Source organism: Equus quagga, chromosome 14 (assembly GCF_021613505.1).
Source record: "Equus quagga isolate Etosha38 chromosome 14, UCLA_HA_Equagga_1.0, whole genome shotgun sequence".
Taxonomy (NCBI): Eukaryota; Metazoa; Chordata; class Mammalia; order Perissodactyla; family Equidae; genus Equus; species Equus quagga.
Window position 1 is genome coordinate 73,956,666 of NC_060280.1, and position 71,805 is coordinate 74,028,470.

General features: G+C 37.4%; 2 protein-coding genes across 5 annotated transcripts; both read left to right on the forward strand.

Annotated features, from left to right (window-relative positions):
• The first annotated feature begins 2,505 nt into the window (after window positions 1-2,505).
• On the forward strand, window positions 2,506-27,538 carry STT3A (STT3 oligosaccharyltransferase complex catalytic subunit A). Of its 2 annotated transcripts, none has more exons than XM_046685180.1 (18): window positions 2,506-2,623; window positions 4,759-4,885; window positions 5,610-5,670; window positions 7,845-7,966; window positions 8,348-8,493; window positions 9,667-9,757; window positions 11,079-11,185; window positions 11,885-12,049; window positions 13,586-13,766; window positions 14,854-15,009; window positions 16,000-16,091; window positions 17,298-17,453; window positions 17,704-17,892; window positions 18,185-18,301; window positions 18,420-18,522; window positions 25,516-25,704; window positions 26,521-26,636; window positions 27,259-27,538. In XM_046685180.1, exons 2-18 carry the CDS (start codon window positions 4,798-4,800, stop codon window positions 27,295-27,297), a joined length of 2,118 nt encoding a protein of 705 aa, XP_046541136.1. In that variant the 5' UTR covers window positions 2,506-2,623; window positions 4,759-4,797; the 3' UTR covers window positions 27,298-27,538. The 2 variants fall into 2 exon arrangements, with proteins under 2 accessions (XP_046541136.1, XP_046541135.1); XM_046685179.1 differs by lacking the exon at window positions 2,506-2,623 and adding an exon at window positions 3,975-4,096.
• Window positions 27,539-29,357: 1,819 nt separating this feature from the next.
• Window positions 29,358-59,544, forward strand: CHEK1 (checkpoint kinase 1). Of its 3 annotated transcripts, none has more exons than XM_046685181.1 (13): window positions 29,358-32,793; window positions 33,552-33,636; window positions 34,460-34,683; window positions 35,862-35,926; window positions 36,010-36,079; window positions 40,777-40,965; window positions 41,401-41,505; window positions 43,129-43,224; window positions 47,115-47,223; window positions 47,397-47,574; window positions 47,845-47,976; window positions 57,917-58,018; window positions 58,646-59,543. In XM_046685181.1, exons 2-13 carry the CDS (start codon window positions 33,572-33,574, stop codon window positions 58,739-58,741), a joined length of 1,431 nt encoding a protein of 476 aa, XP_046541137.1. In that variant the 5' UTR covers window positions 29,358-32,793; window positions 33,552-33,571; the 3' UTR covers window positions 58,742-59,543. The 3 variants fall into 3 exon arrangements, with proteins under 3 accessions (XP_046541137.1, XP_046541138.1, XP_046541139.1); XM_046685182.1 differs by having other exon boundaries at window positions 29,358-32,774; XM_046685183.1 differs by lacking the exon at window positions 41,401-41,505 and having other exon boundaries at window positions 58,646-59,544.
• The last annotated feature ends 12,261 nt before the right edge of the window (window positions 59,545-71,805 follow it).

A 71,805-nucleotide genomic window follows, 5' to 3' on the forward strand; every position in this document is an offset into this window, starting at 1 on the left:
GCAGTTATGGGAATAAAATGGGCTTATAAAAGTGATACTGAGGAGGGTAAATTCGAGAACTGCAAGATAAAATTGAGGAAATTTCCCAGAACACAGAGCAAAAAGATCAAGACATGGAAAAAGTTAACAATCATGGAGGTATCCAAGAATCAGGAGATCCAACGTTTGTCTAATTGCAACTTTAGAAAATGAGAACAGAAACATGGAGACAAGAATAAAATCAAAGAAAATTTCCTGGACTGTTGATGAAAATTGGAGATTTCAGATAGAAAGGGCCTGCAAAGCATAAAACAGGAAAAATGACAAAAGAAAATAATATAAATGGGATCTTTAAGGAAAAATAATTTATCAGGGAGAAAAACAGATTACCTACAAAGGACATGACTCACAGCGTTAGACTTCTCAAGAACAACTCCCAATAGTAGAAGATAAAGTTGTAATACCTTGAAAGTGTGCTTTTATGTGTATGGGATGGATGGGTCCTAATTTTGTTCCTATAATTTGAAACCTAGCTATGCTATTAATTAAGGACCAAATAAAGGCACTGTTTGCTTTCCATTCAGCTTTTCTGAAAAAGTTACTTGAAAAATCGATCAAAATGAAAAATCCAACAAACAGAAAGATGACATTAAAACACCCAACCAAACAACACGAAACAGAGGAATCAGGAAGTGTTTTGAGAAGAAATCCTGGTTACATAGCTCTGCAGCACACTTGGAAAGGTGGGTTCTGGGGAGAATAGCTTTAAGAAGAAAATAGACACTTACTTTGGGGTGCTCCAGATGAGGTGAAGGCATGTGTTTCTTTTGATCAATGATGGAAGAAGACATTTCAGGAAAGACACAAGCTCCACAGAAATGGCCTGATTCCTACGAAGTAAGCTAAAAAGAGCATTCTTTTACGCAATTGATGGAACAGTAAAAAGCTTTTCTGAAACAAGTCAAAACTTTTGGTCCAACAAATCAGGAGGGAGAAGGATTAGCTGATATGCTGAATTCATGTATGCTCTCTGGGTTTATAATACTATAATAATTTTTCCCATGACTTTGCTATTGTGACTTGGGTTTTACTTACAGACAAGCCTTTCCGTATCAACTGGTATTAAAGAATCATCCTAGAAATAGGCTTAGATTTTAAACTTTGTTCTGTAGTAGTATATTTTGACTTCTGAAAAAGCTGACAATTTTATCACCTGGAAACTTAAACATTCCCTTTAAGAAACATGTTCGATAATTTTTTACAAAATGAGAACCCTCAACATCTTAATGTTCTTGAAACAGTACCTTTTTTTTAACTTTAAAGGAATCTTTCTAATTTTAATTCCTTTTAAGAAAAAAAATCTTGTTTTGAAGAAGCATTTACCTGAAGTTCTGTAATTCTTTCAGGTTCCTTCAGTTTTCTTCTGTTAATAAAATTACATGGAACACATAAAAACAAAACAAAAAAGCAAATCTATTGAATTATAACGTCCTGGGGTGAGCCCGGTCACGTGAATTTTGAAAAATTCCCGTGATTTTGAAGCACTGATTTAAATGGACTTTCAATAAGTTCAGTCGGTTGCATTCATAGTACAGTAAATGGGAAGATAAGTGAGTGGTACTGGCACTGAATTTGAACGGTTGCAGGATGCTCCCCTCTATTTGGTGTAGCCTCAGCTCACTGCAGCGTGAGGGAGGGAGCGCCTGAGCGCGTGGGTGTACACGGGCGTGTCTGAGAGGTGCTGGAATTCGCTGCTGAAACTTCACTCTCTTCCCTGCCCTCAGCAACATTTTTGTTTGTTTTTGGTGAGGAGAGAGGGCAAGAAGGGAGTTGGGGCTGGCTCTCTGGCAGAAACCTGTCCCCAGCGTGGGAGAACGGCCTCTGCGGCGGCGGGGATTCTTCACGAAGTCAGGGGCTTGAGAACGGGAAATGCCTCATGAAATCGGTCAGGGCTCTCTAATCCACGGCAGTCCGCCTGAGCAGTCACAAAAACGCTGTTGAGCGAACTGTCAGACAAACCCTGTCCAAGATGTTAAGGGTCTGGACCAGAAAGCATTTGAATTTGCACTCAGAACACGTAGAAAATTCGTCCCTCCTCCCTTTTAACCTTACATTTAGGTAATGGTCAATTTCTGCCTTAAAAAAAAAATCATAAGCGGAGATGACAGATCTCAAGTCCCCGCTTTTTGGGATTTGTAGTTTTGGCTTATTCCTCCGCGTGGTTTCCGCTTCTGGTCACGTGACTGGGACAAACCGGCCACACCTTCCCCAGCGAAGCCTTCGCGGTCCGCAGACCGACACGTCACTCCTCCGCCGTCAACCAAACTGCTCCTAGCACGTTCTTTCCGCGCTCTTGCGCTCACGAGCGGGCCTATCACAGCTCGGCGGGAGCACGAAGTCCCGCCTCCAGGCTGCTAAGTGATATCTGTATCGCCCAGTTAAGAAGTGGGAGCGCGGCTTTGTCCACGCCTCAGGATCTGACAGACAGTCCCGCAATCCTATCGCTCTCTAGATCTGTCGTCTCGGTCCTGAGCCAGCCAATGGGGAGCGGTCCGGGAGGTGGACCCGGCCGTTGCCAAGGTTGGGTGCGCCACTGAGCGGATGGCAGAGGGAGCCGAGCGGATTCGTGAGGAACGCTGGCCAGGTAAGAAGGCCTTAGGATATAACTTGAGCATTAGCGGCAGGTGCAGTCCAGGGCGTTGGTGGGGCTGAACGAAGTGCAGGAGGTGGGGCTGTAAAGGCCGCGGGGGAGGGAAGTTGGGGTGGGAAGCAGGGTCTGGGGCCTTGCAGAGGAGGGGGCGTGAGGTGGGTGTGGGGTCGTCCTGAAATGGGAGGAGGTGAAGGTCTAGGGTGGGGCGTGCGCTTAGGCCAGCGAGGCGTGGGGAAGAGTGGATCCTGGGTCTAGTCCTATGGGGAGAAGGCGCGTAGGATGCTAAGGTGGGGGGTTGTCCCGCGGTGGGTGGTGTCAGAGGTGTTGAGTTGTGTGAAGGTGGGAGGCAGAGGGAGGTGGGACGCCCAGGGGTGAGCAGAAGTGGCGGGTGGAGTGGGGGAAAGGAGTGTGAGACGGCGTGAGAAAGCGTGCAGGCAAACGGCGGTGGGCAAGTTGCCGTCTTAGAGATTAGAACTGGGGTGGGACAAGGATGCCACAGCTTGCAGGCACAGTTGAGGAGGAGAACACGTGCTAAGTGTTTTAAGAAAAGTGTCTTTGCCCTTAGATGCTTTAGCAGTGAGTGAAAATGACCACCAGAAAGTACGTTATGAGAACTCCCTTAAGGCCCTGCCTCAAATTACTAGCTCCTTTAGTCAGTTTTCAGGTAGAGGGTCAAGTATTCGCATTTCCTCTGCTTAGTTTTCTAGTTGTGTGACTCATGTCAACTCAGTGGTGTTAAGTTCTTCTATTTCAGGCATTCCAGAAAACTAGTATAAACCTGAAGGATCTGGCTGATTATTGACTTCCTGGAGTTAGGTGTTTATTTTTGATTGCGAGATAAGGTTTTCCTTCGGGATTATAATTAAAAACTCACGGAAAACTGCTCCTCTGGGACAGTTAATTACAGAAAAGATGCTTGACTTCTCACTGTTGGAGCTAGGAATGTGTGATTCTTCATGCCTTCCACCTACTCCAGTGTTTTTTTCCCCCTTTTCTCTAGTAATATTGGGAAAAAGATCAGGAAGGGCGCTGGTTCCTTTTTTTTCCTCTGCAGTCTTAAACAGTGTTGCATATCCTTTATTATTACATTCATTATCACTAAGCCTTTGACCAGCTTATGGTTTAAGAAGGCAGTGCTATCTTAAACAGAAATAAGCTAACCTCCTATGGTAAATTAGTGCTAATTTACCAGTGATCACCATTCCGAGTGGTCTACAAATTACTTCCCTCAACATTTTATTTGGATCTAGTCTTTTTTCCCCCCTGAGCTTTTCTTGCGTCAGTAGAAAGAATTTATTTTCTTTTCCCTCCAGATTGTCATCTGGTTCCATGAACTGTCTTTGGGATTAGTGGCTTAAAACAGCAGTGTCAATTACAGAGATGCCTTGAGACAGCTGATTGGAAGTGGGTATAGATCTGAGGCATAGTTCCAGTGTGATCCGTGGGCTTGAAAGCGCAGTAATCTGTGTATGTATATCTCTGCCTCTGAGCGCATGGCTATACCTGCATTAGTGATGTCATGCTCTTTAGTTGACCCTGCAACCCCACTGGGATTTGCAACAAAAAGAAGCTTGTAGCCTGTCAGTTGAAGCTGAAATTTAGGGCTGTAAATTGTACTGATTCAGTCATGACTTCTATTTCTCTGCTTTCTGTTTTCCCTTGTGTACTCAGTATTTATCCCCTGCCTTCTTTCGTACATTCCTGCCTTGTTTTAAATACTCTCTTTCTCCTTTGATTTTTTTCTCTATTTCTGATCTTTCCTATGTTCTTTGCATCTCTTCCTCCAACCTCCTTTTTTTCTGTTCCTGTGTTTCTTTATTCCTGTTGTACTACACTATTGGCAGTTATGCTTATGTACTTGTTAATTGTGAGGGAGTGAGAAACAGAATTTTGGTGATAGAGTCTAATCACCCCTTGTTAGTCTTGACACATAGACCTGACTTGTGCCTACTCCTTTGCCGGCTGATCGTAATTCAGGCAAGGCTTGGGTATTAGTATTAGCCCTGACCCTCTGTAGTGTGCTCACTAGCCCCTGTCTCTTATATAGTTCTCTACCATGTAAAATATGAAAGTGAATTAGGTAAATGGAAGGTGTTCGATGTCATGTAGTCTTGACTTTTCCATTTTAGCTATTCGAGTGTCATCTGTTGCCACCCACCGATGTCAAGATGACTAAGCTGGGGTTTTTGCGGCTGTCCTATGAAAAGCAGGACACACTTCTGAAGCTTCTCATTCTGTCAATGGCTGCTGTGTTATGTGAGTGTGCTTGTGGACCTCTTTGGAGATGGAAAGGAGAAAAATCTTGAGAAAAATCAAGAATGGCTTTTTTAAATGCCTTATTCTTTTTACTGTCCTCCATCACTATAAGTTTATGAAGGCAAATTAAAAGAAACACGGATTATAAAAGTCAGGGCTAGTGATCATCTGGGAAAGAAGGGGAGGCATGCTTTGCTAATTCTGTTTTCTCATAGAGCTGAAAGAGTTACTGAGGACCCTTGGATACTGAATTTTGTGAAAGATGATTGTCTTCAGTTTAGTTGCCTACATTAGTATTTCTGAAAATCTCTTCAGAACTTACTGCTTTTTAGATTTTCTAGCTCTTCATGAGTCAGAAGTATAGCTTTGATTGCTTTACCTCCTAGTTTGCTCCAGAGTTAAGGTTAGTTGTGGGGAGGGAAGGTCAACATATATAAAAGATGACCATGTAGATTGAGTGCAGTATTAGTAGGTGAATGCACTACTTTGGGGCCTTGATAACAAGTAGTTAAATATGTCCTCCCTAAGTGGAAAATGTAGGTGTCATTGTCAGGGGAAAGTGAACTTCTTTTGTTTCTTCTACATGGGAGTGATGGATAAATACTTTATTCAGGGATCATTTTATATTTCCTGTGACTTCTGTGCTGGATAATGCTATAATACTACTGTCTACTATTTTTCATGGCACATCACCATTAAAATATTAATTCTCTGGTATTTGCAGCATTCTCCACTCGTCTCTTTGCTGTCTTGAGATTTGAAAGTGTCATCCATGAGTTTGATCCGTGAGTACTTTTGCTTGGTCTGGTATTTCCTTTGGGAAGCATTGAGGTTCATGGGTTTCAAATTCAAATTCCAATCAGCTCTCAGTGATGGAGATGCTATATATTCTATACGTTTAGGGAAAAAAAAACCCTTAAGTTTTCCAGAGGAGATAATTGTCTCCTTTTGAAACATTTCTGTTGGAATTAACCAAGTGAGTGTCTCAGACTCACAGAAAATATGAGAGGTATTGCCGGTGTGCCTACCTGTCGTTTAAGATCTGGCTAGGTGTGGTGTGTTTGAGGCTCAGTAGAAAATCACAAGCCATGAACTTGAGATCCGTGACATTTTTTTTTTGTTTTATTAACTATTTATATGGTAGAAATTGGGCCTATCATTTAAGTCCTAAGGCATTGAGGAAATTTTAAACCTGTGAGTTTGATTAGGGGTTTTGATTATTAGATAAAAAAGATATAAGTGAAAGACATTTACTGAGCATTCATTTTGATCCAAGCACTGTTTTACAGATTATCTGTAAATCCTTACAACAATCCTATGAGATGGAGGTACTATTATCTCCTTTTTACAGGTGAGGAGACTGAGGCTATTCAAGGTTACACATTTAGTAAGTGCAAGAGCCAAGATTTGAATCTAGGTTAGTCTGTCTCCAGACACTGAAGTTATTGTGTTATATTGCCTAAAGTTAAGGCTTAATTAAAAATTTTGAGAGCCAGAATCTAAGTTCTTGAAGTGTCATTGCTGTGTTGAAAGTAGCATATTTGGCTTACAGAGCATTGATTAAAAAGTTTAATACTTGCATGTATTTGCAAATTTGTCATTTTGTTTTGTGTAGATATTGGAAAGCACTTTGGAGGCATACAAATATTTTCTTGGGAGCCTCCCAAATCAATTTATATTTTTTCTCATGAATGAGGAAACTCATGTCCTTTTGTTTCTTGATCATCAGTCTATTAGGGCTTTTTCTCAGACCCTCTAGGTGGGCAAACATTGAGGTAAGATGGTCAGGGAAAGCAAGAGTATCTGCTCTGTAGTCACAGAGTTGGAAGGGACTGTAAAAATCATGTGATTTGATACTTTTGCAGAGCAGGAAACTGAGGCCCGGGGTGTTACCCCACGCCAGACCTATTTCCACTAACTTATACTTCCTCTATCTAACTTTGCCTCTCCAACTCTTAGGTAAAGGACACAATTCTGGCACATGTTGACTGACTGCTACCCTCGTCCCTTTTGTTTCTCTGACAGTTACCAAAATAACATTCATCAGCAACAGGCAGGGATAGAGATTTCTGCCATCTGCTACTTGTACTTACTTCAGCTGCTAAAATTTGACTGACCAAGGAGAAAATAGGGTTAGAGGGGTGGGCAGAAAAGATTGTTAGTCATGATTATCTCTAGTAATTGAACAGTTCCTTTTGTTTGTTTATGTATATTTTTTGCCCTTCTTTTTTAAAATTTCTTTTTAAAGGAGAAGCTTAAGGAGTTACATAGCTTGGACCTAAAGAACTGTGTCTTTCCATGCGTAACTCTTAAGAATTTCATATCAAATATTTTTAATGTAATCTATATTTTTATGCTACTATGTAAACGTCAGAACTATTTTAAATAACAACGTGGGTAGACCTTGTTACAAGTTTAAACACTCATTAAGTTTGTGTTATGTAGTGGATTAAGAACTTTTCATTCCGCATATGGTGTTATAGCAGCATCTTTAGAGATGGTCATCCCCTGAAATTATCTATGTGTTTTTGTGTGTGGTATGGATATGTTCTTTTATATGTTCCTCTCACTTGAAAAGAGCCAAATTTATTGGTGCCCACATCTCAGCTGTTCTGTCTTTTGGCTTCTTGAATTCTCTTACTGGTGCTAATGACTACTATATGCCAGCCTGGTGAAGTACCCTGCTTGAGTGCTTTATTGTAATTTTAGCCTCCAGATGCATTTCCTTACCAGAGAAGCAATGCTTTAGTTGAGGCAGTCGTGGAGCTAGAAATGAGGAGACTTATGATAATGTGAAATGATTTTCATGCTTGGCATAATTTTTGGTACCAAACTGACTCTTATTAGAGTAATGATAAGTTCCTCAATGGTGTAACCTGAGGAGCAAAATTCACTGCAAATTTTTGCAATTATTTGAGTATGAAGAGGAGGAGACACAGGTCTTTCTTTCTTGCTATAGGTACTTCAATTATCGGACTACCCGGTTCCTGGCTGAGGAGGGATTTTATAAATTCCATAACTGGTTTGATGACCGGGCCTGGTACCCTTTGGGGCGAATCATTGGAGGAACCATTTACCCAGGTGTGGCAAACAGGACTTTTTCTTTTTTAAAAAACAGAAATAAAGTATTTGTATATTATGGAAAACTTTCTTCTATTTCCAGTATCTTCGTTTTGTGGCACTTGAGATTTCCATCTAATTACAGATTCCTAAAAGTAGATCTTTTATAGACAGGAGAACACGAATGGGGGAGTAGGGATGGGTGGTTTTTATAAATTCTGGACTTTTGATTGAATCCTTAGGAGAGAAATTTATAGGCCTACTGGAGTTGATGTGTTAGTATTTCTGGTGGTTTGTCGAGGCTTCTGTTGTCACTTCATTGATACTTGAATTTCCTTCTCTTTCCCTTAAGTTCTTTGTATTACTAGAATAACCTAATAAAGTTTCTTCTTCCTGTTACAGGCTTAATGATTACCTCTGCTGCAATCTACCATGTACTCCATTTTTTCCACATTACCATCGACATTCGGAATGTCTGTGTGTTCCTGGCCCCTCTCTTCTCTTCCTTCACCACCATCGTCACGTACCACCTTACCAAAGAGCTCAAGGTGAAGGATTTGGGGTGACAAGAGTCTTGGGAATGAATATTGTTGAACCTCTCTAGTAGATGCTAAAGGGTGGGGGACTGAGAGCTTTAGAAGGGCAGGAAGCCAGAGGCTAAAGACAGCTTTTGCTGGGTTGAATCATTGAGTTCACTCCTGCCCCTCCCTAGAATATGTGGTTTCTTACCATTAGCAACTGTTCATCCTTATAAGAGAACATTGGAAGGTCAAATGTAAATTGCTATGTAAGGGCAGACATTTAAAATGCAAAATGTAAGGTTTAGATTTTGAAGTCCTTACACTAAGGGAGAGGAAAAATACAGTAAGTGTTCCAAAGTGGTTCTTCCTTCTGGAGATGGACACTCAGCAATTATCGGTTAATTTTTTTGAACATTTATTTAAAAATTCTTAAACCACTTGGCTTTTGTAGTAGACTCTATAATACTGAGTCTCTTTTTCTAGGTTTCTGCTTTGCCTGCCCTGGCTTCTTGGATGCTGTTGTTAGTCTGTGGCTTTGGTGTCAGGGAGATACCTGAGAAGTGATAAACTAGTAGGAAGGCTTGGGAAACTTGAGTTTAGTTTGGAATCTTTTTCATCCTTCTCTTTGCTGCCTTTGATCCAAATTTGACTTTTATCAACAGACAAGTCCTTATATTGTTTTGGAGTGTGGGTTATATTTTGTTGTTCCTCTTTGCAGAGCTCACAGATTGCCTGGTGATGTTGCAACTTAATTATCTAAGCTCCTGGCATCTTTAGTGCCGAATAGATTATCACCTATCTTTGTTGGCTTTTTAGCTCAAATAATAATTATCTTCCTTTGATTGTCCTTACATAGCTTTTAGAGGTGTTTCCGCGGTGTGCAGACATTATTAGAGATAGGGACTCATAAGCCTAGGCATACTCCAGCCAGATCGCCTATTCTGGAGCAGTGTCTGATGTCTAACAGCTTACCTGATTTGTCTGTCTTTAGCATATGTGTACTCAGTTTCAGATTTGGTACCATCATGGGGAATTGGTTGTGAAGTTTTTAGCTTTCTTGTGCTGTGAACATTTCTAGCACTGCATCTGTCTTGAAAAATGTTGGACTGTTCTCTGGCTCCATTATAAACAGCATGGACTACTGGATCTTCTCTCTCACAGATGTATTGGTGTTAACTTCCTACTCTTCTTTTCTTACAGGATGCAGGGGCTGGACTTCTTGCTGCTGCCATGATTGCTGTTGTTCCTGGGTATATCTCCCGATCTGTGGCTGGCTCCTATGATAATGAAGGTAAGACATAAAATGCTGAAGAGGATCTGTTCACCTCATTATCCAGTAGAACTTCAAGAAGTGCTGTAGAATCTGGGTTCAAATCTTTTGTTTAGCAATAGCAAAAATGGTGTCTGAGTGAGAAGGTTAGAAATGGGCAAGAAGGGACCTCAGATAAGTTAATATTCTCTCTGTCATCCCCCCTAGAGAGGTAGCTGGTAATTTTCCTTATGTAAGGCCTTTGACTCATTGCTGGATTCGTAAAAGTAGAGTTAGTTTTTAGTGTTGAATGGTGCTGGGTTTTTTTTTTTTTTCCTGCTTTTTCTCCCTAGTTCCCCTAGTACATAGTTGTATATTTTGGTTGTGGGTCCTTCTAGTTGTGGCATGTGGGATGCCGCCTCAGCATGGCCTGTCGAGTGGTGCCATGTCCACACCCAGGATCCAAACCAGCGAAACCCTTGGCTGCCGAAGCTGAGTGGGTGAATTTAACCACTCGGCCACGGGGCTGGCCCCGGTGCTGTTGTTTTAACATTGTAATTATTTGCTTTATTTTCCTAGATAAGAAGAATAGATGTTCTTAAAATTATAGTAATTTTTATTGACTTACTCTCTGTTCAGTCTATATTTATTGAATGTTATTGGGAAAACACAGTGGTAGATACTATAAAGATAGATAATAAGATTATTTTGGCTCAGAATTAGAATTACAGAGATAGATAATGAATAAAATTATTTTGGCCCATAATCTATTAAGATAAATACGGACCTATAAAAATAACTAATAGACAGATAGTATTATATGCCATGAGAGAAATGTGAACAGAGTACTTTGGGAATGTAGTGAAAGGAGAGATTAATTCAGATTTGGGGATCAGGGCAGGCTTTTTGGAAGTTGAACTGGGCCCTGACGTTGAGACTTTGTTAGGTGAATATTAAGGGAGAGGGGCAGTCAGGGCATGAGGATCAGCTTGTGGTAAGATGTAGAGACAAGAAGGTGCAGGATAGTACAGGATATCTTTAGGACCACACTGGCAGGGAATTTACTGCCTGGAAAGAATAGTAATAATAGTGGCCAACACTTACTGTGCGCTTGCTGTGTGCTAGCTACTGTTCTGAGTGCTTTACATGCAATAATTAAATTTGTCTTCACAACACTTTTATGAAGTAGATACTCTACGGACTCCTTTTTACAGAAAACTGAGACAAAGAGAGGTAAAATAATTACACTATTAATGAGTAGTAGATCTGAGATATGAATCTAGGAAGTCTGTTTCAGAACTGTATTCTTAAGTATTATGCCAGCGTGGCCTTTCATTGAATTTTTGTTGTGTTCTTTCTGCAGGGATTGCCATCTTTTGCATGCTACTCACCTACTACATGTGGATCAAAGCAGTAAAGACTGGTTCCATCTATTGGGCAGCCAAGTGTGCCCTTGCTTATTTCTATATGGTAACTATTTACTCCTTTCTTCCAGGAGTCACTCTGTGTCTAAATACCCCTTGGGATCAACTGATACAAGTTGGAAGTACCTCTTGGGGTTTGAGATCATGTACTGGAGGCTAGAAGTCTTGTTTGTCTCTTGTATCCATACAAAGCCCAAACCAAGGCAGGCCTGGATATCCATTGTATAATAGCAAGATAGAGATAATGTTTTTAATTTTGAAAGTTTTCCAGATACTCTATTTCCTATGGGTACATATTGGTTGGCCAGCTCTCTTTTCTGATACATTCTCTTAAAATTTTTCCTTTTCTAATATTTTTTTTTCTGGTTGATCACATGTATACACTTAGATGTCTTCCCTTAGCTTAATTTTCTTCCTCACGTTTCCCATGTATCCCTAAATCCTCCATCTGACCTTACAATAGATTGCATCTGGATTACCCTGAGGGTTGGGTCCCTCTGGTTTTGTGATTGTGATGGCAGAAGCCGTTGGGGACAGGGGATTGTTACAGTAATAGGTGTAAATTTGATTTTCCTATTTAGAGAAATCAGTTATTTAAACTCTCTAAGCTACTTGGCATAAATAAAGCTGATAGTTACTGTAAAGAGATGTTCTTTAAAAAGGTTGCAGGTGATATCCTAAGGTGTAACTGTGGTGGTCTGAGGAGGAGTGCTCAAAAGAACTGTTCTTTTTTATCCCGTCACAGGTCTCTTCATGGGGAGGTTATGTGTTCTTGATCAACTTGATCCCTCTCCATGTTCTAGTGCTGATGCTCACAGGACGTTTCTCTCACCGCATCTATGTGGCCTACTGTACTGTTTACTGCCTGGGCACCATTCTTTCCATGCAGATCTCCTTTGTGGGTTTCCAGGTGAGCGCTAGACTGGCTGGAGTTTTTAGCTTCTTCCACTTTTTTCTAAGCAGCTCCAACTAGATTGATTTATCTTGAATTCTGATGAGGAGAGTGAGACTTATTCACAGGTCTAACCTTGGACTGCTTGTGTTAACTGAAGTAACAGAATTGTTGGTCGTTAAAGTCTGCTTCCAGGAGTGTTAATATTTGCCCCTATGAAGTTTGAATTTAATGACTCTTAATTTGCCTTAGGTTTGTGGGAGGAAGAGGGATATTTTGGTTGAGCGGGGTCGATGTGAGTGATCAAAGTTATCCAGCCCTCTTTAATGCTAATGACCCCATTTAATAGTAATGACTCCTGAACTTAAGGGGCCTAAGTGAAAGTCTTTTAGGAAGCGAAGCACAAATTTTTTAATCACATTACCCCATAGTGTTAAAAGACAACTATTAAATCAGAGAGTAATGTAGTGTGTTTGACTTCACATGTAAAATTCTTAGGAAAGTGGAACCCTTGAGGTCAACAAGTACTTCTTTACTGATCACCTACTGTGTGCAATTCACTAATCTATGGGAAATGTAAAAAGTAAAAATCTGGTCCTGGTTCTTAAGGAAGTTACAGTCTTGCTAGGGGGAAAGAGGTGTATGCTATACTACATGTCTGTAGTCTCTGGTATAGTGGTTCTGGAAATGTAGTTCCTGGACCAGCAGTATCAGCAGCATCTGGGAACTTGTGAGAAATGCAAATTCTGGGGCCCACCATAGATCTACTGAATCAGAAGCTCTGGGGATGGGTCTCAGCAATCTGTGTCTTAACACTCCCTGTTCTACCCCGACCATGATTATGATGCCCTCTAGAGTTTGAGAACCACTGATCTAAGCAAAGAATTTATTTATTTTGGTGAGGAAGTTTGGCCCTGAGCTAACATCTCTTGCCAGTCTTTCTCTTTTTGTTTCAGGAAGATTGTCTCTGAGCTAACACGTGTGCCAATCTTCCTCTATTTTTGGTACATGAGACACTGCCACAGCATGGCTTGTGAGCAGTGTGTTGGTTTGTGCCTGGGATCTGAACGTGCGAACCCTGGGCTGCTGAAGCGGGGCATGTGAACTTAACCACTATGCCACCCGGCCGGCACTAAGCAAAGAATTTTTAAGTACTGGAAGAGATATAAGGTGTATGGAACGCGGAATGGAACGATGGATTTCAATTTGGTGGATTAGGAGGAAGTGGTATTTGCATTGGGCCTTGAATGATGAGAATTTCAGTGAATGATGAAAATGAATTTTGAAAAGCTCACTGAATTCAATGAATTTTGGGAAAATGAGAAAATATAAAATTCAGGCTAAAGAAATATCCTGAGCCAAGCCCAGAGATGTGATAACGATAGAGTATGGTATTCTTTGGGAGACTCCAAATACTTTTTGGAAAATATGGCAGGTGAATTAGACCCCTCCTAGATTGTCCCTAATTCCTTGGTGGCCTCAGAACTCATTCAGATCTAGGCTGGACCCATTCTGTTCCTAACGTGATTCTCCTACATATGCTTTCACCTACAGCCTGTCCTTTCATCAGAGCACATGGCAGCCTTTGGGGTCTTTGGTCTCTGCCAGATCCATGCCTTTGTGGATTATCTGCGCAGCAAGTTGAATCCACAGCAATTTGAAGTTCTTTTCCGAAGTGTCATCTCCCTGGTAGGCTTTGTCCTTCTCACCGTGGGAGCTCTCCTCATGCTGACAGGTAAGAAAGGCTCACAGCTTTTAGTATTAAATGTAAATGAGTATGGACATAGGATAAACTCCAAAAATGCAGATTATTTCCTGTCCACAGATTTATTTTTTTCTTCCTATTTCTTTTTTTCATTCCAAGCATGTAAACTCCTACTTCTTCACATTCAGTCCACTTGTCAGCCCAGTGTTTGAATTTAGCATAGCAAAGAATGTCTCGTTAGAGCAGCTCTTAATCTTGGAAGAATCACACTTGGTGAAAGGACTGTATCTTACCTTGATAATGTTTCTCCTCTGTTTTTTTTCTTTTCTTTACTATTGGTAGGGTGGGAGAAATTCTAACATTGCATGTTGTGCCCTGCAACATGGCCTCATCTAACACCACATGCACTAAACCATTGCTGTTTTGTTTGATTGGCATGCCACATTTTCCTCCTCCTTCATTTTTTTTTTTTGAGGCAGATTAGCCCTGAGCTAACATCTGCTGCCACTCCTCCTCTTTTTGCTGAGGAATACTGGCCCTGAGCTAACATCTGTGCCCATCTTCCTCTACTTTATATGTGGGACGCCTGCCACAGCATGGCTTGCCAGGTGGTGCCGTGTCCACCCCTGGAATCCCAACTGGCGAACCCTGGGCTGCCAAAGTGGAACGTGCGAAGTTAACCGCTGCGCCACTGGGCTGGCCTCTTCCTCCTCCTTCATTTTCCTCATTTCCGCTTCTCAGAGGCTGATTTGATTTTGCCCAAGGCTCTGTGTGTTGTCTAATTCAGAGCAGCACTGGAAGACATAGTTGACTTAGTTTATAGAATTGTCTTTGGTTTAGTCAGATTTGGCCTAAAACCTTCCCGGGAGCATTGTTGCCTCCCTTCGCTCTGAGTTCATGTACAGGCTGACTTTATTCTGTTGGCTGTGCTGACAAAAGTACTCTCAAGTCCGAAAGAAAGGAAGGGGTGAAATTCTCAAAGTATTGGTGTCCTTTAAACAAAAACCTAGTCCTCTGTCTCAGGTAATCTTATTAAAATGAGAAGTGATTAGTTAGAATCAGGTGTTATTTTGTTTCAGGAGTGATTGTGAAATATTTGTTGCCTCTTTGCTGCCAGGAAAAATATCTCCCTGGACGGGGCGTTTCTACTCACTGCTGGATCCTTCTTATGCTAAGAACAACATCCCCATCATTGCTTCTGTGTCTGAGCATCAACCTACGACCTGGTCCTCATACTATTTTGACCTGCAGCTTCTCGTCTTCATGTTTCCAGGTCTGTCTGCCTTGTGTTCTTAAGTATCCTTCTCTGTAAGAATCACCGTTTGATTCAGAATAAGTAAACTACTCTCATCTTTGTGTTTTTGTTTTTTGCCTGTTTAGTCTCTGCAGTACAGAGGATGGCTAGCACATTTTTCTAATATTTGAAGTAGAGTAGAAGTCAGAAGGTGAACAGTTGTAGATAACTGTCAAATTCAGAGCCTCACAGTTTTCTGTTAATTTATATTGTAAGTTAAAATTCAACCCTAATTTGTATTCAGGATTAAAAAAAATTTTTTTTGAAGTATTTAGTGTACTTCTCCCCAAGATCCCTGATCCCTGCCTCCTCCCCATTTATCTTCTTGGCAGTTTTTGAAGTTTGAGAATAGGCATGGTTGATTGTAAAGTCTCTTCATCTAACTTATCCTTCTGGCGGATCCACATATGTTTTGGAATTTACCAGTGGTGGGAGGTTTTCTTTTTTTTTTTAATAAGATAACTTTTACATTTTTTCCTTAGTATGAAAGTAAGTTGTCTATTGTAAAAAATATAGACAAGAAAAAAAAGGTAAAAATTTCAAGAGTTCTCACCACACATCTGTTGCTGTTGTTAACATTTTGATCTATATTCATCCCATTATTTATTGAATAAAAATGAGATGATATGGTTATATGGTTTTTTTCCCCCTGATTTTTTTGTTTCATAAAGAATCCTGAAAATTTCTATTTAGTTTTATTTTAGAGAAATAATATTTAAGATAGGTCTATTAGTTTTTTAAAGTACGGAGATGTATAAAGAAGGCAATGGTCCATGATCTCCTGCAGCAATATTTTCATTGATGTATTACAGACTATTTTATAAATATACTATAATTAACTCCCTCTTTAATGTTGGACATTTAAGTGGTTTCTGATGTTTTGCTATTTTAAAGAGTGCTGTAGTAAACATCTTTGCACATATCTATGATTGTTTTTTCAGCTGCTGCTTTTTACTTTTACTTTTGTAGTTGGTCTCTATTACTGCTTTAGCAACCTGTCTGATGCCCGGATTTTCATCATCATGTATGGTGTGACCAGCATGTACTTTTCGGCTGTAATGGTGAGGAATGTCCTCAGTCCTAGCAAACCTTTTCATTCCTAACTCTGACGTGCTTTTTTCCCCCTGTATGGCTGGATTCAGAAAGTACTGATGATTGTACAGATGCTTCCGTCTGAGCATTTGAGTGGCTTGAGTTGTAAAGCTGCTTACTATTGTTGCTCTTTCCCAGGAATGTATGAGGCACTCATATATTCTGATTGTGGGGCCAACTTTCTCCAATTCATAACCTTGTGTTAGGGAGAGGCACTTGTACACTTGTTAGAGAAAGTGACTCTGGGCAGGTTCCTTCCACTCTATTTCTGGGTGTCTTTAAAAGGGAGATGATATTTTTTTCTTAAAGGCCTGGGAGGATTGCTGAGTACTGGGTTGTGAAAAGGAAGGAGAGGTTTTATGCATTTTAGTAAGACAGTGTTTCTCATCCTTTTTTCACCCCAAACCACAGTTAAGAAATACATTTTAGAGCCAGCCCTGATGGCCTGGTAGTTCAAGTTTGGTGCTGTCTCCACTTCGGTGGCTCAGATTCACTTCCAAGTCATGGAACCACACCACCTGTCTGTCAGTTGCCATGCTGTAGTGGCGGCTCACATAGAAGAACTAGAAGGACTTACAACTGGGATATACAACCATGCACTGGGGCTTTGTGGAGGGGAAAAAAAGAGGAAGATTGGCAAGAGATGTTGGCTCATGGCGAATCTTCCCTGCAAAAAAAAAAAGAAATACATTTTATATCATATTATTACTCAGGACTCACATATATACATATATGTATATAACTTAAAAACAAAGTTTAAGAATATGTATTTTTTTTTTTTTAAAGATTTTGTTTTTGCTTTTTCTCCCCAAAGCCCCCTGGTACGTAGTTGTATATATTTTAGTTGCAGGTCCTTCTAGTTGTGGCACTTGGGACGCCACCTCAACGTGGCCTGACAAGCGGTGCCATGTCCGCGCCCAGGATCCAAACCGGCGAAACAATGGGCCACCACAGTGGAGCACATGAACTTAACCGCTTGTCCATGGGGCTGGCCCCGAGAATATGTGTTTTTACTGCTACAGACATATCAAGTGTTTTCTCTTCTTTTTTCTTGTGTTTTATTGAAAAGTCTTGTTTGTTGAAAACCCCTAAGTTGATGTGATCTGCTAATAGGTTGAAATCTGTAATTTGCAGAACACTGATTTGACTATGATCTTGCTTCCTGTCTCTTCTAGGTGCGTTTAATGTTAGTGTTGGCACCTGTTATGTGCATTCTTTCTGGCATTGGAGTTTCCCAGGTGCTGTCCACTTACATGAAGAATCTGGACATCAGTCGTCCAGACAAGAAGAGCAAGAAGCAGCAGGATTCTACCTACCCTATTAAGAATGAGGTGAGAATTAAGTAACACTAGAAACAGGCTTGGGAAACTATGTGTAAGTGTGTGTGTGTGCATATATGTATATATTGTTTTTGAGAGAGAGAGTAAAGTAGAGCGCTGTCCTAAGTGGTCAGAATTAACTTAATGTAGCCCCTGACTTATTTTGATTCATCTCATCTATATTGTTAACTGTGTATAAGAAACTGTTCTGTGTTGTGTAATTCTAATTTGGTTTACAACATAATTCTTCTTCCTTGTTTAGGTGGCAAGTGGGATGATATTGGTCATGGCTTTCTTTCTCATCACCTATACCTTTCATTCAACCTGGGTGACCAGTGAGGCCTACTCTTCTCCCTCCATTGTGCTGTCTGCCCGTGGTGGGGATGGCAGTAGGATCATTTTTGATGACTTTCGAGAAGCATACTATTGGCTTCGTCACAATACGCCAGAGGTGAAGATTTGGGAGAAGTGGGGTTGTGGGGTAGGGGGGTGAGGGAGACATTTGATGTTATAGTGAATCATGTAGCTTTTAGATGGGTGGAAGGCTTGGAGAAGTTGGAACTGTAGAACCCTGTGTTAAATGAGCCTTAAAGGTCAACCTTTGTTCAATGTAGGATTTCTTCTATAGACACCTTTACTAGTAATTATCTACACTCACTTCTACCAGATGCCTTCCTACTCCTCTTGCATTTGATTTTTGGAGGCAGTGAGAAGCTTGTTATTTCCATTTTCTGTTCTTTCAGGATGCGAAGGTCATGTCGTGGTGGGATTATGGCTACCAGATTACAGCTATGGCGAATCGGACAATTTTAGTGGATAACAACACTTGGAATAATACCCATATTTCTCGAGTAGGGCAGGTAAGGTGACAGGATCATTTTAGCATTTGGCACACAGAGTGTAGTTGGAAGTATTTCTCCATGAGGGATCGTATGACCTGAAACTTTGCTCTGAGAAAATGTGCATGTATTTTTCTAGGCAATGGCATCCACAGAAGAAAAAGCCTATGAGATCATGAGGGAGCTTGATGTTAGCTATGTGCTGGTCATTTTTGGAGGCCTTACTGGGTATTCCTCTGATGGTAATGTACTTGATTCTGTTTCTAGCTACAGGGAATATTTTCTTAGGTGGGGGGAAGTTCCCAAGTATTTGCAACTTGAGGTTTGGTTATTTTGACTGTTTTGTGTGTCTGTGGCAACAAGCTGGAAGTAAATGTAAATAATTCTCATGTAGGTATGGCATGCTGTAATTGTCTAAAGACCTAGGAGTAGTTCCACAACCAGTAAATAAACGAAGAACATAAGGCTTCTGAAAATGAACTTAAGATTAGCATTTCTTAGTGGGTTTAAGCCCTAGAATCATCTCTCAGCTTAAAATGTTTTATATATATGTTATATATATGGTATAGATTGCCATGTTCCCATTATTAGTAAAACCATATTTTTAGAAAAATAATCCAAGTACAGTTCTCTGCCTTAAAAAAGCTTTTAAAAAATGAAAGTAATACCTGTTTATCGTTTAAAATGTTAAACACGTCTGAAGGTTTATAATAAAAATTAGTAGTCCTCTGCACCTAAAGCTAAATCCCCTTATAACATGAGTTCCCAGAGGCAATCATTCCTTCAATTGTTTCTTCTAGTACTTATGTTTGTATTTCTAAATAATATGTATATTCTGCTATTCGTTGATTATCATTTTAGATACACTGTATCAACTCCTTATAATAGATAAGGCATTTAGTTCTTTGTATCACTGCCTCCCCCCTTTCCTCTTGCATCTTCTCAGTAGAGTTAATTTTTAAATTTTAAATTTTGGTTAAATCCAGATAAAGTGTTTTCAGAATCACGACTATGTAAATATTATTCACTGCTGAGTCAACCTGTGCACCATGGTTACATTCTTATCTAGAATAACTTTTGTTTTTCTGTAGTTAATAATTGCCTCATATTTCTATCTTAATTTTCTTTGAACGTATGGCTGCTTCTTAAAGATGTTCAAATTTCAAATTATCTCTGGCTTCTGATACAGACAGACTTAACATATCCACCTGGATAGCACATATAAAGTATAAGTATAAAGTATTAAGACTGTTTTCCATGTGTGTCTTGTACAAGCAGAGGAAGAATAATGATAGCAAGGATGTGTCCGCAGACTTGAACTTTCACAAACAATTGCACCAGCACTATTTGGTTGTGTGTAATTGTTTATAGGTTTTCTCTTTCTAATAATAATAATATATCTAGATTCTACAGGAAAGTATTTGTGTATGTATGTATGTATGGTTTGCTCTATATATGTTTTCATATGTATGAATGCACACATATATTTGCTGGAAAAGGATAGTTCGCTGGAATGTTAGCACTAACCACTGTTAAGTTACTACTTTCAACCTTGTATTGCCTGCTAAGGTAAATAGAAGTATATATATATATATATATATTTTTTTTTTTTAAAAGATTTCATTTTTCCTTTTTCTCCCGAAGCCGTCTGGTACATAGTTGTGTATTTTTTTCAGTTGGGTGTTCTTCTAGTTGTGGCATGTGGGATGCCGCCTCAGCATGGCCTGATGAGCAGTGCCATGTCCACACCCAGGATTCAAACTGGCGAAACCCTGGGCCGCTGAAGCAGAGCATGCGAACTCAACCACTCAGCCACGGGGCTGGCCCCATGGAAGTATATGTTGAATGCTGGCATAAAAATGAATGTCATTATTTGTAACATATAATTTTTTTGTGAAGTTAAGGAAATTAGCATGTGGAACACTTGACAAAGAACTTAGCGTGGGAGAAATAGTGCTAAGGTCAGGAAGCCTAGACTATAGAGATTTTTAAAGTTAACGTTCTGCTAAAGTTTAACATTTTTAAAAAATGCAGATATTGTAAGTGTATAGTTTGGTGAATTTTCACAAAGGGAACATATCTGTGTAACCAGCACCCAGATCAAGAAACAATGTTACTGGTGTCCTAGAATTCCTCCTCATATCTCTTAAGTATCTACCCACATCTCTCAAGGGTGACCTGTATCTTAGATTCCAATGCCATTTCTTTGTTTTTTAAATAGATTTATTGAAGCATAATTGACATACTGTATAATGCACATATTTAAAATCTGTAATTTGATGAGTTTTGACATATATACACATACCTGGGAGGTTTTGTATACTTTTGAACTTTATAAATGGAGTAGTACAGTATGTACTCTTGTTTCTGGCTCTTTTGATCAGTATTACGTTTGCAAGGTTTATTCATGTTGCAAGTGGTTATAATTTCTTAATTCTTGTTCTTGTATAGTATTCCGTTGTGTGAATATAGCACAATGTGTGCATTTTAATGTTGATGGATATTTGTGCTGTGTTTGCTTTGGGGCTATCATGAATAACGCTGTTATGAACATTCTTGTGCATGTTTTCTGGCGAACATATATACCCAAGAGTGGAAATGCTAGTTTAGAGGGGATGCATGTTGTTCAGCTTTAATAGGTACTGGCAAAGAGATTCCCAAAGAGGTGGTACCAATTTACGTTCCTACCAGCAGTGTCTGAAATTCTCAGTGGCTTTACATCCTTGCTTATGCTTGATATTACAAATCTTTTTCATTTGTGCATGTATATAGTGGTAATACAGACGTTTTAATGAAGACAGAGAAGCTGCTCCTTCATAATAAATTGGTCATGTAGGACTATAAAAATGTGAAAATCAGTGATTTTAGTTACGTCAAATGGATGCTTAATTTGTGAGAATAATAGTTTTGATTTACATAAGGTTTACATACAGACAGACATAAGTTTACATAAAGAAATAACATAAGTTTACATAAAGAAAGACTCATTCGGAAAGAAAGCCTTAACAGAGAAAAGCTTTCTTTGGACATTATGCTATGAATTGTTGAAAGAAGGATGATTTGACAGTTACTCTGATCTATGTGTGGAAGCTAGACTTTTTTATTTTTTAATTTAATTTATTTTTTTGAGGAAGATTAGCTCTGAGCTAATTGCTGCCAATCCTCCTCTTTTTGCTGAGGAAGACTGGCCCTGAGCTAACATCTGTGCCCATCTTCCTCTACTTTATATATGGAACGCCTACCACAGCATGGCTTGTCATGCGGTGCCATGTCCGCATCTGGGATCCGAACCAGCGAACCCCAGGCCACTGAAGCGGAACGTGTGCACTTAACTGCTGCACCACTGGGCTAGCCCCTAGACTTTTTTTTAAAAAAAGATAAGATTACTATTAAAAAACAGTTGAAACACTTATCTAAATTCATGAAAGCATGCATGTGAAAATCATGAAAGAAGACAGTATATACGATTTATTTTCTCATGTTGAATTTATTTCTCAAGCTCAAATTATTAGTTAGGCTTTATTAGAATTCTGAAAAATATGAAAGGTATTGTACAATGAAAAGGAGTGAACCCGAAGCCTAGAGATTATTATTATTATTGTTATTTAATCATGGTAACTTTCCAGCTGATGCCTTCTGTCAATGCTTTTTAACATTTTAAAATAGCTTCTCTCTCTCACTTTCAAAAATACACACAGACACATACACAAATATGTGCCAAAAACCAGTCATTGGTATTGCCTCAATTGCTGATCTCAACTCCCCCTACCCCAACTCATCTTCAGTCATCATTCTTGTTTTTACTGGATCTATTAAGAAAAATACCACATCTTACCGAGTTGCATATGTTAAATATGTACAGCTTTTTGTATGTTGATTATATTTCAATACAGTGGGTTTTTAAAAAACATCGTCATGACTTGGGCTCTGAAGACAATTCCAAATGAGAAATTCCAAAATATTTTGAGCATTTTTATGCTAAGTGGTACAGATTCCCAAAATAACACTTTCTAAAAGGATTAACAGGCGTTAGGGTATAAAAAGTCTATGGTGTTTTTAAAAAGTTTCATTACTTCATGGTCACATCTCATGTTTCTTAAATGTTCTTAATTTAAACTTGGGCTATTAGTGTCATGAATAAGATTTTGCCCTTTTGCAAGTTATGTTTATTACATGTTACTCATTTTCTATTAAATGCTTACACAGATCTAAAATAAAATATTTAGATCTGATTGTAGTCTAGATTCTCTTATGTCAGAGTTTGATACAATACTTCCCTTCCTTAAATTTACCTTTTTTTCTAGACAACAGTATTGTTCAGCAATGGGCTGCCCTTCATGCAATTCCTGTTACTTTTCACTCTTCCATTCTTTTTTTCTTTTTGAAATTTTTAATAGAAAACAAACGAGAGATTTAAAATGTTTTCTCAGATATTACATTATATGGAAATTTTAAGATAAGGTGCGTATCATTGACTGCTGATCCAGTAGGCCAGGGGTCTGTTTATTAGATGACAGCCATGCCCATTCATTTGTGTATTATCTTTTTTCTCCCAGTTTGATTGAGATATAATTGATATATAACATTGTATAAATTTAAAGTGTACAACATAATGATTTGATATATGTATATAATGCGAAATGATTATCATGTTAACATCTATCACCTCACATAGTTACAAATTATTTTTTATTGTGATGAGAATGTTTAAGATCTCTCAGCAACTTTCACATATACATTACAGTATTGTTAACTCTAGTCACCATGTTGTACATTACATCCCCTGAACTTATTTATCTTATAACTTTTGAGCACCTTCACTCAATTCCCCCAGCCTCTGGCAGCTGCAAATCTGATCTCTATTTCTATGAGTTTGCTTTTTTTAGACTCCACATAGAAGATCATACAGTATTCATCTTTTCTCTGACTTACTTAACTTAGCATAGTGCCCTCAAGGTCCATCCATGTTGTTGGAAATGGTGAGATTTCAATCTTTCTTATGGCTTAGTAGTATTCCATTGCACAAGTATATAGATACATATCACAATGGCAGAATTTCCTTCTTTATGGCTGAATAGTGTTCATATATATGTATATGTGTGTGTCACATTTTCTTTATCCATTTATCTGTTGATGGACATTTAGGTTGTTTAAATATCTTGGCTCTTATAAATAATGCAGTGAACATGGGGGTGCAGATATCTCTTCGGGATAGTGATTTCATTTCCTTTAGATATATATCCAGAAGAGGAATTGCTGGATCATATGGTAGTTCTATTTTTAATTTTTTGAGGAACCTCCCTACTGTTTTCCATAGTGGCTACACCAGTTTACATTGTTTCCAACAGTGCACAAAGTTTCCCTTTTCTCCACATCCTCACCAGCACTTGTTATTTCTTGTTCTTTTGATAATAGCCATTCTAATAGGTGTGAAGTGATATCTCATTGTGGTTTTGATTTGCATTTCCCTACTGATTATTGATGTTGAACACCTTTTCATGTACCTGCTGGCCATTTCAATATCTTCTTTGGAAAAAATGTCTATTCAGGTCCTTTGCCCACTTTTTAAAATTTTTTTATTTTTTTAAGATTTTATTTTTTTCCTTTTTCTCCCCAAAGCCCCCTGGTACATAGTTGTATATTCTTAGTTGTGGGTCCTTCTAGTTGTGGCATGTGGGATGTTGCCTCAGCATGGCTTGATGAGCGGTACCATGTTGCACCCAGGATTTGAACTGACGAAACACTGGGCCGCCTGCAGCGGAGTGCGCAAACTTAACCCCTTGGCCATGGGGCCGGCCCCTGCCCACTTTTTAATTGGATTATTTGTTTTTTGCTGTTGAGTTGTCTGAGTTTTTTAATATATTTTGGATATTAACCTCTTATCTGATACGTGGTTTGCAAATATTTTCCCCCATTCTGTAGGTTGCCTTTTCATTTTGTTGATTGATTGTTTTGCTGTGCACACTTCCCTTCTTAAAGCTTGTCAGGTTTTTGCTTCAGACATACGTGCTAGGAAACTATGATATCAGTCCTCTACGATTGTTGAGGTGATGCCCTGGGGTTTTGTTTTTGGTTATGTTTGTGGCCCTGTGATCTAGGCAAGTCTTTGTACCTCAGTTTTTCCATTTGTATGATAGAGGTAAGAATGCAGACACTACTTGAGATAGTATTATTTTTTATTGAATGCTTACTATGTGACAAGTGATGTATTAAATGCTTTATATGCTCTTACTCATAATATTATGGCATTCTTATTGTTATAGATACTGTGATTTTTCTGATTTGACAGATGAGGAGACTGAAGAACAGAAAGGTTAAGTAACTTACTTAAGGTCACCTGCTTGGAATTGGCAGTACTGGAGTTCAAATCTAGGCAATTTAGATCCAGAGTCTGTGTTCTTAACCACTGTGATAGCCCTGGATCTCTTTGCAGCAGTGCAATAGAAATCTTTTTTTTTCTTATGCATCAATAATACTTTTTATACTAACCATCTATTTCCCTAAAGCCTGTGGAGGAGATACAGAGAGTGACATATTTTAAGAAAGGTAACCTGAGTGATGGTGGTATCATGATTTATAGAGCCTCGTAATGTGTTTGACATAGAAATGTTGACTTCTCAAGCATGTTCGTGTCTTTTCTACCTTTCTGATAAAGCTCCTTACATCCTAGGTCACTGCTGTCCAATAGAAATATAATGGGAGCTACATATGTCATTTTAAATGTTCTCTTAGCCACAGTAAAAAGAAACAGGAAGTAAATTTTAATAATTTTATTTAACTGAATATATCCAAAACATTGTTAACATGTAATCAAGATATTTGCCCACTTTTGTTTTGTTTTTGGATTAAGTCTTAGAAGTCCAGTGTGTATTTTATGCTTACCGCACATCTTAATTTGGCCTAGCCACATTTCAAGTGTTCATAGCTACATGTTGCTAGTAGCTACGATATTGGACAGTTAACCATCGCTAATACCTGGGACTAATTTCAACTGTGACTTAAGTCTGGACCAATATCACAGGACTTGAGGAGTCTAATAATCTATAGAAAAAGGTGTATATTTTGAGGAAAAAAGTTTTGCCCACACATTGTCTTACCTATTTTTATGAATTAGAGTTAAATGGTTTATTTCCCATTATAAAACTATTTTGGAGAGTTTCCTTAGAAATAGTGGCCTTTCATTAGGTGTTTTAGCTCTAGCAACCTTTGTGATGCAGCAGTTCTTTTTTTTCTAGACATCAACAAGTTTCTGTGGATGGTCCGGATTGGAGGGAGCACAGACACAGGCAAACATATCAAAGAGCACGATTATTATACTCCAACTGGGGAATTCCGTGTGGATCGTGAGGGGTCTCCAGTGCTGCTCAACTGCCTTATGTACAAGATGTGTTACTACCGTTTTGGACAGGTCTACACAGAAGCCAGTGAGTGATGCATACGAACACTAGTGACAATAATAAGGACAGCGATGGCTAACATGCAGTGTTTTCATGTGCCAGGCACTGCTCTAAGTGCTTTACATCTGTTAAGTTATTTCATCCTCACAACAATCCAAAAGGTAGATACTAACGTTGTATCCATTTTATATAAGGAAATTGAGGTATAAGTAGATTACTTAACTGCCCAAAGTCACATTACTAGTGGCAGAGTCGGTTTAAACTTAGGCAGTCTGGCTCTAGATTCTGTGCTTTTACCCCTTACTTTTTATTGCCTCGTAATAAAAGGTATTGCAATGAAAAAAGGAATGAAGGGGGATAGAGTGAGATAAAGGTCTTCCCATTTCTTCAGGTAAATACATTGATAGTAGTTTGATTAGGTTAGGGCTTTCCTTCTGACTTCAATTTCTTGGTTTGGCACTAGGGACAATTTCTGAAGTGGATGCAGGCCTTTGACTTCTGCTAGGTTCTTCTCTGATCCATGGAAGGGTTACTAGTGTATCACAGAGGCCTCTGGGTGGCAGTCCTCAGGAATAGAGGGTCTTGGAAGTCAGCCCCCTATCTCTTAAGAGAGATAACCTCCATGGACTCTGCCAAGCATCGTCTTGGAGAGGACTTCACTTAGGGTAACACTTGATTTGCCCTCACTACTTGGCCTCCTTTTCTGCAGGTCCTACTCTCTAAACAACTACAGGCTGAGGAGTAATGTTCAAATTAGTAGATGATTTACCAAATTGATTTACTGTTTCTTCAGGAAATCAACACTGTAGTAAGAAATGTGTCGCCTTTTTCATCCCTTTCTAGAGCGTCCACCAGGCTTTGACCGTGTCCGGAATGCAGAGATTGGAAATAAAGACTTTGAGCTTGATGTCCTGGAGGAAGCATATACCACAGAACATTGGCTAGTCAGGATATACAAGGTGAGCAGATGTTACACTAGAAAGCAGCTCTCACGTTTGCAGATTGGGTCTAGTGCTTAAAAATGGGCCACATATTTCTAAAATAGGAACACTTCTAATGTCTGAAAAGTAGCTTGCAACTCACTCAGAAGTTTACTATTTTTATTTTAGATTGTTTTTAGAGAGTAGACACCTCAGTCTGCTGTCTTTTTGGCAGTGGTTGCAGTGATATTTTTCCAGTTGGGGCTGGACTTGATCTGTTTTAGTGATTATCAGGCTTGGAGGGGGTAAAAAAGAAAAAGTGTGTATGTTTGTGTTTTTGAACTACATTTTCTTCTCTCCCACTGAAGAATTTATGGTATAGAAAGTCACATAGAAATGTGTCTTATCTCTTACATAAGAAAAGATTGAGAACTCTTGATATATTTGGACAGTAGGTCATTTATACTACTCCTAACAGAGTTACTCCAAACGGCTAAGCAGAGAGTAGCTAGTCTCAGACCTGTGCTCATTTAGTCACAGAGCCAAACCAGGGAGCAGAATCCAACGTACTCCCTTCCTGTCTGGGTGAACCCAACTCAGTAGAAAAGCTCTCCTAAATTGACCTGATTGTAAATACTAAACTGGCATCTTTATATTGCAGGTAAAGGACCTGGATAATCGAGGCTTGTCAAGGACATAAATGTTACATCCAGCTCTGATATGCTTCGCACTGAATACGTCACATTTAGGATATGGAAGACGTTTTTTAAATATGCAGTTTATAAGAAAAGAGCACGATGGGATTAGAATTGTCTGAAAGTTTTGCCCTGGGCAGTATGGGCTGGGCCAAATGCAATGATTTTTATAATTCTGAGCAGGTTACCAAATCAAATGTCATGGCTTTACTTTGGTCAATTAAAGGGGGGAATTTTTTAAAAAATGTGCCTTATTTGTTTTGACCTATGACTGATTTGAGGAAGGCAAAAGTTTATGCTGGGCTGATAGGAGGACAGAAAGCAGACCTCATCATGTTCTTAGCTCCCTAAATGAGCCATGTAGCGGCATTCTGTCTTTCTCAGATCAGGGAAACTATCAAGGACTAGCTCAGATCTTACATATACAAATAATTTTGTCATTTCAAAAATTGCAGCACCTAGCACAATGCCTTGCACATAGTGGGTGCTCTATAAACTCTTTTTGAATGAATAAATGTTTGTGGGACCAGAGGAATGGATTTCTGGGCAGGAAAGGCAGCTTTGTTTTCATTGTGTCTCTGTTCTCAACATCTCTTGTCCTTAGGGGCTCTTTGACTTTATGAGGGACAGAAGATTGCTAGCCAGACCTGATCTCAGCAGTTCTTTGGGACTAGCTAGGTTTTATTTTTTTTCCTCTTTGAAGCAGGAATAAATCAAGTAAAACCAAAATAAGCAGTTTTGAAGACTCAGGGCAAACAGTGGAAGTATTGTTATCAATGGAGAGGGAGAAACTCCTTCAACATTATGTATAGAACTTGATGGTCAGTAGGTGTTTTTGAATCAGCTGAAATATAATCCTACATGTCTATTTGAAATCCAGCTTTTCAGTACTCTCACTTATCCATGATACAGTAAATGTCTCTTTGCTCATTTCCTTTAGCTTATGCACTAAAACTCTTGCGGTTATTTAAAGAGAGCTTCTTTCTCCTTTAGTCTTAGCCTATGTGTTGTTATTAAACACCACTAACAAGTTTGATGATCTGGTTTTGAAGCCCTTGCCAGACAAGCTACAAATTAGAAGAGGGATGAATTGCCATTAGCAGGTACCTAGAGAGCAGTGCTAGCCTAACTGCAGGGGAAGAGAAACTTTAAAAAAATTTTAACTCAAAACACTGTAGTCCCATCGATATTTAATGTCAAGACAGACAGCTTTCTGTTCAGTACAGTAGGACATTGTATGTATTTTACAACATAAAACAGATACCAGTGAGGTGGGTGTGTGTGTGTGTGTGTATGTATATATATGTAAACCTAAGTCATTAAAAACTATACAGGGTAACTGTTTAGTGTTACCTCTCTTTAAGAAACAGGAGCAATTACGTGGCTTTTAGATAAGTCAAAATGGTGCTCCTAAAGGGTATGCTCAGGAAAACTTGTGTACCCAGGAAATTTAGCCTTCCAAACCAAATTAAGTGCTTCAACTGTGGGTGAGATTTAGATTTGATGTAAGATTTGATTTACTGTATGTAAATACATTATTTGATTTATATACAGAATTCCTTCCTAGTGGAAGAAGTTATTCTGAGTTTTTTTGGTTTTTGTTTTTTTTAACCTATATGAATAATATCAGAGATGATTAGTGATCTTCCTCTATAGTATATACGGGATAACTCTTTAATTCATCACTATAGTTGTTTTTGCTCTTATGATTTTAATTTTGTTAGTTTCTAGGCTACATGAAGCTATCTTTTTAAAAAATTTACCTTTCTTTTTCATTGTTATAGTGCACTTAGTGTAAAAAAATGGAATAATTCTAAAAAAGCACCAACACTGTTTTCCACCCCCTAGAGGTAACCACTTGCAACTCAGCTGATTCTCATATTACTTACCTCCATATCATTAAATAATTTGCTTAATTTTGCTATGTGTTGGTTTTCAATTTAGGTATCATCAGTTGACTTTCTGATGTGGAAATTGAAGATTTAGCTCTTTTTCCCCATCCTGCTGTTCCCATGTGCACACTTATTCTTACCATCTTTATGGTTCTATTATAGTTATGATTTAGTTTTTACCTTATGGCTTTTCACAACTAGACCATGTGGTATACTGTTACTATTTTTTTTCTGCATAACATTTCTTTGGAGGGAATTTTTTCATTTGTTTTTTATACTTGTCACTAATTTCTTCCCAAACTTTCCTTCATTTGTGCCAACTAATCCTTTTACTATGTTCAAACTGATTAGATATTCATTCTTAGAGATGTCTTCTGTTCTGGTATGTTCCAATTTGGATTGGTTTACTCTAGATTTGCTATAAGCTTCTTGGGTTGGTGTATCCTTTTACTGTCATTTTGTGTGTGTTAATCTCCTGACTTCTTTCTTATCATCTCTACCTTCTTGAGAAACTGTGTGGGAGATAAATTTCTTGAGATCTTACATGTCTTTTGTCACGATTGATAAGTTGGCAAGGTAGAGTTCCAGATTGCGAATAACTTTTCCTTAGAATTATTTTAAAGGCATTGGCTCATTGTTTTCTGTCTTCTAAATGTTGAGAAATGCAGTGCTATTCTGATTCTTAATTTTTTGTTTTTGTGTCTATTCCCTCTCACTCCCACCCCAGACCTCTTAGGATCTTCTCTTTGTATGTAATGTTTTGAAATTTTCCTAATGATGTGTCTTGGAGTGGGTCATTCATTGTGCTGGGTACTTTAAACTTTATTTATTTACTTTTTTTGCTTCTAAGTATGGAAAGTCAAGTTCATCAGTTCTAGGAAGTTTTCTTTTTAAGATTTTTTATTTTTCCTTTTTCTCCCAAAGCCCCTGGTACATAGTTGTGTACTTTTAGTTGTGGGCCCTTCTAGTTGTGGCATGTAGGACGCCGCCTCAGCATGGCTTGATGAGCCGTGTCATGTCTGTGCCCAGAATTTGAACCAGCGAAACCCTGGGCTGCCGAAGCAGACCGCGTGAACTTAACCATTCGGCCACGGGGCCAGCCCCAAAGGAAGTTTTCTTGAGTAATTTGTGGATTCCCCCAACTCCCTTTCTTTTTCTGAAAAATAAGTTATTTGGATGTTGGATTTCCTGGCTTAGTCTTCCAATATTCTTATATTTACTCTTCTGTTTTCCATCTTTATTTTTCCTTCTGGGAGATTTCCTAAACTTTTTTTTCTAATGTATCTATTTAGTTTCCTTTTTTTCTGTCATATTTTTTAAATGTCCCAGATGTTTTTTGTTTGAGTATTCCTTTGTTTTGAAATCTTTCATATTAAAGCCCTTTCCAGATTCTTAGTTGTTTGCTCTTATTAAAGAGTGGGACTATAAAAAGCTAATTGGAAGGTCTGTTTGGGGTGGGATGGGGCTTACTGAACATGGGCTTCACTATCCTGTGATCTGGGTGAGTTGTTATACTGGGAAATCCCTGATATTGGTATCTTTAGATCTTTTCTTTTATAGGATTTTATGGGATATAAGATTCCCTGGAGAAGGCTTGTATATCCTCTTAAAGATACAAGCCAGGCTGCCAGATTTCTGGGAATAAAGTGGGGAAAAAAGGCTTAGAGGTTCACCTTCCCATGCATAAACTTAAACTTGATCCCTTTGTTTTCAGCAACCTTTAACTGTGCCTGATGCTGTGCAGTTCAGAGCCTATGTATTTACCCTCTCAAGTCTTGTGTCAGTTTTGAGGAGGGGCAGTTCCTTGGGTCCACAGAGGAGGGAGGGGATCCACAGGTTTATTTGCTTCTTAGTCTTTCAACCTACCCTCTTTTTAGCCCCACCTTCACCTCCACGTTCAGTTACCTGGTGTCACTAATTCTACTGGAGCCTTTGGGAGTTCTGAGATGCAAATCAAGTTGCTTTTCTGCTTTCTCATTGCTGGCTTTAGGATTCATCTTTCATCTAAGTTAATTATCTTTCATCTAAAGACTTGCCACTTTCCAAAATTTTTTTTTCATACTCTATTCTTGTGGGTATTGCCTTTTAAAAATTTATTTTAAAATAGTAAGTTTTACTATTTTAATATTTACTATTAAGATTTACTATTTTAGTAACGTTTCAGAAAAGAACAGAGGCTACTGTGTGCATTCATTCTCTCATATGCTGTCTTTCACGGGTATTCTGCCTGAAATCTGTATACTAATATTTTTTCAGGCTAAGATACCTTAATTCCATCCAGACATATAGGAACAGTACAGATCCTCGTCTTTCTTCATATTCATTGTTTACAGCATACAGTGCAGAAACTAGAGAAAATGGAGTAAATGACCTGGAAAACTTGCTTTATTACATGAAACCTAAACTGTGATGTCATGGTTAAAAACTTGATAAGCATTTTGAAATGTTCTGGTCTTGTTTTTTTGTCCCTGAATTTGCTTGTTTAAAACAGATGTATGCATTTTTGTGTAACGTATTTTGCACTTACTTTACTCTATTACTAGTATCACAGTCAAGAGCTAGTTATGCTCAATGTATGTGGCAGACATACTTCAACTGGAGAATTGGATGGAGATGATCTTGCCTGCATCTTGAGTTCAGAGTCTAGTTTACTGTGAAGGGGGCATACCTATTTTAGTTCTTCCACATTATTTTGTGCTCAGGCACGTCCCTTTCCCCTGAATTTACTTTCCCATTTAAACTGGTTGCTTTTAAAATTTGCATTGTAAAACGAGGCGAAACGGCCTTTTTGCTTATACCTGCCTGTTTCCTACACATTAAGAATGACAAAGCGGGTAAAACTACGCTATGCAGGTACTCTTCCTTTACAAAGGCTGGGCGAAGGTATTTTTTCGGAGCCAGTTCAGACGAGACAGGAATTGGTTACCCTGGCATTACCTCAAACTACAAATGAGTAGCTTTCTTCATCCGGACGCCTTCCCACCCTCATTACTCTGGCCAGGCTTTTTTGATGCTTCTGGCTCCCACCACAAAGTTCCTTTCGTTCTTCACAGGATCAGTTACAACAGGCGTCCAACGTTCTCGGCTCTAGTTTTATCTGTAACGCACGTTAAAGTTACAGAGGTAGCATTTACTGGATGTGAGCCTCACAATCCTGCCGGGCAGCCGGGCGGGGTGTTCGGAGGTGCCCCGCTGGTCGGTGCAGGCACGGATCCGTCCCGCCCGCCAGGTGCGGAGCGCGCGCGCGAGGACGGCGCAGCCGGATGTGCGAGGGCTCCTTGGAGGCGGCTTCGGCTCCAGGAGCGCGAGGACCGCCCGGCCGAGGGTGCCGCCCTGGAGACCATTTCGTGTCTGGGCCCAGAGATCATTGGTAACGATGCGGTGGGCTGTTCTCCAAAGTAACCCAGGCTCGGCCGGCTTAAGCCTCGGGGTGAACGTCTCTGCGCCAGCCGCCAGGAGCCGCCAATCTTCAGAGCAGCGAGCAGGGGAACGCACGCTGTCCTACTTTACGGCAAGGGTGCGCGAGTTTGCGACAGTGTGACGCGAGCAAGTTTTGGCGGGAAAAGCGCCGCATTTGGATTCCTGTGGTGGTAGGCAAAGGACGGCCTGGTGAGGAGGGGCGGTCGGTAGGGTGGGTAAGGGATCTGGAGAAGGAGTTCGGGGTCCACATTAGTTAGGAGGGGCACAGCGAGAGGATGTTACCGGGGACGAGCGAAGGGGATCGGCGAGGCTCCCACGGAGGGTGGTTTCGGAGGGCCAAGGAATACCTGGGGGACCCCGTTGTAGAGGGACTGGAGAGACCAGCTCTCTGCTGGCTGAGGACCCCAGAGGTTTGGGCCCCGGCCGTCGGTGTGCCACCCAGCCCTTCCTTCCGCTTCTTGGGGCAGTTTGGCCCCGCCCCGTCTCCTCCTGGCCTTTGGGACGATGTGGGGTGGGCATTGGAACTGAGCGGGCGGGGAGGAGGGGCTGCAGTGGTCGTAGTTATTCCGCCCCCACTAGCCCGCATCCTCTTACTCTCTTACCCAAACCCCACCTCTTTCATCACCCTTCTTCAGTTATCCACCATGACACATTTGTCCCCCACTCCTCAACACAGCTATGGAATTTCCTCTGAGCCTGAGCAGGGCAGAGCGTCAGCCTTTGGGTTGTGTGGGAATGGAGATTGTGATTCACACAACAAAATGCCAGAATTTAGAATACTTGCTTGCTTGTGGTTTAAAGTCTTGGGTAAAATATGGATGGGGTGTAAGGGGGAACCAAGAGCTGTTATTTATATTGAGCAATAGGGCAAGAGGCAGAGCCCAGTGGCTTGACATGATTGGAGCTTATACTCATCCCCGTCTTTTCTGGGTTCCCGCCTTTTACAGCCGTGGCGCGTAGTGGAGTCATGGCAGTGCCCTTTGTGGAAGACTGGGACTTGGTGCAAACCCTGGGAGAAGGTGCCTATGGAGAGTGAGTCCGAGTCCGCTTACCTTGCCTTCACCCTTGTTTAGTTTTCTGTCTGTTGTTTTTGTTTTAAGTACATATTCGCCGTTTTGGAGTCGTTTATTTTAATTCAGTGGTGCCTTAGAGAACAGATATTTGGATTAGAAATCCAAGACTTCTGGGAACTGAAGCTATGCAATCTTTTGTAAGGATTAATTTGTTTCTTCCTTTTTTTAACGTTCTTTGTAAAGAGCTGAAAGAGACTTCTAAAGTCAGTTTCTCCTTCCACTATTCGTTGGGGTTTAAGCGTAGTGGTGAAATGAGCAAATGAATAGACTCTGGAGTCAGACTAGTTTCAGACCCTCACTCTATCACGTACTGGTCATTGTTTTGTGTTCTGAGGCAAACTTCTTAATGTGGTTGTGTGCCTCTGTTTCCCCAGCTGTAAGGTGGCAATAATGATACCTACCCCATAGGTGCTTAGAACAGTTACCACAAGAGTACATAGTATCGGATTAATGTATGTTAGGTAATGTTATTAAAATTAAATGAACAGAGCATGTGTATATGTGATGTGGCCTAGACTTGCTGTTATTCCATTTAAGTTTATTTTATCAAGCGTTTATTAAATGACTTTTGGATGTACAGCACCATGACTTCTTTAGGGCATCAGCTGTCATACTTCACATTTCAGAAAGGAGTAGTATCTGTTGAGAACATGGCAGAAACCCCTTCCTTGGTTTCTCCTTGGTGGGGAAAGTAATAAAGGTAAAATAGTTGGATGAGTCGTGTTTAATCTTTTGAAGTTTTAAAAGAAATAGAATTCAAATGTCTTCCTTTTCCTTTTTAGAGTTCAACTTGCTGTGAATAGAAGAACTGAAGAAGCAGTTGCAGTGAAGATTGTAGACATGAAGCGTGCCATAGACTGTCCAGAAAATATTAAGAAAGAGATCTGTATCAATAAAATGTTAAATCATGAGAATGTAGTGAAATTCTATGGTCACAGGAGAGAAGGCAATATTCAGTATCTATTTCTGGAGTACTGTAGTGGCGGAGAACTTTTTGATAGAATAGGTATGGGAAAGATGTAAGATAATTCTACAAAATGAGTTTCTTAATATGTTTTTGAATCTTGGGTCCTTATCCAGTTGCTTATGCAATAATGAAAATGGAGTAGATCTTGTTTTTGCAATTTATATTAACACATGAAAGCATATATTAGAGTCAACAAACTTTTTTCCCAAGTTGTATGTGTGATTTTGGTTGAGATTGCTGTTTTGTGGAGTTTAAGAATGATAAACTAATTTCATGGTGAAGTATTATAATTGCAATGTATTGTTTGCCTATATAATTTTTTTCTTTGTAGACATTTCTAGTTACATGAAATCATTGCATACATTTACAGACCCAAAATACTAGCATGTTATTATATTTCTTCTTTGTTTAAATGAAATAATTGAGAATTTTCTAGGATTGCCTTATATATATTCAGTAATTTCCATGTTTGCTACCTAAATGTTCTATGTAGATTCAAAGGCTTGATATTAAAGAATGCTGAGAAATACATAAAATATGTTCTGTGAATCTAAATTTATTATTTAAAGCTACTGTATTAAAAGTTAAAAACTGATTATTAGAATCTCCAGTATATATCTCAGGAGAGAGTTGAGTGTAAAATCAAGTTAATGAGGAAGATAAAAATATAAAAAGATAACTGACAGTGGAACATTTCTTAATAAAACTGTATTTCCTGAAGGAACTTCACAGGCATTCACAGCTTTGTATTGTAAGAGATTATGTGAAGTTTAAATCTGTTGTTAAGTGTTTAGTGGAATTAGCTTAGATTTCCCCAGGCTTACACTTTGGCATTTACATTTCAGAGGTAGGAAAAATATTGTCAGCATTTAGAAGAAATTAGGGGAGAATTCGAAGGATACCATATGGATCATGTTTAGTGGAAGATGAGCAGGGGCTTTCAAGATATGGCTTGCATTCTTGATTTGGATGATCGTTTGTTATTTTTCTCTGTAATTTTTCTGTGATGTTAATTTATTTTCACCATGAACAGATGGGGAAATGTGAGCTATTAAGTACTGTATGAATTAGTGAACTCCAGAGTCTTTAATTGTTAGCATAAGATTCTGTGTGCTAAAGTACAATCACAAATGTCTAACCTTAGAGTTATGAGACTATGTGGTTGACGTCTGTTTATACTTACCTGGTAAACTAACTTTCATAAATAATTCTTATAGAGCCAGACATAGGCATGCCTGAACAAGATGCTCAGAGGTTCTTCCATCAACTCATGGCAGGGGTGGTAGGTGCAATTGTCTCTTTTCCTTTTACTTAAAATTAACGTGACAAATAAGTTACTGAATTTTGGTTATGTTTCCCTCTTAGGTTTATCTGCATGGTATTGGAATAACTCATAGGGATATTAAGCCAGAAAATCTCCTATTGGATGAAAGGGGTAAGGTTAACATTTTGTCACTGCTGCCTAAATTATTTTAATATAGCTATACAAGGCAGGATCAAGGCTTTTGCTTTACTGAAATTTCAGGGAAAAAAATCTGAAGAAAAGTCTAAGAAATTTGGGAGACTTGGTATGTTTGGACTTCACAAGTCCTTCATGATAGTTGTGGATAAGATAGAGAAATCTGACCTAGACGCAAGGGTAGCTCACTGGATGAATAACTGTATGAATAAGCTTAAGCAACTCTTTAATGAATTAATAAAAGGAAGTTTCTATTGGAATACCCTGGACCTTAGCTTTGTCCTTCTGTTTGTTCTTTTTAATCTAAGATTTGGATGTAAGGAGTTTGGATATATTTTAGGGATGTCATAAAAGCTGAGAGTAATGGATAGTGAGAGTGTTAGCTTATAGAATCAGGATCAAAAAAGATGACAGAAATGTTAGCTGCAAGAGGCAGTGACTTTTGTCTCCTTTGTTTAATGCTCTATTTAATGCGTTAGAATAGTGCCTGGCAAATTGTAGGCGTTCAAAAATATTGAATGAATGGTTTTAGCAGAGCAGAGAGGTGGGTCAGATTTAACAAGTTGTTTTCCAATAGGGAAAAATCTAAAGTCCAGTATTTGAATTGAAAACACTAACCAAATAAGTACAGTTGAATGGCATATCTTTGGTAGCAAAGCAGGTTAAAAAAGACTTTTTCTAGGCAGCAAACTTCATGTTAGTCACCATTGTGATTTGGTCATTAGGAAACTAAGGTGACATTATTGAGAATGAGGAAGGTAGTAGTTCAACACTACTTTGGTGAGACCATGCCGGAAATAATGGGTGTCCTGGGACAATACTGTAAAAGACACGTAGACCACTGAAGTACTTTCATAGGAGACTGACTAGAATGATGGAAGAAACACAAGCTGTGTAAAATAAGGAATAATTGAAGGAACTCAGGGGAAACTTGCTACCTTAAATACTGTTCTTCAGAACGTGGGTGAAAACTTCACGGAAGCACTTTGGATTAGTACAAGGATGACGCCATGAATGGATCTGTCCAGAAGCTGAATAGGTTGCTTTGGGATGTAGTGAGTTTATAACATGAGAGTCAGACATTGGATTATTAATTGTTAGTTATATTGAAAAGGGAATGTAAACATTGCTTGGCTAGTTGGACCTAAGTACTTTTAAGATTTTGTCCCACCCTGAGGTTTAGTGTTTCTGGTTACTGTTCATGACAAGTAACAGTATACTTTCTTATCAGCCTCCTAACCTCTTCCTGAACTCTATAATTCACCTTCATACAAGAGAATAAATTAAGAAAAGCCAGTTTATTTAATGAATAATGGAGATGTGAGTATGTAATAATATCTGGAATATGAAAACTTTGTTCCCAAACTAAAAGTATTGGTTTTTTTCTCTTTATAAAGATAAAAGATATCCATGACTTAAGAGCAAAAGTATAAAGAAGAAAGTAAAAAATCACCAGAAACTCACCAGTCAGTTATAATCACTGTTCATTTTTTGGTGAATATATTTTAGATACCCTTTTATTAACCCATCTACTAACCTAGGTACCTAAGATCCTCCCTTGGTTATTTAGCCTACTGCAAGTTGTTTCATAGGCCACATGGCAAAATTTTAGATATTCAGAAAATTTGTGTGGGGAAAAAGGAACTGTAGAATGGTCTGTTGATGAATCCTGAGAAATTAGAGCACAGCTGGCAGTATTCCTTTTGCTTCCTTTTTTTTTCTTTAAGGAAGATTAGCCCTGAGCTAACATCTGCCAATCCTCCTCTTTTTGCTGAGGAAGACTGGCCCTGAGCTAACATCTCTGCCCATCTTCCTCTACTTTATACGTGGGACGCTTACCGCAGCATGGCTTGCCAAGCGGTGCCATGTCTGCACCCAGGATCCGAACCGGCGAACCCCAGGCCACAGAAGCGGAACGTGCACACTTAACCGCTGCGCCACCGGGCTGGCCCTTACTTCCATTTTTTATTCTATTTCTATTACTTTTTGAATGCTAATAGCCTTGATGGTATTATAGTCAATTCTTCCCCTTCCTCATCTACAAAATAAGTCTTTTTTTGATTAAATGCAGGCTTCAAGCTACGTAAAACCCTCTGGGAAAGAGGGATTGAGTGTGTCTCTAAGTATGAGAGGCAGTACAGCATAGTATTAAGAGCGGGAGCGTGATAGTCCTTTGAACCTAGGTTTAATTTACGTCACCTTGTAATAGGTATATGGCCTTGGGATAAGTTGTTTAACTTCTCTCTGCCTCACTTTCTTCATCTATAAAATGGGGACAGTAAGAGAATCTACTTGGATTATGAGATATGATACATCTCTTCTTTATCCTCACGACTCAAGTAGAGATATATATAAAACATAATGTAAGTTAGATCATAGAATATATGCTTTTTTCTTATGTGTATGTGGACTTCACTTTTTGCCCTTTTACATTGTATTTGTATAGCATAAAAACCTTTACTTTTATTTAAAACTTAAAAAAAATTCAGGCACACAAAATCTGTGTAAAATATATAATACATAATATAATAAATTAAAATATAATAAACAACTGTGTACCCATCTGGCTTAAAAAAGAAAACATTATATATATAACAGTGGTGTTCATAATAGCAAAAGACTGGAAACAACTCAAATGTCTGTCAACAACAGAACAGATAAATTATGAGATGGATGATTTATAGCTACAAGTAATGATGTGGATGCATTTCAGAAATATAATGATATAAAGCAAAAAAGGAAAGATGCAGAAGTTCATACAAGTATGATTCTATTTTTGTGAAGTTAAAAATATGTAAAATAAAATATATTGTTTAGAGATACAAATGTGGAAAAAAACTCCAAGGAAAAGAAAGGGCATAATAAAACAAAAAATCAGAATAGTGGTTACTTCTAAGAAAGTAGGGAAGGGAATATATTTAGGGAAGTATTTACAGGGGATTTCAAAGGAAATAGAATGTTCTTAAACTGGGTGTTGGGTTAGTGGATGTTTGTTAAATTATTCTTCATATCCTGCCTATTATATAAATATCCTATTTTTCTATTCAATATCTTTTCAAAGAAGAAAAAAATCTTCTTTTCAAAAAAGAGAACATATATTCTATTTTCTTCAGAAAAGAAAGCAGTATAGTTGGAAGTCCTCCTGTGTATTCCTTCACAATTGTATTCCCCTTTCTTTTTCTCAGAGGTACCCACACTCCTCAATTTAGAATTTTTTATATGCAGTTCTTTAAACAACAAAATCCAAGGAATATTATGGTCATCCACCAGTAGTTTTAGTGATTACTACTTATAAGTGACTTGGAACTCTTAATCTCAGTGGTTTGTCAAGATGTGTCATATAGCTATTAAAAGGATATTTATAGTAGCTACCTCCCAAGTCAAATACAGGTAAATATCACCAGTGGCTTACATATTATATTGTGTGGATACACTTGACTTTTAAAGAATCAGTCCCCTATTTTGAGACATTTAAGTTGTTTCTAGCTTAAAAAAAATACAACAGTGATAACTGTTCTATAAATTTGTGCACAGGCCCATATAAAAATAGTCATGTTATAATGAATATTTGCATGGCACTTGCCTTTTTTTTTCACTTATAACCTATTCCATGTCAGTACATATAGATGCATCTTTTTTTTTTTTTAACAGCAACCTACATAGTTTTCATTATGTACATGTGTTGTAAGAGTTCTTTGTTGATGGACATTTAAGCAATTTTCAAATAATATTGCCATGAGTATCCTTATGTTGTGAATTTTAGGGAGTATTTCTGTGGATATGGTCCTAGAAGTGGGAATTGCTAGTTCAAAGAGTGTGACTATTTCAATTTTTGACATCTTTTGCCAGATTACCCTCTAAAAAGGTTGTACCAGTTGACATCTTGATAATAGAGGGTCTTCCCTAACTCTTAAGACTAGGTTAGGTTCCCTTGCCAAAAGATCTTGTCATGTTCTATATTTTCATAACCTTCACAACAGTTGTCTACTGTTAGACTTCTGCAGTAATCTACCTACCTATGTTGGCTAGCACAGTGTCACCCAGTTGCAGTAGTTATTCACTAAATATAAGAAAGTTCTGCCTGCAGTTTGTGTGTGTTGAAGATGGGAAGTTAGGGTGGAAATTTGCTCTTCTGGTTTGTTTTTTGTGCAGAGTTCTTCCCCCTTTTTTAAACTTAGCCACTTTGACAAGAAGTTCTGGTGGTTTGTGGATCTTTAGTTTAGGTGTATCTTTACATATTTTCTTCCTACCAACTGAGTTTGTTTGCCTCTGAGAAAGTTGTGCCTAGTATATTATTGATGTTTCCTTTCTGCCCTCTGCTCAGTCTGAAGAAGGAGTTAGCTCTGCTTTCAGCCTAAGTCTGGAGCGCCCTTTTTGAGAAGGGCAGCCCCTTTTGACTCCAGTATCTTTCTGTAACCTGGGCCAAATTGTTTTGTGTATTAATGCTATTTCTCTTAAATTAATAGAAGCAATGAGGCCTTTTTCCAGTTATGGCTAGATGATGATGTCTTTTATTTCTTCTTTTTTTAAATTTCTTTTTGATCATTTTATGGTAGAGAAGTTCTACAAATCTTAAGTAACACCAGGGGTTTTCTAATAAAACTTAATTCCTTTAGTTATATCTATTTACAAAACATTTTTATCTAGTGCCGTTCTTTTTTCCTTTGGTTTAGATAACCTCAAAATCTCTGACTTTGGCTTGGCGACAGTGTTTCGGCATAATAATCGTGAACGTTTATTGAACAAGATGTGTGGTACTTTACCTTATGTTGCTCCAGAACTCCTAAAGAGAAAAGAATTTCATGCAGAACCAGTTGATGTTTGGTCCTGTGGAATAGTACTTACTGCAATGTTGGCTGGAGGTAAGAACTATTTAATCATGATAAAACTCCTGTCCTATGGAAAGCCAGATTTGTTAGACCAAAATAAATGAAATAAACCAAGGGAATCCATATTTATATGATAGTATTTTGATAGTAACTTATTTATAAGTTGGAATTTTTAATCCCAAACGTTTTTAAAAATCAGGTATGTATAGCTAATAAATGAAATATCTCAATAGCTATCTCTTTTATGATTCATGTGAATACTTTTGGAAAGAGTAGGGCAGGAAGTGGTTCATCCATCTTTGAAGTGCCTCTAAAATTTTTGTGAGTTGCATTCTTAGTTTGAAAACCATATTGAATTAATTTGGAGGGAACTTTTAATGGATTTGTATAATTGATTATTATCCCTTAAAATCTTTACTGTATAATATTGTGAACACTCAGATATTGGGGACTTAACTTCTTTCTTAGAATTGCCGTGGGACCAGCCCAGTGACAGTTGTCAGGAATATTCTGATTGGAAAGAAAAAAAAACATACCTCAACCCTTGGAAAAAAATTGATTCTGCTCCTCTAGGTAACTTGTTTATCTTGATTGAAAGTACTGATTTCTTGGGTAATGAAGCCTAATGCTGTTTGAATTTTTCTCTTACTTTTTTTTCTTTTTAATTTTGAAACAATCGTGTAAATAATCCATGATCCTTTCAGATAAATTAGAACATAATAATAAAATTTTTTTTTAAACCAACCCTATAAGCCTAGCACTCAGAAACAGCTTCTTTTAGTATTTTGATATGTGCTTCTACACTTTGTTGTAAAAACATTTAATATATGTTTCTTATATATGTATATTAGTTATAAGTTTGTGTTTTTATAAAAAATGAGATCACACTACACATGCTGTTTTATAACCTGTTTTTTGTGTGTTAATGCTTTGTGGTCGTTTTCCATGACTGTAACTGCAGGTCTACATCATTGTTTTTAAAAGCTGTGATGGTATTCTGCTATGTGGATATGCCTCACTATACTTATCCCATTCACTTTGTTAGAGATTTAGATTTTTTCTAATTTTTCACTGTTATAAAAGAGATAATGGTGATCATCCAAGTAATGTACATACCTTTAAATTATTTAATTAAAAAAAATCCCCAGAAGTGGAACTACAGGGTGAAGGATGTATGTAGTTTTTAATTGTTATGATTCACTTGCCAAATTGCTTCTCGAAAGTCTATACCATTTCATCACCATCTCATTGGTTTATATTTTTTTAAAAATATTTGACTAGTCTAATAGGCCTTTAAAAAATACACTTGCTATTTCTTATTTTTATTTTAAATTTAGTACCATTGAGGTTGTATATCCAGTATATATTTATTAGCTTTTTGTCTTATTTTTGTGGATTGTCTATTTTGCTCACTTTTTGTAGGGAAGTTTTATTACTTTATGAGGTTTTTTTTTTAAAACATTAATGTCATCAGATCTTTACATTTGTGACAAATATTTTTCACGATTTGTTATGTATTTTTATTTTGTTTATGCTATTTTGATATGAAGAAGTTTTATATTTTTATTTATTCAAATCTATTATCTTGTCCTTTGTGGTCTCTGATTATATTTTCATGTTTGGAAAGGTCTTTTGTATTCCTAACATTAGAAAAAAATTCCCTATGTTTACATGGCTCCATTTTTTCATTTAAATCTTTGGTCCGTTAGAAAATGGTTTGGTGCTGGGAGATGTATGCATTTTTTATCAAGATAATTAAGATACCTTAGGATGATGGTTGCTTGTATTGCTATCTCCTAAAAAGTTTTTGGAAAGTAGATTTTCCTTGTAAAACTGTGTGAATGAGGATTTAATGTGACATATTGGAACAATGAGTTTGGTATTGAAAATGGATAGGAAGGTTTTGTATTTTTTGTTAATGTTGTCACATAGGGAGAAACATTTCCACCTGGCTCTTGTTCTTATTTGAAACAACTAAGAATCAGATCTGGGAAGAATATTCTAAGATACAGACAGTAGAAAAGGAAAACTGCATGAAACTAAAGCAATAAATTAGTAGCTTTATTCTTTCTCTTCCCCAGAAATAATATTTGCTTGTAAAGAGATGAGTAGAGAATGTGTTCTGTATCACAGGCTGTGGGCTTTTCTAATGTGCATGACTCTTTTGTAAATGTTGTCTTAATGTTTTGTTTTCAGCTTTACTGCATAAAATCCTAGTTGAGAATCCATCAGTAAGGATTACCATCCCAGACATCAAAAAAGATAGATGGTACAACAAACCACTCAAGAAAGGTAATATCCTTAAAATGCAAGTATTTTTTCTGTGAAAGAAAAGGTACTTGCAACGTCAGTATTACAAGTCAAGAGTACAAGATAGGTCTCTGTCCTCGTGGAGATTAGAATGACTAATATCAAGGACAAATATAAAAATAATTGTATGTTTATTAATAATTATAAAGTGGGAAATCAGGGTACTATAGTTAAGAGTTTAACCAAGTCTGAAGTGACAGAGAAAGCTTGTCTTCCTGAGGAAATCCCATTAAATCTAAGATTTGAAGATTAAAGGAGAGCTAGCCAGTTGAGTACTAACAAGATGAGTAGCAGACTCTGAACAGAGGAAGCAGCATTTGGAATGTCTTGGAGTTTAGAAAGTGGTGCATTTGAGGAACTTGAAAGAAGGCCAGTATGGTGTGGACCATGTCTGGCTTGTTCATTGTGTCATCAGTGGTTAGCACAGTGTGTGGTACATCATAGGCACTCAGTAAATGTTTGTTGAGTAAATGAGTGACTAGAGAAGGGAGAGAGGTTTGAGGTGAGGCCAGAGAGGTAGTTAGTGACCAAGCTGTGGAGGGGGACCTTATAAGCCATGTTAAGGATTTTGGGCTTTATAACTTAAGGCCACTGGAGAAACCTTTAAGCAAGGAAATGACATGATCATATATTTGGTTTTAAAAGATCTTTCTGGCTACTTGTAAAAAAATTGTTGTTGATCCTAGATGTGAGAAGGTGGTAACCTGGACCAGGTTGGTGACTGGATTGGAAAGGAGATATATTCCAAAGAGATTTAAGAACTAGAAATGATAGGACTGGTGATTGTTTATATGTGGAAGATGAAGGAGAATGAGGAATCAATGATGACTCCTTTCTGGTTTGAACAACTATATAAATGGTGATACCATTTATTGGGATGTAACTCAGGAGGAAAAACAGATTTTGGGGAAAATTTTATTTGATTCTGGACGTGTTGAATTTGAGAAGTTAAGTAAAACTGTCCAATGGGGCGTGTGTATGTGTGTGTGTGAGGCTTGAGATGTCGATTTAGGTGTTTTCTGCAAATGGATGCTAATGTAAACAATGGTCGTAGATGAAATTGAGCGTATGAAATTTTAAGGAATACCAACATTTAAGTGGTAGGTGGGGGCCAGGGAAACAGAAAAGTAGCCAGAGAGATGGGAGAAAGATCAGAGAATGTGGAGTATTGAGGCTAAGAGAAGAAAATGCATGACAGTGGCAGATACTGTTAAGTGAATTAATAACATGAAGCCTAAAAATTTATCCAGTGGATTCCGTGATATGGCACTTATTCATGATCTTGGGAGGAACAGTTTTGGTGGAGAGTTGGGAATAAATTCTAGAGTACAGTGATTGTAGTCTAAAAGAGAGGTGAAGAAGCAAAGTATACACAGCTCATTGAAGAAGTTTGGCTGTGAATGGGAGGAGAGGACAATAGCTGGAGATGAATGAGGAATTTTTAACTCTTCTCTGAATGTTTCTTTTACTTTTCACCTTGTTCTAATTGAAATCCAGCTCTCCCCTGAGGACACTGCTTCCTCTTAAGCGGTAGATGTTTTCTTTCCCACACCCTTGTACCTTTGATCTGGGAGTGGGACAGGCATCCTCCTTGTTCTTTATTGTTGCTTTCTCCTTTTTCCCCCCACATTCCTCTCCCCTCCATTTTGAGTCTCATATTTATCAGACTCAACCACCCACTATTCTTTCCTTGTATAATCAACTTCTGAACCCTAAAGTAAAATTCCTGCCACACTGTCACTCTCTCCAGCACAACTCTTGACATAATTTTTGTCATGATTCTTGGTGATTTAAATATTCATTTGGATGATCTTTCCAATATCCTGACCTCACATGTCATTGACCTTCTCTCTTCTAGTGATCTTCTCTTCATGCATACTACTCTGACCACCAGCATATTTTTTTTTGGCTTCCTTTCTCTAGTACCCTGACTCCAACAATTCTTTGACCTTACCCAGACTTACAATCCATTAATTCTACTACCTTTTCACTATCTCTTATCTGCCACCTCCTAGATCCTGAGTTCCATCCTCTTTTAAAATCCCAAAGTCGATCATTATAATGACTTCTTTGCATTCATCTTCAACTTCCTTGCCCCATTCTCTCTTTATCATACTTACAGTGAAAAAGCTAACTCAAATTTAATCCAGTTTTCTGCCTATTGTACACTATACCTGCACATCTAATCACAGCTAGAGAAAAACTCACAACAGTGTTCACTTCAAATTCAGCATCACTGATCTCAAGTGGGCCCTTAATTGCACCAGGCAATCATAATGCATTTCCCCACTTCTTTCACAACCCTGCTCTCCTAAATCACCTTTTTATACCTTTTCTTTTCTCTTCAACTTCTAATTCCTCCTTCCCCATCCTCAATCTCAGTTGGTGACAGTACTTCCTGTTTCACTGGGAAATAGAAACTATCACAAGGGAACTTCCACAAGTTCCCACAACCATCTCTACCCACCCACCCAACTGCCTCTATGCTCATATACTCTGCTTTTTCCCCTGTTGCTATGGATAAATTGCTCCAGATATAAGCCAAGTCTTTGCCTTATGCACTAGACTCAGTTCTCTTTTGCCTACTCAGGGCCATTGTCTAGCAATTCTTCTCTCTTTCTCCTGCATCATTAATTTATCACTCTCTGCTGAATATTTCTCATCAGAATGCGAACGTACTGTTTCTTCTATCTTACTAGCCTATACATAATAGGCTCAATAAAATATTCAAATGAGGGGCTGGCCCCGTGGCCGAGTGGTTAAGTTCGCGCACTCCGCAGCAGGCGGCCCAGTGTTTCGTTAGTTCGAATCCTGGGCGCGGACATGGCACTGCTCATCAGACCACGCTGAGGCAGCGTCCCACATGCCACAACTAGAAGAACCCACAACGAAGAATACACAACTATGTACCAGGGGGCTTTGGGGAGAAAAAGGAAAAAATAAAAAAAAATCTAAAAAAAAAAAAAAAAAAAAATATTCAAATGAATAAATTGCTAAATAAAATGGTTGGCTAAACCTAAGCATGTTTAAATGGTTTCAGGATAGATCCAGCTGAGAGGAAGAAGCTGAAAGTCTGAGAGAGGGAGTAAGAGAGCATCTAGATCTCTGAGGAGAAGGGAGGGTGTGGGTTCAAATACAAGTAGAGGAATGAATGTTTGTTGGGAGATGGTAGGGAGGAGAGAATAGGTAGGAATGCAAGTAAATTAGCAAATTTGGTAGTGGCAAGTGAGGGAGTTATGAAATTTTCTTTGCTTGTGAGCAAACCCCAATTTATGGAATGGGGTTTTCTTTGTGAAATGGGAGATAGTATCATATGATGAGTGATGAGGTGCTGGAAGATGGTCTTGGGAATTTGACAAAAGTGTAGAAGTTTTAAAACAATGATTGTGGAGAGAGGGAGAGAAAACTGACTAGAGAAACATAGGAATTGACTGTCAGTGTTGAGGATCCAGCTGAGGGTAGTAACTGTGAATTTATAGTCACATCATTTTCTGTATAATGATTATTCTTGGTAAAGCTTTTCCAAGAGGGCAAAGAGTGGTAGATAGTGCAGATTCATAATGTTCATTGCCATTATCATAAATTATTTTCTATTATAAGAAGTTTTGATCCTTTAGCTAGGTCTCTCTGTCTTCACAGAATATTGTTCTGATACCGTAAATGGTATCACCATAGTGAGTCCTCCTAGTAGGTTCATAATGACCACATTTCTCATAAAATCATGTAGGAAGAGCCGCTATTTGTCATATAAATGTTTTGTTTTAAATAAATGGATTTAGATGTGGTTTTACTTCTTCAAGTTGCTACTTGAGTTAAAAAATTTTTGCATAGAAGACTTGAAAGCATTTGTGTATTAATGTTTTCTTTTTTAGGGGCAAAGAGGCCCCGAGTTAGTTCAGGTGGTGTATCAGAGTCTCCTAGTGGATTCTCTAAGCACATTCAATCCAATTTGGACTTTTCTCCAGGACATGCTGCTTCAAGGTAAGATTAATTAATAAAGATCAAGTAGTTGTTGAATGAAAAATAATACATGTATATATTTTTTCTTAATAATGAATGTAATTTTTATCAGTGTGAGAATGGTAATGCGATATAAGAAGGGCCTGACAGATTTCATTTAAAGATATGTTTTTCTCCATATCTTAATGCCTCAGTGAAGAAAATGTGAAGTACTCCAGTTCCCAGCCAGAACCGCGGACAGGTCTTTCCTTATGGGACACCAGCCCTTCATACATTGATAAACTGGTACAGGGGATCAGTTTTTCCCAGCCCACATGTCCTGATCATATGCTTCTGAATAGTCAGTTACTTGGTACTCCAGGATCCTCACAGGTAAGGAAATTCGGTTTTTCAAATAAATTATGGAAGCCCTTTATTTTTTATTGTCTTTAGGTCTTTTTTTCTTAATGTATAAATCTTAGAAATATAGTATTAACACTTTAATTTGTACAGATTTTTTTTGACAAGAGAGAATTGAAGGAGACCTTCATGTGTTAAGAATCTTAAGTCACGGAAAAGAATTTTCAGACTAAATAGCTATGATATGACTGCTTTTGGTGATGTCAGATATCATATATCAGCTTTTCTTTATTTGACACATAGAACCCCTGGCAGCGCTTGGTCAAAAGAATGACACGATTTTTTACCAAATTGGATGCAGACAAATCTTACCAATGCCTGAAAGAGACTTGTGAGAAATTGGGCTATCAATGGAAGAAGAGTTGTATGAATCAGGTATGTTTCACTGATTTTCATTATATTTTTTCCTGAGGAAAAATTTAAATATTTGAGTAAAAAACTGTCATTATCAGTATATTTTAAAAATATAAAGTAATTAGTTCAATTTGAAAAAGAAACAATTGAAGTTGAAGGAATTTAAGTGTTTTCTTTACCTTAAGAAATAATATTTCTTAAAAGACATCTCTAAGGTTATTAAAAATATTAAGAGACTCATGTTATTTTCATAAAAACTATGTATACTTAAAATGTAACAATAGCAATTGACTTCTTTCTGTGAAAGAGGAATATATTAACAATCTCACACTTCCATCTCCACTGCTCCTACCTACCAATTTTTGTTGTTTATATTATCATAGCATATTTATAACATTGACATTCTAATCTGACTTTAGGCTTTTCAAAAATCTTAACATCATGAAAAACAAACAGAGGAGAATACTCTCTATTAAAAGAGACTAAAGAGACCTGATAAATAATGCAATGCATGATCTTTCAGTAGATCATGGATTTAAAGAAAAAAAGCTATAAAGCATGTTATTGGAACAATTGGGGAAATTTGAATATGGGTTTTATATTAGATAATATTTTTGTATCAGTGTCAAATTTCTTGCATGTAATCATAATATTGTGGTTTTGTAGGGGAATGTCTTCATTCGTAGGAGAGACATGTTGAAGTGAAGTGATGCCGTTTGTAACTTACTTTTTTTTTTCCTTAAAGATTGACACCTGAGCTAACAACTGTTGCCAATCTTCTTTTTTTTTCCCCCCTGCTTTTTCTCCCCTAATCCCCCCCAGTACATAGTTGTATATTTTTAGTTGTGGCTCCTCCTAGTTGTAGCATGTGGGACACTGCCTCATCGTGGCCTGATGAGCGGTGTCATGTCTGCGCCCAGGATCCGAACCGGTGAAACCCTGGGCCTCTGAAGGCGGAGCGCACCAACTTAACCACTTGGCCGTGAGGCTGGCCCTGTAGCTTACTTTAAATAGTAAAAAACAATCACATAAGTAAATGTATACTTATCTAGTTTGATAAAGGGAGGGTATATGGTTATTTATTCTACGATTCTTTCAATTTTTCTGTAGATGTGTAAGCTTTCAAAATTAAAAGTTATGGGAAAATGTTACTCTGCAGAAATCTGAGGCCAGCCTGATTTTCCTGTCACTTGTATAGATAATTTATTTTTTTTTAAGGTAGATTTATTGAGATAAAATTCAGATAACATAAAAATCATCACTTTAACCATTTTAAAGTGTATAATTCAGTGGTTTTCAGTATATTCACAAGGTTGTGCAACTATCACCATTTAATTCCAGAACATTCCATTGCCCGCAAAATAGACTCAATACTAATTAGCAGTCACTCCTCGTTCCTCCCTCCCTTCATTCCCTGGCAACCACTAATTTAGTTTTTGTCTCTATGGACTGCTTATTTTGGACATTTCTTATGAATGGAATTGTATAATATGTGGCTCTTTGTGCCTGTCTTCTTTTACTTAGCATAATGTTTTCAAGGTTAATCTATGTTATAGCATTTATCAGTACTTTTATCCCTTTTTATAGGTGAATAGTATTCCATTGTATGGATAGACTACATTTTTTTTATCCACTTGTCTGTTGATGGACATTTGGGATGTTTCCACGTTTTGGCTATTATGAATAATGCTGCTGTGAACATTCTTTTACAAGTTTTTATTTGAACATGTGTTTTTGTTTGTCATGGCTATCATAACAAAATACCACAGACAGGGTGTCTTAAACAACAGAAATTTATTTTCTCACAGTTCTAGAGACTGAAGTCCAAGATCAAGGTACTGGCAGGATTGATTTCCTCTGAGGTCTCTCCTTGGCTTTCATATAGCCACCCTCTTGCTGCCTTCTCTTACGGTCTTTCCTCTGTGTACACGCATCCCTGGTATCTGTCTCTCTCTGTATCCTAATTTCCTTTTCTTACAAAAGACACCAGTCAGATTAGATTAGGACCCACCTATTTTAACCTAACCTAGGTCTTATTTTAACCTAATTACCTCTTTAAAGGCCCTATCTCCAAATACAGTCACATTCTGACGTACTGGGGTTTAGGGCTTCAACATACGAATTTTGAGGGGACACGATTCAGCCTATAACAATATGTTTTCAATTTCTTAGGTATATATCTACAGATGGAATTGCTAGGGCATATGCTAACTCTATGTTTAACTTTTCTTTTTTAATTTTAGTTTTAATTTTTATGGCATATGTTTAACTTTTTGAGGTGCTGCCTAGTGGTTTTCCAAAGCAGCTGCACCATTTTACATTCTCACCAGCAATGTATGAGAGTCCCAGTTTCCCCACATCCTTGTCAACCCTTCTTATTGTCTGTTTTTTTGATTATAGCTATCTTTGTGTAGGAAGTGTTATTTCATTGTGCTTTTGATTTGCATTTCCCTAATTACTAATTATGTTGACCATTTTCTCACATGCTTATTGGCCATTTATATATCTTCCATAGAGAAATAGCCATTCAAATCCTTTGACCATATTTTAACTGGGTTGTTTCTCTTTTTACCATTGAGTTGTAAGAGTTCTTAATCTACACTAGACCCTTGTTAGATATCTTATTTGTAAATATTTTCTCCCATTCTGTGAGAGAAAATTCTCCCATTGTTTTCACTTTTTTTGTTAATGTCCTTTGCCCCACAAAAATTTTTAATTTTGATGAATTTCAATTTATCTGTTTTTTCTTTTGTTGCTTATGCTTTTGATGTCAAATTTAAGAAACTGTTGCCTGATCCAAGATCGTGAAGATCTACACCTTTGTTTCCTTCTGATTGTTTTATAGGATTAGCTCTTACATGTCTTTCATCTATTTTGAGTTAATTTTGTGTGTGATGTGCGGTAGGGGTCCAAATTCTGTCTTTTACATGTGTATATTCAGTTTTTCCAGCACTATTTGTTGAAAAGACTATTCTTTCTCCATTGGGTGGTCTGCAAAATAAATTGGCTATAGCTATATTGGTTTATTTCTGGACTCTCAGTTCTATTCTATTGATCTATATGTCTTTGTTTATTCCAGTACCATACTGTTTTGATTACTATAGTTTTGTGGGAAATTTTGAAATTGGAAAGTGTGAATCTTCTAAGTTTGTTTGTCTTTTTCAAGATTGTTTTGGCTGTTTATGGTCACTTGCATTTCTATCTGAATTTTAGGATTAGCTTGTCTGTTTCTGCAGAAAAGGCATTTGGAATTTTGATAGGGATTACCATGAATCTGTAGGTTAATTTGGGGAGTATTTCCATTTTAGTAATATTAAGTCTTCCAATCCGTTAACCTGGGATGTATTCCATTTATTTAGGTCTTCTTTAATTTCTTTAAAGAATATTTTGTAGTTTTAAGTGTTCAAATCTTGCACTTCTTTGGCTAAATTTACTCCTAAGATTTTATTCTTTTTGATGTTATTGTAAATGGAATTTTAAAAATTTCATTCTTGAATTGTTCATTGCTAGTTTGTAGATATACACCTTTTTTTGCATATTTTTATAAGTTGATTTGTATCTTGCAAATTTGCTGAAATTGTTTATTAGTTCTAGTAGTTTGTATGCAGATTCTTTAGGGTATTCTATATATAAGACCATGTTATTTGCAAATAGAGATAGTTTTACTTCTTCCGTTCCAATTTGGATATTTTCATTTCTTTTTTCTGGTTTATTGCACTGGCTGGAACTTCCAGCATTCTGTTGGACAGAAGTGGTGAGAGCAGACATCCTTTTCTTGTTCCTGATCTTAGGGGAAAACTTTTCGGTCTTTTACCATTAAGCATAATGTTAGCTGTGGGGTTTTTTTGAGGAAGGTTGGCCCTGAGCTAATATCTTTGCCCATCTTCCTCTACTATATATGTGGTATGCCACCTCAGCATGGCTTGATAAGCAGTGAGTAGGTCAGTGCCCAGAAGCCAAAACAGTGAACCCTAGGTCGTGGAAACAGAGCGCGCAAACTTAGCTGCTGTGCTACCAGGCTGGCCCCCCTGTGGATTTTTTATACATGCCATTTATCAGGTAGAAGAACTTTGTATTTTCAGTTTGAGTGTTTTTATTAAGAAAAAATGTTGTATTTTTTCAAATGCTTTTTCTGCATCTATTGAGATGATCTTGTGGGATTTTTTACTTTTCCCTTTTTCTCCTTTGATAATAGGGTATATTAATTGATTTTCATATTTTGTATCAACTTGCATTCCTGGGATAAATTCCACTTGGTTGTGGTGCATAATCCTTTTAGTGTGTTGATAGATTCAGTTTGCCAGTATTTGTTGAGGATTTTTTTTCCTGGGAAAGATTTGCCCTGAGCTAACATCTATTGCTTATCTTCCTCTCTCTTTTTTCTCCCCAAAGCCCCAGTACCTAGTTGTATATTCTAGTTGTAAGTCCTTCTAGTTCTTCCATGTGAGCCGCTGCCACAGCATGGCTACTAACAGACAAGTGGTGTGGTTCCACGCCTGGGAACCGAACCCAGGCCTCCGCAGTGGAGTGCAACTAACTTTAACCATTAGGCAATCAGGCTTGGCTCTGTTGAAGATTTTTTTTACTCTGTTTAAAAGGGATTGGTTCTGTAGTTTTTTGGGGATGTCTTTGTTTGATTTTGGTATCAAGGTAATACTGGCCTCATAGAACAAGTTGGAAAGTGTTCCCTCCTCTTCTATTTTTTTGGAAGAATTTAAGATGAATTGGTACTAATTCTTTAAACTTTTGGTAGAATTCTCAGTGAAGCCATCTGGTCCTGGGCTTTTTCTTTGTTGGGGATTTTTCGGTAACTGACTCAATATCTTCACTTGTTATAGATCTATTTACTTATTTATTTATTTGTTTGTTTATTTTATGTAGAACATTTTATCTTTTTATTTTCTATTTTTTTATTTTTATTATTTTTTTGAGGAAGATTACCCCTGAGCTAACATCTCCTGCCAATCCTCTCCTTTTTTGCTGAGGAAGACTGGCCCTGAGCTAACATCCATGCCCATCTTCCTTTACTTTGTATGTGGGACGCCTACCACAGCATGGCTTGCCAAATGGTGCCATGTCTGCACCCGGGATGTGAACTGGTGAACCCTGGCCCACCGAAGCAGAATGTGCGAACTTAAGCACTTTGCCACTGGGCCAACCCCTGTTACAGATCTATTTAGATTTATTATTTCCTCTTGAGTCAGTTTTGGGATTTTGTGTGTTTCTAGGAATTTGTACATTTCATCTAGGTTATCTAATTTGTTGACATACAATTTTTCATAGTATAATCCTTTTAAATTCTGTAAGGTTGGTAGTAAGATCCTACTTTTATTCCTAATTTTAGTAATTTGAGTCTTCTCTCTTTTTTTCTTGATCAGTTTGGCTAAAGTGTTGTCAATTTTGTTTATCTTTTCAAAGAAGTAACTTTTGCTTTCTTTGATTTTTCTGTTTTTCTATTCTATGTTTTGTTTATTATTTCAGTCATTTTAAATTTATTGAGACTTGTTTTGTTTCCTAACGTATAGTCTGTACTGGAGAATGTTTCTTGTGTTCTTAAGAAGAATGTGTATTCTGCTGCTGTTGGGTGAAGTGTTCTATGTATATTTGTTAGGTTCAGTTGCATTATAGTGTTGTTCACATCTTTTATTTCCTTGTTTATCTTTGTCTAATTTTTATATCCGTTATTGAGAGTGGAGTATTAAACTCTTCAACTGTTACTGCTGAACTTTAATTCTTACTTTAGTTCTGTCAGCTTTTACCTAATAAATTTTGGAGTTTGGGTACCAGGTAAACATTTGTTTATAATTGCTATGTTTTCTTGATGTATTGACCCCTTTAACATTATATAATGTCCTTCTTTGCCTCTTGCAAAAATTTTTGCTACAATCTATTTCGTTTGACATTAGTAGAGCCACTCCAGCTCTGTATTGGTCATAGTTTGCATGGCCTACTTTTTCTCTTCCTTTTATTTTCAACCTATTTGTGTCTTTGAACCTAAAATCTCTTATGGACAGCATATATTTATAGGATTATGTTTTCTAAATTTGTTTTCTCTGCCTTTTAATTGGAGAGCTCAATCCATTTACATTTAATGTGATTACTGATAAGGAATGACTTATTTCTGCCTTTTTGCTATTTTTCTCATACAGTAGTCTCCCTTTATCCATGGGGGTTATGTTCCAAGATCCCTAGTGTATGTCTGAAACTGTGGATATTATGGAATCCTATACATAGCTATGTTTTTTCCTATACATACATACCTATGATAAAGTTTAATTTATAAACTAAGTGCAGTAAGAGATTAACAACTAATAAAACAAAAAAATTATAATATATTGCGGTAAAAATTACTATAGATCTTAGCAGCCTCAGCATATGAGTTTTTTCTTTCCTTATTAAGTTGGGAACTTTCACTTTTTCACTTAAAGGAGGCACTTTATGATTTCTCTTTACTATGTCTGAATTGCCAGCATCACTACTCCTACATTTTGGGGCTATTATTAAGTAAAATAAGGGTTACCTGAACACAAGCACTGCGATGCTGCAACTGTCGATCTGATAACTGAGACAGCTACTAAGTGACGAATGGATGGGTAGAGTATACAGTGTGGATATGCTACACAAAGGGATAATTAATGTCCTGGGCATGATGGAGAAGGACAACATGAGATTTAATCACACTACTGAGAATGGCGCACAATTTAAAACTTATGAATTATTTCTGGAATTTTCCATTTAATGTTTTTGGATTGAGGTTGACCACTGGTAACTGAAACTGTGGAAGGTGAAACCACAGATAAGGGGGGACTACTATATCTTACATCCTTACGTCTTTTTTATTCCTCACTTTTCCCATTACTTCCTTTTTTTTCAATAGATATTTTTTAGTGTACCATTTAAAATCCTTTTTCATTTATTTTACTCTTTTTGCCCTAAGAATTGCAAATATCTTAGTTTATAATAATCTAGTTAGGAGTACTACTAACTTAATTTCAATTGTACATAAAACTTTGCTTCTATGTAGCTCTGCTCCCTTTTTATGCTGTTACTGTCACAAATTACAACTTCATGCATTGTGTACCCATCAAGATAGATTTATAATTATTGCTTTATGTGATTGTCTTTTAAATTAGGTAGGAAAAAAAAGTAGGAGTTACTAACAAAAAATTCATTAACATTGTCTTGTATTTACCTATATAAATTTCCCTTTACCAGTATTCTTTGTGTGGATTTCAGTTACTATTTAGTGTCCTTTCATTTTAACCTGAAGGATTCCTTTAGCTTTTCTTTGTGGGCAGGTCTGGTAGTTTTAAACTCTTTCAGATTTTAACTGGGAATGTCCTGATTTCTCTTTCAATTTTAGTGGATAGTTTTGCCAGATATGGAATTCTTGCTTGACAGTTTTTCTTTCAGCACTTTGAATATGTCATCCCACTGCCTTCTGGCTTCCATGGTTTCTGATGAGAAATCTGCTGTTAATATTATTAAGTATCGGTTGTTCATGATGTGTCACTTCTCTCTTGCTGCTTTCAAGATTCTGTCTTTGTCACTGTCTTTCAACAGTTTGAATATGATGTATCTCAGTGTGGATCTCTTTCATTTTATCCTATTTGGAGTTCATTTAGCCTCCTGGATGTGTAGATCATTTTCCATCAAATTTTGAAAGTTTTTGGCCATGTTTTCAAATATTTGTTTGCCCCTTTTTCTCCTACCACTCTGGAACTTAACATTATGCATGTTCTGATACATTTGATAATGTCCCACAGGCCTCTTAGGCTCTGTTCATTTCTTTTCATTCTTATTTCTCTCTGTTCCTTAGCAAGAGTTTCTGTTGATTGCTTTTTTCCTCTATGGGCCATATTTTCTTGTTCCTCCATGTGCCTTGTTCTTTTTTTCTGGGTGAGGAAGATTGGCCCTGAGCCAACTTCTGTGCCAATCCTCCTCCATTTTATGTGGGATGCTGCCACAGCATGGCCCAATGAGCAGTGCCAGGTCCACACCTGGGATCTGAACCCATGAACCCTGGTCTGCTGAAGTGGAGTGTGCAAACCCAACCACTATGCCACTAGACGAGCCTCATTTTGTCCTTTTTTTATTGAAAACTGGACATTTTGAATATTATAATGTGACAACTCTGGAAATCAGAGTTTCCCCTTTTCCTGGGGTTTGTTATTGTTGACACTTGATGTAGTTGTTGATTGTTTGGTGACTTTTCTGATCTCATTTTGTAAAGTCTGTATTCCTTGTTGTGTATAGCCTCTGAAATCTTTTGCTAGCTTGGAAGTCAGCTAATGATTGGACAGTGTTCCTTAAATTCTTGGAACTAAAATATCTCCTAGTTTTTTCAGAGAGGTTCTGTGTGAGTTGGGGCATGCCTTTAATACTCAGCCAGGCAGTTGAAAGCTCTGCTTTAGCCTTCACTTCCTCCTTGTCCCATGCCTCACAGTCAGCCAGAGGTGGAGCTTATGGCCTTCTCACATCTTTCCTGAGCATGTCCACTGCGCTGTGCACAATGTGGCCTTTTAGATTTCCAGGAATATGTAAAAGGTTTTCAAAGCCCTTATCTTTCAAAACATCTTACTCTCCACCCTTTCCTTCTAGCTTTTTTGAGTAATCTGTTGTTTGCCCCAACTGTTATCTATTGCCTCAGTATGCAGATGCTAAAGTATTTGCCTGTAAATGTTTTTGACAAATGCTTCCCAGGTGGCAGCTTTAGCACAAGATGAGTTCTAGTCAGTCAGGCAAAGTAAAGACAAGTGTTCTGAGCAGATCTTCCGGGGAGCCAGATCAGCTTAAGACAATTTGCGAATGAGATTTATTCTGCTGCTACTTGTACCTGTACCTGGAATGCAGACTGTTACTTTCAAGGCTACTATTGAGCTGAGGAGTGGGGAATGGGAGTAGGGTAAGTTACAATGTTAGAAAGCTCACTATTCTTACTGAGTCTCACCCATTTTATATGAGTGCTTCTGTGTTGCTGAAAGCTTTTAGTTTCCAGTGTCCTGAAAAAGTCGATTCTGACAATTTTTGCCAATTTTTTAATTGCTTTTATTGAGTTAATGGGCTTTCGGAGTTCCTTACTTCTCCATTTCCATTGACATCATTTTTTGATTCACTCCTTGTGCCTGAATCCTTGAAGATTTTCTTTGTCTTTGAAGTTTAATAGCTTAATTCAGATGTGTTGAGTATCTTTAATTTCCCCAGAACATGATGTGTTGTACCAGTATTGCACAATTGTGGTATACCTGTGTATTTTTATAGTCATTCCTTGAAGAGAGAATTACTACAAATGTTTTTGTAATTTCAGCTTGGTTTAGCTGGGTAAATCTTCTAATATTGCTTGAGCTCATTCATCTAGCTGTAGTCATTTGATGGCTTTACTGTGGCTGGTGATCCAAGATGGCCTCATCCATGTTGGGGTCTTGGTGCTGGCTGTTGGCTGGGCTGTTCTTTTTGTGTCGCTCATCTAACCTGGGTGTCTTTGTAGACCATAGGAATATTCTAAAGTACTGAAAGAGGAAGGAAAGGCCTCTCAAGACCTTTGCCATTTTCTGATTGCTGCTGTAGATTTTCAGCCACAAATCTGGCCTCTCTTTTTCTTTCTTTAAGTTTTTATAATCTTGTTTTTCCTCTTAGCCTATTTGTATTCTGTTCAACTCTTTCTTCTTTCAGTTGTATTTTGTTGAAATAGTAAATTTATCTTGTTGCTAAGAGTTACATTGACTCAATCTCTGGTAATGGGGCTGCATCCCGTTTATTGCTTGATCTGGGTTGGGTGCATACACACCCACTGACAGCGGACAGTCCTTGGAACAAGTGAGATTTTCAGCTGGCACTACTCCTGTTGTAGAAGTACCTCTCACATTTTTATTCCAGTAGTATCATTGACCTGAGATTATAGTTTTTGTTTAGAGTATTGTCTACCCACACATCGAGCTTAATCTTGTTTTTATTGACTTAGGTTACTGTATCAACAACTGATAGAAGAAACAATAAACTGATTTTCAAAGTAAATTTGGTAGAAATGGATGAGAAGATTTTGGTTGACTTCCGGCTTTCTAAGGTATGTAGAAGAGCACATTTTTTAAAAAAAAATGCTTTGTTTTGCTATTCTTAAAGAAGTATTGCATATTCATTGTAGAAATTTTAAAAGTACAAAAACATATAAAGAAGAAAATAAGAATCAAGTTTAATCTTATCATCTAGAGAGGACACAGACTTATTTTTGATATATTTCATTATAGTAGTCCTCCTACTTATAGCATATACTATATGGAACTACTCTTAGTTAGAGATTTTTTTAAATGGTGTTATATTTGTATATACATGGCATTTGTAAATATGTGGTAACTTGGTTTTTTTGATTTAATATTGTGAACATTTGTTCTTTTCATTATTTATTCTTCTAAAACATAGTTTTACCAATGCTTGAAACAGACAGGATGTCATTGCTTCTGCTCTCTGAGCCCAGTGTGATGGGAATAGTGATGGGCCACAAATCCAGTCAGAATTATTTATGTAGCTATGTCTTCTACCAGGATATTTGATCTTCGTAAGAAGACTTGAAGGGAATGGTAGCTGGATTTACCTAAGGATATTTGTCTCTGCTTACCACTAAAGAAAGTTTGATTTTATGGCTTAATCGTTTTTTTTTCTTTGACATTATTTTTGGGTATCATTTCTAATACAGGGTGATGGATTGGAATTCAAGAGACACTTCCTGAAGATTAAAGGGAAGCTGAGTGATGTTGTAAGCAGCCAGAAGGTTTGGCTTCCTGCCACATGATAGACCCATTGGCTCTGGGATTCCTGGTGAATATGGTGCTGCTATGTTGACATTATTCTTCCTAGAGAAGATTATCCTATTCTGCAAACTGCAAATGATCCTGAACAGTTGTTTTCCCCAAACAATTTCCACTTCTGTTTGTATGTTCTTCATAAAAGTAATACCTATATTTTAATTGTAAATAAAACTTTGGGGAAGGGATGGATAGAATTCATTAGATATTTCTTCATCTGTGTTTAGTGTCTGAATTTGAGACCCATCTGGTGGAAACCAAGCTTTGGGGATACACGAATTTACCAGCTTTTATACCAACATAATAAAAGATGATATTTTTGTCCTGTTTTTAAAATAACATTTAGTTTCTTCCAAAAAATACATATTTCCTCCATGTTGATTTAATTATATGGATGAATTAGTAAAAACAGTCCTTGTGACTTTTGGACAGTAGATTTATCAGTCTATGAAGTAACATCAACTTCAAAAAATATATCCCCAAGATTTGTACTTATACTTTCAAAAGGGCCTGACGAGGTATATAAACCTGTTTTTGAATTATAACTATTAATTAAAATTGCAAGAAGGTATGTTTTTTTTGGTGTAGTTAATAATATATAAAATACTGGTTGGTCTTTCGAGTAGAAGTGGAGCATAAACTCTAGTGCTTAACTGTCTTTACTCTAAAATTACTGTTGCACATTTTAAATATTTTTCTATATTATTTTCTACTTTCACAGCCATATTTTAATTCTTTATTAAAAAATAAATTCTATTTTGAAAATGAATAATTAACTCTGTGAACTTATTGGTGACTAAGCTTCTAGGTGGTAAGGAAGAAAAGAGGAGGGAGAAGTAAGGAAACTATAATAGAAATAGATGTAATTCCTGGTACTTTACCCATTAGATTTACTAAGACTTTGTCCTTCTAATAAAATTTACATTAACTTTTGAATGTATTAGGTTGGGGCCTATATTTCTTTTTCTTGGTAATTTATGAAAATCACTTATCTTAGTCTGAAGTCTAACATCTGAAATTTTATGGTTAGAATTTATCACTTGTTAGTGTATATTGATAAATTGTGTTACTGTAGTATACCCATAGGAGGAATAAATTTGAACCAATTCCTGAGAACTGAGTCAGTAAATTCTCAAATATGAAAGAAATTTTGTTCCTGAGAATTTGACAAGTCTCAGCCATTAGTAACTCTCAAAAACAAAGTTCTCTCTGGCTTTGACCTCTCTCCTGAGCTCCAGACTTTATAGCCACAGTGTACCTGGTATTTCCACTTGACTAATAGTGATCTCATGACCAAAAACACCTTTGGCTCCCTGTTCTCCAACCTGTTCCTCCCTGGTGTCCCCATCTCAGTAAATGGTATATTCAACTCCCCAGCCCTAGAAATCATCCTTCTTGTATTACTTATCCTTCAACAGTTCAGAAAAGCAGTCAGAATGATCCTTCTAAAATGTGAATCAGATATCCCTCCCCTACTGTCAACTCTCATGGCTTTTCATCACACTTCAAACAAAATTCAGAATTTTCTCTGTGACCTACATGGCTTTATGGGATCTGCCCTCTGGCCACCTCTCTGGCCTCATCTGCCACTCTCCTACTTACTCATCCTGCTCTAGCCACATTGGCTCTGCTGTTCTCCTGACAACGTAAGTACATTCTCATCTCAAGATCTTTTCATTTGCTGTTCCCTCTACCTGGAGTACTTTACTCCCAAATATTTGTGTGGCTTGTGCTTCATTTTAAGTCTTTCCTTAAGTGTCACCTCCTATGCAAAATCTTTCTCTGACTTATCTGAAATATTACACCACCTTTATCACTCTATTTCCTTTATGTTTCATCATAACACTTATCATCTGACATTATAGGATATATTTATTTGTTTTGTTTATCTATTAAGTGTCTGTTTTCCCCATTGGAATATGTAATATGTAAGCTCCTTGAGGTCAAGGACCCTATCTGTCCTATCCATTTCTGTATCCCCAGCATCTACAACATTGCCTGATACATTACAGCGTGCAATAAATAGTTGGTTAATGAAGAAATAGACACTCAGTTGATTGATCCACCCTCAAAATATATCTGGAAACTGAATACTTCTCTCCATTTTTATTGCTACCGCTCTACTTCAAGCTCCTTCATCTTCTCCCTGGATTTCTTAATAAAAACTAATGTCTTTTCCCACTTCCACTCTTGCTGTTTCCCAATCCTCTCTCCTTCAGTCTTTTTTTTACATAGGTCTCTAAGTTATTATTTTAAAAGGTAAATTGTACTGTGACACTTTCTTGCTTAAAACCCTCTAATGGCTTCCCATTGCATTAAGAATGGAATCTAAATTCTTTGCTCTGCCTGACCTAGCACTGCATGATTTACTCACTGTACTGCAAGCAGGGCAGCCTTCTTTCTGTTCATGGAGTATGTCAAGTCTTATTTCCTTTTCAGGACTTTGACGTTCACAGCTGCTTCTGCCTGGAACCCCTTCCAGTAGTTTGCATAGCTGACTTAGCATTCAAATCTCAGCCGAAATGGTTCTACTATCCCCAATCACTAGCACATTATTCTATTTTCTTCATAGAACTGATCGCTACCTGAAATTATTTGTTGTCTGTCTCCCCCACCAAAATGTAAGCTCAGACTTTGTCATTTCTTTTCACCCTTGTGTATCCTCTCTATATAAGAGCACCTGGAATATAGTGGGTACTAAATAAATATTTGTTGCATAAATGAATGAATGTTGAATAAATGAATGAATTAATTAAATATCAGATGAGGAAAATGCCATAGAATATTGTAAGGGAAAGGTGAATAGATGGTAGACAAACTTTATCAGCTATTGGTATTTGTATAGAATGGTGGAAAAAGTTCAACTCAGATTTGGACAGGCTAGCTCTGACATTTATAATTATGTGAACATTGACAATTGCTTCTGTAAAGAGGCTGATAATAACTACCTTTTAGAGTTGTTTTTAATGTTAAATGTGTTAATGTATATCAAGAGTGTAGAATACTTTGTTGCACAAAAAGGCATTCAATAAACATAAACTGCCATAATTTTTCTGTAGTATTCATTATGCTATTGGGAGAAGGTATTTACTCTCATTATTAAAAGTAATAACTGCTTATCAGTGAAAATTTGGAAAGGGTAGAAATGAGACTGAAGAGGAATTTATTACCCAAAGATAAAATTTTGTTGGAAAGCTAAAATCTTTTTGGAAAGGTCAACCCATGCTGTGTGTGTGTGTGTATAGCGTGGCGTGTGTTCTGTGTGTTTGTTGAGATAAATATAGATACATAAAATACGTGCAGTTTAACAAGAAGTTGTAAAGTTAATATCTGTCTAACCACAACTCAATTGAAGAAAGATCATTTCCTGACTCCACGTAGCCCTTCCCCATCAAAACCCACTTCTTCCCCCCGAAGTAATCACAAAATTTACTTTTGTAATAATCCCCTCTTTGATTTTCTTTAGTTTTCTTACCTTATGCATCTTTAAGTGATATAGTTCAGTTTTGCCTGTTTTTGAACTTGATGTAAATGAAATTATGCTCTATTTTTTGTTTCTTTTTTATATTTGTGCTATTACATGTATTATTCATTGATTTTAATTACGATATAGGATGCCATTTATGAATAGACCTAATTATTTACTCATTCTACTGCTAGTGGGTATTTGGATTGTTTACAGTTTGATGCTATTATTAGCAATCCTGCTAAGGACATTCTTGTGCGTTTCCATGAATTTCTGTAGACCTTAGAGTATATACCTCGGAGTGGAATTGCTAAGTTTTAGGATATGCATATCTTCTGCTTTAGTAGAATAATGGCAAGTTGTTTTCTAAAGTGATTGTACCAGTTTATACTGCCATATAAAAAGAATATGGAATTACTGGAAAAACAGTTTGGAATGATCTACTAAAGTATGAGAATTTTCATAGTAACAGAATATGTGTTTCTAGTATTCTGAATTTTCACCTACATTTGATGTCAGTCTAATTTTTGCCAGGTTGTTGGTGTGTAATATCTCAGTTTGGTGTTAATTTTTCTTTTTCTTTTCTTTTCTTTCTTTCTTTTTTTTTTTAACAGTGATTCTTTCTTTCTTTCTTTCTTTTGAGGAAGATTAGCCTTGAGCTAACTGCTGCCAATCCTCCTCTTTTTGCTGAGGAAGACTGGCTCTGAGCTAACATCCGTGCCCATCTTCCTCTACTTTATATGTGGGATGTCTGCCACAGCATAACTTGCCAAGTGGTGCCATGTCCACACCTGGGATCCGAACTGGTGATCCCCGGGCCATGGAAGTGAAACGTGTGAACTTAACTGCTACGTCACCAGGCTGGCCCAAATTTTTCTTATTCTTAACTTTAAAAGAGGTTGAATATCTTATAACGTGCTTGTTCTGGTCTTTTGCTTATTTTTCTATTTTTTTTAAAATTTTTTAATTTAAAGATTGGCCCCTGAGCTAACATCTGTTGCCAATCTGTTCTTTTTTTTTTCTTCTTTTCCCCAAAGGCCCGCAGTATGTGGTTGTATATTCTACTTGTAGGTCCTTCTGGCTCTGCTATGTGGGACCCGCCTCAGCATGGCCTGACGAGTGGTGCTAGGTCCACGCCCAGGATCCAAACTGGCGAAACCCTGGGCCGTCAAAGTGGAGTGTGTGAACTTTACTACTCGGCCATGGGGCCAGCCCCTGTTTTTTCTTTTTCTTAATGATTTCAGTCCTTCATATGTTTAGCATACTGTTTCCTTGTCAATTACATGTGTTGCAGGTAATTTTAATGTAGTCCAATTATGACCTTTCTTCTGGTTAGTGGTTTGTTTTGTTTTGTTTTTTTGTGAGGAAGGTTCACTCTGAACTAACATCTGTGCCAATCTTCCTCTGTTTTGTATGTGGGATGCTGCCACAGCATGGCTGATAAGTGGAGCAGGTCTGCACCCAGGATCCAGACTGGCGAACCCAGGCCGCTGAAGTGGACCATACAGAACTTCAGCTACTTGACTATGGGGCCGGCCCATGGCTAGCATTTTTTGCTTCCTATTTAAGGACTCATTCCCTACTTCAAGATTGTGAAGATTTTCTGGTATATTATCTTCCAAAAGCTTTATCGTTAGCTTTCAAGTTTAGATCTACAATCCATGTGAAAATGGTTGTTGTGCATAATGTGAGGTAGAGGTCAAGTTTCATTTTTTTTCCTATATGACTATCTAGTGCAGCACTGGTTATTGAAAAAGTTATCCTTTCCCCACTGCTCTAAATTGATGTCCGTTCAGTGTTCAGAGTTTCAATTCTTATTTTTTATACAGTATGTTTTGAATCAGGATCCAAATAAAGTTCACACTACCAATTTGATGTCTTAAGTTGCTAAAGTTGCTTTTGGTCTATAATTCCCACTTCATCCTCCCGCCCTGCCTTTCTGAGTTTTTTTTCTCTTGTAGTTTATTGGTAGAAGAATCTAGCTGGTTTACTCTATAATTTTCTTTAGTCTGGGTTTGCTGATTACATCACTGGTACAGTTTCACGTTTCCTCTGTCCTCTGTGTTTCCTTTACATACATACGTTCAGGATGCCATTCCTGTGTCAATTATATGTGTTGCATATAAGCATTTAAAATAATAAATTTCCCTCTGAGTACCACTTCCTGCCACAAATTTTCGTGTGCTGTATTTTTGTTATCTGGCTCAAATTTTTAAAAAAATTTTTTATGACTTATTTTTTGACCTATGGATTATTTAGAATTATGTTTCTAAATTTCCAGACCTTTTGGAATTGTTTTTATTTAAAAACTTTTGAGATATAGTTTATATATCATAAAATTCACCCTTTAAAGAGTACCCTTCAGTGGTTTTTAGTGTATTCACAAAGTTGTGCAACCATCACCACTGTCTAATTCCAGAACGTTTTTATCACCCCAGAAAGAAATCATAGTCGTTAGTAATGACTCCTCATTATTCCTCCCTCAACCCCTGGGAAACACTAATCTACTTTCTGTCTGACGGATTTGCTTATTCTGGACACTTAACATAAATGGAATTGTGTAATATGTGGCCTTTTGTGTCTTTTACTTCATGTTTTCAGGGTTCATCTATGTTGCAGCATGTGTCAGTACTCCATTCCTTTTTATGGCTGAATAATCAATTGGATGTGTATACCACATTTTGTTTATCTATCCATCAGTTGGTGGACATCTGGGTTTTTTCTACTTTTTCTCTGTTACGAATAAGGCTGCTGGGAACATTATTGTACAAATTTTTGTGTGTCCATGCATTTTCAGTTCTCTTGGGTATATACCTAGGAGTAGAATTGCTGGGTGGTAATAGTTTTATGAATATTTTTTATTGATTTTTAGCTTAATTGTATTGTGGTCATAAAGCACACTTTGTATTGTTTCAGTACTTTGAAATTTGTTGAGTCTTTCTTGGTGGTTCAGAATATAGTTAATTTTTGTAAATATTCCATCTGTGCCTAAAAGGAATATGGTGTATACAGTTATTGGATACAGACTTCTATGTACGTGATCAACTCAGGTAATCATATTCAAATTTTCTATATCTATGCTGCTTATTCAATGAATTACTGAAGAAGTAAGTTAAAATCCACTATGATTGTGAATTTGTGTATTTCTCTTTATGGTTCTATTAATTTTGCCCTATGTATTTTGGGGTTTTGTTCTTAGGTTATATACAGGTGCAGACTTGTCATGTCTTCTCAGTGATTAAACCATTTATTTAGAAGTGACTCTCTTTCTAGACATAGTAATGCTTTTTGCCTGATGTTATTACAGCTCCACAAGCTTTCTTTTGGTTAATGTTTACATGGCGTATCTTTTTTATCCTTTTCCTTTTAACTTTTCTAAATCATATGTAAAATGTACCTCTTTTAATTATTTTTTAAATCCAGTCTGACAATTTGTCTTTTAACTGGAGCGCTTATTTCATTTGCACTCAATGTAATTACTGATATATTTGGATTTATTTCTGCCATCTTACTTTGGTCCCACTGGATTTATATTGTTTTCTACCTTTTCTGTCTTGCTTGGTATTTTCTTTTTATTTATTCCTCCTCCCTTAACTTGAAACTAAAACTTTTCTATTTTTGGAGGGGTTCTCTAGAATTTACAGTATACATACTTATCAAAGTCTGAAGTTAACCCCTTGTACTCTTTCTGGACAATCCAGGGATCTTATGCTTTTCTAGTTTATATACTATTGTTGTTGTGTGTTTTAATATTATGTGTCTGTATGTAAATATGTCTATATAAATGCTTTTGAGAAAATTGTAGCTTCACATATAGTTGTGAAAAATAATACAGAGAGATCCTGTGTGTTCTTTACCCAGTTTCTCCCAATGGTAATGTCTTGTAAAACGATAGCATAACCAGAATATCAACATTGATATAGTCAAGACAGAACATTTCCATCACCACAAGAATCCCTCATGTTGCCCTTTTATAGCCATACTCACTTCCCTCCCATCCTCTGGGAACCACTAATCTATTCTCTATATCTATAATTTTTTTTTTCTGTCTTTCCCTTTTTTTTAAGTTTTTTAATTAAGGTTATGAAAGTTAACATCCTTGTAAAATTACAGTTGTACATCATTATTAGTCATGTTGTAGGTACACTACTTCACCCCTAGTGCCCTCCCCCCACCCCCCTTTCCCCTGGCAACCACCGATCAGTTCTCTTTGTCCATGTGTTAACTACCACCTATGAGTGGAGTCATACAGAGTTCGTCTTTCTCTGTCTGGCTTATTTCACTCAACATAATACCCTCAAGGTCTATCCATGTTGTTGTGAATGGGACGACTTTGTCCTTTTTTATGGCTGAGTAGTATTCCATTGTATATATATACATATATATATATATATACACATACACACCACATCTTCTTTATCCAATCCTCAGTTGCTGGGCACTTAGGTTGGTTCCATGACTTGGCTATTGTGAATAATGCTGCGATGAACATAGGGGTGCATGGAACTTTTGGAATTGCTGATTTCAGGTTCTTAGGATAGATACCCAGTAGTGGGATGGCTGGGTCATAAGGTATTTCTATTCTTAACTTTTTGAGGAATCTCCATACTGTTTTCCATAGTGGCTACACCAGTTTGCATTCCCACCAACAGTGTATGAGGGTTCCCCTTTCTCCACAGCCTCTCCAACATTTGTCACTCTTGGTTTTGGATATTTTTGCCATTCTAACAGGTGTAAGGTGATATCTTAGTGTAGTTTTGATTTGCATTTCTCTGATAATTAGTGATGATGAGTATCTTTTCATGTGTCTATTGGCCATCCGTATATCTTCTTTGGAGAAATGTCTGTTCATGTCCCCTGCCCATTTTGTAATTGGGTTGTTTGATTTTTTATTGTTGAGTTGTGTGAGTTCTTTGTATATTATGGAGATTAACCCTTTGTCAGATAAATAACTTGTGAATATTTTTTCCCAATTAGTGGGCTGTTTTTTTGTTTCAATCCTGTTTTCCCTTGCCTTGAAGAAGCTCTTTTGTCTGATGACGTCCCATTTGTTTATTCTTTCTATTGTTTCCCTCATGTGAGGGGTTATGGTGTCCGAAAAGATTCTTTTGAAGCTGATGTCAAAGAGTGTACTGCCAATATTCTCTTCTAGAAGACTTGTTGTTTCAGGCCTAATCTTTAGGTCTTTGATCCATTTTGAGTTTATTTTAGTAAATGGTGAAAAAGAATGGTTGATTTTCATTCTTTTTCATGTGGCTGTCCAGTTTTCCCAGCACCATTTGTTGAAGAGACTTTCTTTCCTCCATTGTAGGCCCTCAGCTCCTTTGTCAAAGAATAGCTGTCCATAGTCTATATCTATAATTTTATCATTATAAAAGTGTTATATAAATGGAATCGTACAGTATTGTAACCTTTTGGGATTGCTTTTTTTGTTTGTTTGTTTTCTGTGAGGAAGATTGGCCCTGAGCTAACATCTCTGCCAGTCTTCCTTTATTTTGTATGTGGGATGCCGCCACAGCACACCTTGATGAGTGGTGTGTAGATCTATGCCTGGCCTCCGAACCCACAAACCCCAGGCCACCAATTCAGAGCATGCAAACTTAACCACTACACCACCAGGCCAGACCCCTGAGATTGCTTTTTTTTATTCAATGTAATTCTCTGGAGATTCACTCTGGTTGTTAATCCCTTTTTATTGCTGTGTAGTAGTCCATGGTATGGATGACTAACAGCTTGTTTAACCATTCACCTGTTGAAAGACATCTTGGTTATTTCTACTTTTTTGGTTATGGGGAGTACAGCTGCTGTGAACACTTGTGTATAGGTTTTTGTGTGAACATATTCCTTATTTCTCTGGGATAAATGCCCAGGAGTGCAACTGCTAAGTCTCATGGTCGTTGCATGTTTAGTTTTTAAAGAAACTGCCAAACTTTTCCAGAGTGGGTATACCATTTCATATTTCCACCATCAATAAATGAGTAATCCAGTTTCTTCACATCCTCACCAGCATTTAGGGTTGTCACTATTTTTTATTTTAGCCGTTCTGTTTGATAGGTGTGTAGTAATATCTTGTGGTTTTAATTCTCATTTTCCTGGTGGCTAATGATGCTGAATTTTCATGTGCTTATTTGCCACCTGTGTGTCTGCTGAAATATTTCTTCATGTCATTCATTCATGTTCTAAGTGTATTTTTTTTATATTGAGTTTTGGAAATTCTTTGTGTCTTCTAGATACTAGTTCTTTGTTGAATATGTGGTTTGCAAATATATTCTGTATCTTGCCTTTTCATCTTCTTAACAGGTCTGAAAACAACAAAAGTTTTTAATTTCAGTGAAGTCCAATTACAGTTTTTCCTTTTATGGATGATGTTTTTGGTCTGTTACACAAAGAGTCTAATAATCTTTTGTCTAGGCCTAGATCTTGAAGAGTTTCTCCTATGTTATTTCTAAAAGTGTTATGATCTGTCATTTCACATTTAAGACTGTGATACATTTTTTAGTTAATTTTTGTGTAAAGTGTGAACCTTAAGTCGAGTTTAAATTTTTTGCCTCTTAATATCCAGTTGTTCCAATATTGGAAACTTTTTCTTTCCTCCGTTGAATTGGCACCTTTGTAAAAAATCACTTGGGTGTATTTGTAGATCTGTTTCTGGATTCTCTGTTCTGTTCCATTGATGAATATGTCTCTCTCCCCAATAATACCTCACAGTCTTGTTTACTATACCTATAGAATATGAATTCAGGTAAACTGATTCCTTCCACTTTGTTTATTTCAAAATTGTTTTAGCTATACTAGTCTTTACCTTTTTGTATGAATTAATCTTCTCTGTATCTATATATATCTTGCTGGGTTTTATTTTTTAAATTGTGGTAGAATATATGCAACAAAATTTATCATTTTAACCATTCTTAAGTGTCTAGTTCAGTGACATTCACTACATTCACATTGTTCTGCAGTCATCACCATCATCTATTTCCAGAACTTTCTCACCTTCCCAAAATGAAACTCTCTACATATTAAACAATAACTCCTCATTACCCATCTCCACTAATCCCTGGCACCCATCATTCTACTTTCCGTTTCTACAAATTTTAATACTTCTAGTCCCTCATATAAGTAAACTCATACAATATTTGTCCTTTTGCGTCTGGTTCATTTCACTTAGCATTTGTTTTCAGGGTTCATCCATATTGTAGCCTGTATCAGATTTTATTCCTTTTTAAGTCTGCATAATATTCCATTGTATTTATATACCACATTTTGTTTATCCATTTATCCTTTGATGGATATTTGGATTGTTTCTACCTATTGGCTATTGTGAATAATGCTGCTGTGAACACGGGTGTGCAAATATCTATTTGAGTCTCTGCTTTCAGTTCTTTTGAGTATACACCTAGAAGTGGAATTGCTGGGTCATATGGTAATGATATTTTTTAGTTTTTTGGGGAACCACTATATTGTTTGCCAGCGGCTAGACCATTTTATGTTCCCACCATCCTAAAGTTATAGCAATATATTTAGAATTAATACCAACTTAATTTGGGGGTAGAAGAGCTCTAGTCCTTTTCAGCTTTGCTCTTTCCCTTCCCCATTTTATTTTATTGATGTCACAAATTACATCTTTGTATATTGTATACCCATTGACATAGATTTATAATTACTTTTTTATGCATTTGTCTTTTAAATCCTGTGCGAAAATAGAGTTACAAACCAAAATTATAATAATGTTGGTTTATATATTTGTCTATGTCTTTATTAGAGATCTTTGTATTTTCATATGGCTTTGTTTTACTGACTATCATCCTTTCATTTCAACTTGAAGGATTCCCTTTAGCATTTCTTGTAGGGCAAGTCTAGTTATAATGAATTCCCTTAGGTTTTGTTTATCCAGGAATGTGTTAATTTATCTGTCTTTTTTTATATTTCTTGGTGAGGAAGATTGGCCCTGAGCTAACATCTGTTGCCAATCTTCCTTTTTTTTTTCCTCCCCAAAGCCCCAATAAATAGTTGTATATCCTAGTTGTAGGTCATTCTAGTTCTATGTGGGGTGCTGCCACAGCATGGCTTGATGAGCAGTATGTAGGTCTGCCCCCATGCTTTGACCTAGCGAACCCCGGGCCACTGAAGCAGAGCACATGAACTTAACCACTTGACCATGGGGGCAGCCCCATGTCATTTTTGAGGCACACTTTCACCAGATAAAGAATTCTTGGTTGACATAGTTTCTTTGAGACCTATATTTATCACCCTGCTAATTTTCGGCCTGCAAAGTTTCTGCTGGGAAATTGACTAATAATTTTATTGAGGATCCCTCATATGTGAGGATTGTTTTTTCTTGCTGCTTTCAAGATTCTCTCTTTGTCTTTTGACAGTTTAATTATAGTGTGTCTTGGTGTGGGTCTTTTTCAGTTTATCCTACTTAGAGTTTGGTGAGCTTGTATTTGTAGATTCATGCCTTTCTTCAGATTTGGGAAGTTTTTGGCCATTATTTCTCCAAATAATCTCTCTGTCCCTTTCTCTCTTCTCCTAGGACTCCAATAATATGCATATTGCTTAGGTTGATAGTGTCTCATAAGTCCCTTGAGCTCTTCAGTTTTCTTCTTTTTTCTTTTTGTTCCTCAGATCCGATAATCTTAAATGACCTATCTTTAAATTTGCTGATTATTTTGCCTGTTTGAGTTGGCTGTTGAATGTCCATAGTGAATTTTTCAGTTATTTTATATTTCTGCTCTGGAATTTGTTTGGTTCCTTTTTGCAATCTCTGTCTCTTTGTTGATATTCTCATTTTATTCATATATTATTTTCCTGATTACTTTCAGTTCTTTGTGTTTTCCTTTAGCTCTTTGAGCATATTGAAGACTGTTGTTTTAAAATCTTGGTCTAGTACATCCAGTGTTTTTGTTTCTTTAGGGACAGTGTCTGCCACTTTATTTTCATCCTTTGAATGGGCTGTTTTCTTGTTTTTGTTTTTTTGGATGCCTTGTGATTTTTTTGTTGAAAAGAAGGCATTTGAAAAAACAGCTCTTCCCATGGTGAGAAACTAGCTCCATGCTGAAAAAGACTGTCACTAATTAACAGGGTGTTTTCTGAGCCTTGAGATCAGCCTGAGGTGAAGACTTGGGTCTTCTCTCATCTCTTCTTGGCATTCATCTTGCTTGGGCTTGTGTGCATCCTTTTTCTACTTCCCCATATACATAGCTGCTTTTAAATATCTTAACTTCTCAAAAAGTCACACCTCAGCTGCTTCTCCTACTTTAGATGTTCTGTTGTATTCCTATGCCCATAATCTCTTTCTCAGACATCTATTGTCTGTAATCCCCCTGCAGCTTTCACAAGCACTGCTCACTGCTTCCCATGTTCTTTTACAGCCTGACATCTGAGCTATTCTGCTTTTCCTTACCTGAGCTCTGGAGTTGATGGTGACAGAGCAGCACCTTAGGCAGCCCCCAGACCGGTTAGAATGTTGCAAATGAGGTCTGCTCTGTTCACTCCAGTTGGAGGGAGTGTATTGGCAGTTGGGCTGCTGCTTCCTCCTGACTGTTCCTTGTGGAAAAGGGGATGGGACAAGGATGAATAACAATGCCA

Bases quoted from the DNA above. Each gene is read 5' to 3' on its own strand.
- CHEK1 (XM_046685181.1), top strand. From the start codon at position 33,572: ATGGCAGTGCCCTTTGTGGAAGACTGGGACTTGGTGCAAACCCTGGGA. The intron at 47,224-47,396 runs GTAAGATTAATT...TTAATGCCTCAG, and splicing joins CCAGGACATGCTGCTTCAAG to TGAAGAAAATGTGAAGTACT. The intron at 58,019-58,645 runs GTATGTAGAAGA...TTTCTAATACAG, and splicing joins TTGACTTCCGGCTTTCTAAG to GGTGATGGATTGGAATTCAA.
- STT3A (XM_046685180.1), top strand. From the start codon at position 4,798: ATGACTAAGCTGGGGTTTTTGCGGCTGTCCTATGAAAAGCAGGACACA. The intron at 11,186-11,884 runs GTAACTATTTAC...ATCCCGTCACAG, and splicing joins CCCTTGCTTATTTCTATATG to GTCTCTTCATGGGGAGGTTA. The intron at 13,767-14,853 runs GTAAGAAAGGCT...CTTTGCTGCCAG, and splicing joins AGCTCTCCTCATGCTGACAG to GAAAAATATCTCCCTGGACG.